The sequence below is a fragment of the Pogona vitticeps genome, chromosome 1, assembly GCF_051106095.1.
Source record: "Pogona vitticeps strain Pit_001003342236 chromosome 1, PviZW2.1, whole genome shotgun sequence".
Lineage (NCBI taxonomy): Eukaryota > Metazoa > Chordata > Lepidosauria > Squamata > Agamidae > Pogona > Pogona vitticeps.
The window spans coordinates 263274184-263346272 of NC_135783.1; the positions used below are offsets into that span (position 1 = coordinate 263274184).

Consider the following 72089-nt stretch of genomic DNA (forward strand, 5'->3'; position numbering starts at 1 on the left):
TTTCTACACAACAATCAATGTGGTGATATATCATTACTGTTCTTGGAAGTAAAATACAGCAGGGAGGAGTGCAGAGAAATGTTGGCTGCAATTTTGAACCCAGTTACCAGCAAGTTAAATCTTGTTCAACACAAGATGATCCACCTTAGAGTAGATATGCACAAGCTCCACTGTCAGGCAACCACCCGCCCCCCCGCAAAACTGACAAAGAAAAAAGTCATACGCCTGGACCAAGTCTGAAGTAAGTTCTACTCAGTTTCTTAGGACTCCCCCCCCCCGCCACTTCTAAGCCTTCCATCCTTCCGAGGTCGGTAAAATGAGTACCCAGCTTGCTGGGGGGGGGGGGAATGTGTAGCCTGTATAATTAAAAATTGTAAACCGCCCAGAGAGTGCTTGTAGCGCTATGGGGCGGTATATAAGTCCAATAAATAAATAAATAAATAAGTGTATATAGGCTTGCTCCATAAGTGATTTGGGACATGTCAGTTCTTTACTTGCACAAATGTGGAGAATATTTAAGGACTCTTGTGAATAAATAAGGTGTGTGTGTGTGTGTGTGTGTGTGTGTGTGTGTGTGTGAGAGAGAGAGAGAGAGAGAGAGAGAGAGAGAGAGAGAGAGAGAGAGATCAGATTGGAACCGATTTATACTGATCCTACTAGGATCTTTCAAGGTATGTGAGATATTTAAAGAGTAGTTTTACCAGTTCCACTCCCCCAGTTAGTTTCCATGGCTAAGCAGGGAGGGATTCTAACCCTATTCTCCAGAGTCCTGGTCCATCGCTCTGTCCACTACACCACGCAGAGAATCAAGAATTATAATTAATTAATAAGATACCTAGCAAGTTATATATGCTAAAGAATTAACACTCAAATATGACCTTTGAACTGCAGAACTGGAAGGGAACCTATGGATCATCAAATCCAGCCCTTGTCAAGGAGGCGCAGAGGAGAATCAAACTCCTGACCTCCGGCTCTGCCAGCCAGAGACCTGGGAAGAGTGTGGCCCATCGGACGCATATTGCCATTCGTGTTCACTCTGCTGCCCTGGCCTCTTCAATCCCATACAATGCACTTCTCCCCATAGTAAAAGGTAAAGGTTCCCCTTGAAAATTTTTGTCCAGTCGTGTCCGACTCTAGGGGGTGGCGCTCATCACGCTCTTCAAGCCATAGAGCCAGCGTTTGTCACATGGCCAGTGTGATTTAGACACGGAATACCTTCCCACCGAGGTGGTCCCTATTGATCTACTCGCATTTGCATGCTTTCGAACCTTTAGGTTGGCGGGAGCTGGGACAAGCGATGGGTGCTCATTCCGTTGCGTGGATTCGATCTTACGACTGCCGGATCTTCTGACCCTGCAGCACAGGCTTCTGCGGTTTAGCATTGCTTATAATAGCTTCTGGGTGACTATTCTGTATTATTTTATTTGACGAAAGGTATCTACAGGCCTAAATCAGATGCTAGGGGTGGGATGGAGAAGAAATGAAGTGAAATAGCCAGTCATGTCCCACGGAAGGCATGCTCACCATTCAGGCTGTTTGAGCACTTCCCCACAGAGAATCAGTCCAGGAAACATCACACTCTACTTCTCCGGGAACTTTCAATAGCTATCAGTCCCTGAGTTGTGCAAGAAGAAGTCTGGATTCAGCTCACTGAAAATGGCCTAGTTAAATTCCTACGAAGCCACTGGGTTCAAACATGGAACCCAGGACAAATGAAACAGTTTTTTGCTCACTGATTATCCATTTTCTTTTCCTTTTCCTTTTTTTAAATCAAAACCTAACATGAAAACAATGCAGAGCCTCTAAACAAATGTGTTCACTGTTCATATTTCTTCCCTCCATCACATTGTGAATTCTAGGTTTTAATTTAACAGTTTAATTCTAGGATTGCTTCTGCATGGTGCGCTGCACACAGTGGTTTATTATTGGAGGGCTGTTTCGGCATGCTGGGCAGCACTCAGAACTTTGTTATTTTAGGATTGCTCAGGCATGCTGTGCTGTACTTAGAATAGCTTATTTTAAGATTTTTCATGCATCTCAGCTAACTGGAGATTATTAGTTTATCAAGAGAACAATCACAGGCATTTTATGGTAGAAAGAAATGAGATGCACAAATGTATAACAACAACTCCGATTTGGGGCAAAACAATCAGAGCCAACATATTATCCACCATTTGTTAATGCTGTAATGAATGAATAACAAAATTGCAAACAATTAAGAAAGCACAGCCTGCAATGATTTAAAAATAAAGGACGCTACACAAGTTTGCATGTAACAATCTGTTAATTACATTGCATGCTAGAATATCCATGCAAGTCTCAAGACTTGTTTCCCCAGGTACCTAGCTCAGTATTGCATGGCGTTTAGCACAGGTTAACCAAGTATTTTGTCTGAATGGAGTATCATTGAAAAGGACTGTTTTCCCGGGTTGTTGAAGGAATCCCCTTAAGGATAGCCGGGGTAGGGCCTGGTCTAGCCTAGCTCGGGGGGTGGGGTGGGATGATGGCCCAGTCCTGTCCTCAGGTTGCAGGGAGTCATTGAGTGATGAACGCCCATGTGGTCTCCAGGTGACAGCAGTTCCTGGTGGAACCTTCAGCAGCCACTGAAGGGGTCATGGCGGAACTCTGGAGGCATTTGGGACTCTCAATACACATGATCCATTCTCCAAATCCAGGCCAGAGATTGCTGCTGCAATCAATAAAGTTGTGGCTTTTCGTCCGAAGAGTTTTGTGTTGCACTCCTATATGTAGATTTAGACAACTTGGAGCCTGCTCAGCACAAGACCAACAGCTAGAAAATGGTCTTAGCTCATGTGATCACCTATAACAAAGCTGCCAGGGCAATTGATATCAATGCACACAAAAATCACAAGTATATTGTCAGTGAGAAATCTATTTTGGACTATTTGGAAATGCAGTCACCACCTGAAGACTAATATTGGAAAGCACCATCCATCTATAGTGCCTTGTCAATCTCCAGATGCCCTACACCATTGAACGTGCTTCCCTGCTTGCTGCTGCTACAATTGCAGCTATTGTTGCCACTCTGCAGCAGCCTGTGGTTCAAAAAGGAGAGTATCTCACTGGACCACAGCAATATGAGGTGTCTCCCACTGCTTTGACCACCAATACTTGCTGCCACTACCCCTGCTAATACTAGTACCACCCAAAATGTGCTGTTGATGAAATGAATGACTATAGATACAATCAGCATTTATCTGCCTTGTTCCTTATAGATAAGAAAATCAGACTGCCCTGTTTCTAGCAGCTGGGGAATTTGTGGAGGAAATCTGAGCCCCAAAAGTTTGTTGTGAAGGTAGTTAATTAAGCATGATGGGGGTGGGGAAGGAAACCAACATATTCCTGACAGACAAGATCTGTGGAGGAAAGAGGCTACTGGAATCAAGGAATGAGAATGGACTCCAGAATTATGATACAACAGAAGAGACTAGCATGAGCATTTTCATGCACCACTAATCCCACAGATAACATTGAGCACTCAACATGAAATCATCATCATCATCAGGCACGATATGTGCCTTTAAAGGGCTGCTTCTTTATATCATTGGAACTGATCAAATGTATATGCACTTGTTTTCAGGGTATGTTTTTTGTTTTGTTTAAATCCTATTTATTTACTTTTTCTTTCCAAAGGGTTAATATAAGGTTTTCTGCAAAAAGAGGAGGTATGTTTTTGGAATGCATGAGTTGAAGGAAGTCCAACTTAATTTAATGATATTAGAGATAGACAAATAGATTAAATATGCTTCCCCCTCAAAAGAAAAAAAAACCTCTTGTGTGTGGAATTTAAGATAAATACACTAATTAAGATATAGTTAACATAGCAATCTAAAATATCCTAGGAACTTAATGAGTTTTGAGCCACTAAAGCTGCACTGAGTGCTGGAGGTATAATCAGCTTCAGAACTGACACATAGCTCAAAATCATTTCAATTATCTCTCTCCCTTATATTAGCTAGAAAAATAGTAAACAGTCGACAGAGTGTGAGAGTTGGAGTCAACCAACATTAATGGGCAATAGACAAAGACTAGGTCATATAGTGGAGTGAACAGAGAGCTTGAGGGTTGACCTTTGGAATTGAAATATAGGCATTTTAAGCTCCAGTGGAATGTATCTGAATGGCCTTTTTTGTGAGTAAAATGCATAGAAGGTCAAGAAGAGGTCACGGTGGGCTTTGGGTTCACCAGAGCAAAGCAGATCACAACCCCTCCTCTATTCTGTTCATCTCCACTTCAAGGGGAAAAAAGAACCTTGAAAATCTCTGGCAGACTGGCAAAGCAATGGACCTTCAGGTGTTTTGAATCAGTTACCACCCTACCTATGACAATACTGCATACTCCCATTATATGCTAGTAAAGATCTGACCTCTATGTTGGTGTTCTGCTACAGAGATAGCCAACAGACATCTCTGTGTAATGAGTAACTCTGTATTCTTCTGAATCTTTTGTCCTACCATGTTTAAGAGCAGTTGTTTGGAGTGGTGACATTTCTAGAAAAACTAGCTGTGATATCATTTGTAGCACATGACAGATGGAGCTAAGAGTTCTGTGTCCTTTTGCATGTTGTGTCAAGATATGCACTGTCAAGTACTGGCATGCAGATTCAGTTTGGACTCTGGTGATTTGGAAAACAGGCACATTTAGTTTGGAACTCACCTGCCACTGGCTTAACTGGAGCACAAATCTATATGTTAGTGTTGGAAAATTCAAAGTTTTGTTGCTTCCTTTTGATTATTATTGGGAAATCTACCTTTTCAATTTTTGACCAAAATGTTAGAAATGTTCAAGAACAGTAGCCAACTCTGAGGGAGCAACATCTGTTAACAACAACAACAACAAAAATTGCCTTTATTTTTAAAGGAAGCTACAAATATATTTTCCTATATAATTGTGGCTTCAGAGGGGATGGTTTTTTTTTTTTTTTGAAAAGTGTGTATGCATGTGTGTGGAATCCTTGCCACCCCAATATCTCTATGACCCAGAGGAGCAAATTACCATTAAGCATGAAGACCTGTAGAAGATTCTGTACACGTGTTCAGCTGGATAGGCAGAAAAGTCCATGTCTGTGATTTCTCATAAATCATGAATTCTAGTACAGGATGTCTGTGAGCACACTGAGATAAACACACTTAGAGAATCTACTTCAGACCTCCGTGTTCAACATAAAGGAATGACTAAATTCTGGATTGTGGGGAGGGGGGTGACTTATGTGCATGTCCACATCCCCATCACAAATATAGTCCTTATTCAAGCACTCAGCTGAATGTCTGAAGAGGGCTTTTGTCATGATGATCCATAACAAGGGTGGGAGCTGTGCAACCAATGTTACCATTAGTTTTCTTGAGCCTAAAATATTGCTTAGAACTGGCAATTTTAGTGGTATTTTGATGGCCTCTACACCTTTTGGGTGCCCAAAATAACTTTTCTTCAAAGTCAAAAAGGAACTTTTCAAAATGGCTGGGAAAATGCAATTTCAAAAATAGAGATAGTGGTGGCCCCCAGACTCTCCACAGTTGACCAGTCCTGATCTGTTAAGATCAGCCAGGATCACCTGACTGACAACCTTAGATTCACATGATAGGGGAATAGAAAGACAATCTAGGTCCGGATGGGCAACAAGATCAACCATGGACCTTGGACACTTACATGCCACCATCCCCCCACCCTGTTTTGTTTTTAAAGAATATAACCCAAATCGATCCCTCTAGCAGGGGTGGAAGACAATTTCACCATTTAAAAAAAATCTGTTTGAGCTGCTTTTAGGCCCCAAACAGATTTCTTTTTTCTTTTTCTAAAACAAGAAAAGTACGAGTACATAATAAAAATGGAGAAAAGTTAGGGGTGTAGAGGAAAAGAGTTGCCTTGAAGTACAAGGGCTGCAGTTGGGTTCCACATAGGTTTTGTGTGGATCGTGGCCTGCTCTTTGCCCCCCACCCCTATCTAGATGGTTACTGTAGATCTGCAGATTCACCACAGTGGTAATTTTGGGTAGCCCTGGAGAACTTTCGATTTGGAGAGACCTTTAAAGCTGGCATTTATGTAGTCAAATTTTGTCTCTAGCTAAATGTTCAGCATTTTTATCCTATCGCCTGCTCTGGAGAGGGCAAAGAATCATCAGTTAATGAATTTTTATACTGCTCATGCTTCATCTTTTACATATGCACTTGTGAAATAGACTGAACCATGGTACAAACTCCAAAAAGCTCAAGTAAAGTCCTGATTAGTGACATTGCTTTCTGTAGCAGCCGGCATTCTTTACTGAAGACAGAGTTTAGAAAAGTTCCTCCTTTTTTGAACTATAACTCCCATGCTTGCAGGAAAATGCTGGGAATTATAGTGCAAAAACTAACCTTTTCAAGCTATGATGTATAGGCATGAGCACTGAGGTGACTACCAAGTCTTGCTTACAGCCATCCACATTTCAAGAACCACCAAAACTGGAGACAACGGTGAATGGTATGCTGACAAGTCTAAAAGGGAAACTTGTCTTCTCCACAGGGAAATGTACAAACTGATCCAAGTGTGGAAAACATGATCTTCTCACAAGAAAGACAACAGACTCTATTCATACATTAAGATGATGCACAGCTCATTGGTATCTCTGTTTCCTTATTGCTTGTTGCAGTATGGAACTGGGAAATTAGTTTCAGACTCTTATATGAAATAGCAAGTTCAGTTAATATCTAATAAAGGATCATTCTGCCTTTTAGGCTGATTTATCTATCCCCTCCACTCAAAGAAAATCAGATTAAGTTTTTCACTGGGCACACCAACTTCTAAATAGGAAAAACTTTTTTTGCCGTATTTAGCATGTTTATCCTTTAATGAACATTTTAGACACAGATTCCAAATTATGTATTCATTGGAAAGATTAACTTTGATTAATGAATTCATGCTAAGGAACTGTGTTTAATTGGATTTCTCTAAGATGCTAAACGTGAATGCTTCCAGCACAGCTCCATACATGAAAATGTTTCTGTCTGACTGTGTATCTGTCTGTCTATCTAACCATCTATCTATCATTCCATCCACCTATCATTCTACAGAAAGTGCTGTTGTTGACCCGTCTTTACTGGGGATGAACTTTGTTCCTTTTAATTCAAACTTCTCAATATTCTAGTTCTAATAATGGTTAAAGTTATCTGCCTAATCAGACTAATTAGAGCTGGTGAACAGAGACATAATCATAATAGAATGCAAATGCCAGTTTTACAAAACGAAAGCGCCATATGTGCAGTAATTAGTGAACCACAGGCACTTTTTATAAATCATATTTATTAGTTTGTAAACATATCAAGCCCAAATGAAATGAAAAATACCATTAACAACACCAAAAGACAAATCTATACATAGTCCTGCCTGATGTGATGCATGCTGTTGTGCTGCATTTAAACGTCAATGAGCAAATAAATATTTCTGCAAAGATCTTTGGAGGCATTTGAGGTTGAGTTGAATTTAGGAGTGCTGTTCCCCCCCCCCTCCAATATATGGGGATGGGTGCATAGTGATCTATGGAAACTGCCTTCTGATCATATGGGCTGTTGTTGTCTAGAGACCAGATGGTTCTAAATTAGGATGTGTGGTTTTTGTCAGCAATGAAAAATGGAACACTGATATGTGCTCTAATTGTGCGCAATTGAAAGCTAAGCTGCAGCTGAAATGTAATACGGCTTCTATTGTTCAACAGAAATAATTAGGCCGCACTCTCCACTTATTATCTACACATTCACCACAGATAACTAACTCTTTAAGATGTAGTTACATGGACAATCCTTTTGGGATTGTCCATCCTTAGAAGGCACTTCAAAATCATCTACCATATCCTACGATCCCTGTGCACAGAATGCTAGCTGTTATGGAAAAGGAATTTAGCATGGGTCATTGCCTCACAAGGTGGCTTTTCATGCGCAGGTTGTTTGTTTGTGTGTTTGTTTGTTTGTTTTGATGGGATGGGAGATTCAAACGTCCCCTGTTTGCATTATGAAGCGGGACTCCTATCAGAACTTAGACCAGGCAAAATTTGTTAGCTTTTTATCAGACATGGTATTCACTCAATGTTCATTTATGCCGGACTTGTCTTAGTTATTATTTAATGCGTACCTAAACCAAACACCATAGTATTCACTGTATAGCACATTGAAAAATTCTGTCCAGAGGTTTTGTAGTTTACATTGCTTCATCCAAATGGGTGGGGAGGGAAAAGTCTGACAGATGGCTAATATGGTTTGAGGAGAGAATATAAGAAGAGAGCTGCTGGATCAGACTAAAGGCCTATCTAGTCTATCATTTTATTCTTTGACAGTGGCTAACTAGGTGCTTAGGGAAAGTCCATAAGCAGGATATATGTGGAACAGTAGCCTTCAGCTCTAGTATGTATTGGGACATTGCTACTGAAACTGAAGGTGACAGCTCACTATAATGACTCCTAACCACTTTTGGATGTACGTTCCATAAATTTATCAAATCCCCTTCCAAAATTGTCTAGATTGGTGGCCTTCATTACACCTTTGGAGAAGGTCAGAAGAAAAGGTGAAGCCAGAAGGCACGACAACTTTCCCACTCACACAGGGTATTGAGGTCCTTCTTACCATACAACTCTAATATACAATATAATATGCAATATACAATATGGTGAACTAGCAAGTGATAAAAAAGGGAGATTACAATCCTAAACATATTTATAAGAAGTGAGCCTCAGTGTTTATGGCCTTGGAAGAACACTGTGGGATTTAACTTCTAAGAAAACTATGGGGCTGAACTATAAATAATAAACTACAATAAATAAACCAGGCCAGAGTTATATATATAAAAAGGGGGGATCCAAATCCCATTAGAATGGTCACAGTGGTTCCAAACACATTAAGAAGAGCTGAAGGAAATATCTAGTATACCAGATATCCCTCCATCTGCCTAACTTTCAAAGGCTGGATGCAGGGCTCCCCTTTTCAGAAAACATACTAGTGAAAACATTATCCCAGCATGAAACTTTAAAAGCTTGGAAGATTTTTTTAAAGGTATTGCCTGGTGCACTCCTCTCCCCAGGAAACAAAGTCTCTGTAGGGAAAAGGTTTTAGAAACAGTGTCATTATAAAGCTCATCAACACAGTCACCACTCGTGAGAGCAAGCGGAGAAACTCTACCAGTAACTTCAACGTGTTGGCAGGTTGTTTTGGGAACTGATGTTCCTTCAAGTATTCTGCGGGACAATGGGACTGTTGTGGATAACGGAGGCTGAGAGGTGGAATAGTGTTGTGCAATTCTATTGCTCAAGCAGCTGAGCTCTGCCAAGACCCAGATTTAAATTTCCCCATGGATCTGGGGCACACACAGTCTGCGCTGGCTAAAGCTGTCACACAGGAAGGCTGAGAAGGTATTAAGCAGCCGAGTCAGAACATAGGGCTTGGCATGGGGAAAGAAGATGGAATTCAAGCTAGGTTTCTCACCCAGATCTGAGCCCCATGAGTAGGGAAGGGATACCAGGATAGCAGCTGACCCTTCAGCCACTTACCTCTCTTTTGCCACGTCACAACATAATTCAAGTTTTTACATGGCATCTAGGTCACACTCTGTGTGCAAAACTATTTATTTATTACACTTTCACCATTGGGTAGTATGGTCTTTTTACACTTACCAATAATTGGTAATAAATGAAATCCCACTTGTTTGTTTCCAACAGAAACAGCTAGATAAGTAAAGAAACATTGTGGACTATTGAGGTAAATCCTGCATGGTGGGTGAGTAGCTCTTGGCTGACTCCTCTGGCTGCTCCTGTCTAATCTCTATAACAGAGTGGGCAACCTTGCTGGGCCTGTGCCAAATTTTCACCTACAATATACATTGTGAAGTGTAGTGGGCCTTGCAAGGGCTGCAAATGTGCAAATATTGTAAAAAAAGAAAACCTAACACAAACACACACAAAGAGGGAAAGTTCTTGAACATCCTCCTTATGATGTGAATTTTGAAGTTCAGGATATTCTGGGATAGACGGGGTTTGTCATGAGGCCAATGCAAAAAACATATATGTTGGACATCTCCATAAGTGGAAAAACACTTTTGTTGGTGGTGGTGATGAAGTTGAAATCAAATTAATTGTTTTGGCATGGTGGGAATAAGCAAGGTTCTGTGAGGTCCTCAGCATCCCCAAAATGAGTAGAGGACCACACATGGTCCACAGGGTATACTTTGTCCCCCCTGGGCCTGCTATATACCATGTCCTGCTGTGCAGCTGATGTGAGCCAAGATAGACTGAGGGGAGAGCAAAAAGAGTGAAGATATGGATCTGGGGGAAAAATAGATTAAAACATGGCATTTCTAGTTTGCTTTTATTTTTGTCATCTAGGAAAAATCCCATTTACTTAAAAAATCCAATTTATAACTAGGATCTTTTATCTCAAAGGGAAGAAGGAGACACAGGGGAAAGTAGTAAATTATATATATATATATAGAAAGACAAGACTACAGAAAAATAAATATTTTTATTTGTGAAAAATATATTTATTTATTTTGCTTATTCTGATGAAGACTATACAGGTGTTATCCACTGCCCGTGTAAAATTGGCCAAATGATTTATTTGTGTGGAACCTCCCATGACAAGGGACGTGGTGGCGCTGCAGGCTAAACTGCAGAAGCCTGTGCTGCAGGGTCAGAAGACCAAGCAGTCGTAAGATCGAATCCATGCAACGGAGTGAGCTCCCGTCGCTTTGTCCCAACTCCTCGCCATCCTAGCAGTTTGAAAGCCTGCAAAAGCAAGTAGATAAATAGGGACCACCTTGGTGGGAAGGTAACGGCATTCCGTGTCTAAGTCGCACTGGCCATGTGACCACGGAAGATTGTCTTTGGACAAAATGCTGGCTCTATGACTTGGAAAAGGGGATGAGCACTGCCCCCTAGGGTCGAACACGACTGGACAAAAATTGTCAAGGGGAACCTTTACCTTTACCTTTCCCATGACAATAATAATGAAACATGTATGTGGCGGTCAATGGGAGTGCTAGAGGGGCGGAGTCACAAAACATGAGACTGGGGGGGAGAGTTTAGATAGGGAGTTAGTTGAAAAGTTAGCCAGGGAGATTGAGAGTTGAGAGAGAGTTTTGGAATTTGGTCAGGAGAGTGGTGGTTGAGAATGGATAAAGGAGAATGTTTGTTTAAGAGTTAGCAACATTACTTGTTCTTTCAACACCTGTAACAATAAACAATTTCTATTTGGTTCTTTTAAAATGGCATATGTCCTGGACATCTATCATTAATAATAAATAATGTTGATGTAATCAACTGAAAGACCCGTAGTGTGAGCTCTTAGTTTGGTGAAACAAGCAGGGGCCACGTGAGGATCTTGACAATGTCATATCTTGATCCAGCTGGTTTTTTATTCTTTTCTTCTCTTCTTCATGGAGAAGGAGGGAAGAAAAGAATAAGGATAGAAACCAGTTAAAATCTTCCACTGAACGGAAGCAAGATTTTCCAGTTTCATTGTAGCCTTCACACTTGCTACACTTTGAACAAAACACTCGAGAACTGTTATTTAAATTTAAAACATAATCTCTTACATTCCATTAAGACTACTCTGCTCAGTTTATTATTTCTTCAAAACCAAGGTCACCCTTCCTTATTAAACAGAACCAGTGAGTTAAACATCATCAACATCTGGCTTGTAGCTATCCGAGTAGTGTTTTCAAGGTAGATGAGATATTTAAGGAGTGGTTTTATCAGTACTGCACCCCAGTGAGTTTGGAGCTGGAATTTGAATTCAAATGCCTTGAATCCTAGTCCTTCACTCTACCCACTAGACCACACTGACCCTCAATCAAACCTTACTGAACTTTTATACACAGTAACAGCTACACCTCTTTTTTTTAGCACCATAGGTTAGAATATACATCTGTGTTCCATGGAGGCAAGGGACGACACAGGAATAGTGCAACACTTTTGCCATTCATTTTAGCCTAGCAAAGGGAAATTGACCTTTTCACCTCTGATGTTAGCAGCAGAGACAACCATCCAAGCATACAGGATGGCCAAAAGTTTGGAAAACTGCCCGATGGTTCTTGGAAGCTGCCGTGCTCCAAACAGCAGTGAGAGGTGATGGGTTATGTTTCTGGCTCTTAATTTTGTGTTTTACAACAAGCTTTGCCTCCCCAATTATCCTCTTGGTTATTGTAAAGCTCACTAAGATAATTTAGTATGTAGCTCTGTTGCACACTATCAGGCAAAAGCCTGACTCAAGCAAGTTTGCCTGAAGATTGGAGAGGTGACTTAACTGCACAGAAAGCAATTTTGCTAGATTTTTGAAAAATATGTAGAGTAATTAAATGCATCAATTAAGGATGGGGACACAAATTATTTTATATTAGCCGGAAAATTCATTGGGTTGTTTTGAGAAGTCTGCCTGAAAAGCACACAGATGTTATCTCTCACTCGTTCCATACAGAGCTTTTACATTATTGCCCACTAATGCCCAGCTTGCTTTATTAATGCTGTCTCTGTAACAAGAGAAAAAGCGCTGTTCAACACACGTGATCAATATGCTTTCCGAATACAGGACTCCTATGACATATTCATTTGACTACATTAACATTCTACAGTAAAGGTCTTTGGATTGAGTGAACATTGTAGAATATACTTCAAAGAGCTAATTCAAGATACAGTTTGCCTTCACTTAAGGTGATCATATATGTCTCCCTGCTATAGCAATTTATAGCATATCTTTTTGCTGCACCACAAGATAGGAGTGCCCCATGAAGCTGGAGAAGGCTTGCAAGGTCTTCTTCTGACTCTCCCAGATCAGAACAAACGGCTATGAAAAGGGTGCCCACATGAAGGATTGGGATTTTTGGACTATGGGCCACACTTCCTGGAAAATGGCCTGCTGGAAACTAATGTTGCACCTCCTGAGGACTGGGAAGAATATGTTTGGTCACAGCATGGAGGAGGGCTTTAAACTGAATTGGAAGGGGAAGGGACTTCATTGCATTGTGTGGGAGCCACATGCATCCCAAAATCACAGAAGGAAGCTTTCAGTAAATGGTGATCTGCCACTGCCAATGACATCATTCCTGTTATGCAGGTAGAGCTTCATGACAGGATTTCAGCCACTCTTTCTCAGCCAGAAAACACTTATTCACCAAGTATTAAAAGTGATTCTTTTCCTACCGATACAGCCCTATATAATAAATAAGCAATTATTCCTTGCAGAAGCTTTTTTGTTGTCTGAGAGCAAGAAGCAACCAAAGCCCCTGAAAATGATGGTAAAGACAAAGTCCATGCTTCTTTTTCCTTTTTCACCACAATGTCATCCACAGCAGAAGTACTCTTCCCTAAAGAAACAGAATGACCCAAATAAAGTGAAGGTAGCAGCAGCCAAGCAGCTAGCATTAGCCCATCCACCTAGCCTCAGCATTAGATCAATGGCCCTATAGTAAAGTCCTTGACCAATGGTTTCTTATCTGCCCTCCACTCTCACTGCTTTTCCTTCTCACCTTGCTTCTTTACTGGGGACGTCCACGAAGATCCTCTAATTCTAAGAACTGGGGGAGGGGCTTCATGCACTTCTGAATCTTTTTTGTTCCACAAATACACATTTTAATCTGATCATAAATAAGACATGGGCAACTTATTATTTGTCCCAAATGACCAGTTTGGATTTGCATCTCATTGATTTCATTGTATTACTTTCAGTAGGAATGATAAGCACCTTTAAAAAACAAACCCAAATTGTGGTTCACCAGAGAAATTGTTAGGACCTTGGGGGATTTTCGTATTTTACAGATGAACTGATCATCTTCTACAGTTTTGCTCTCCCGTTGTTCATTCAGAATTCCTCATAATATCAACTGAATGGATGTTTCTGTGCAGCAGGGGAGAATCAATGGGTTTTTGGCGTAAGGATTAAACAGAGCAAGGAATATGCAGTTCCACGCTTCCTTCTGGCATGGTTTCCAGTTCCCTTAGTGATCAGCTCCCTAGATCCCAACCATCGAAAAAGGTTGCACACAGGCAGTATTTGTGTTGATGGAAAAAGAGGTTTAGAGCAAACATCACGCAGTCTAATCACGCCACTGCTTTTCACATTGCCTCTTCTGCTCTTTGAAAAGCTGGCACCACTATGTCCACATTAGCAGACTGCCGTTGCCCATGCACGCTCCTGTGAGATGGGGTGTGAAGTATGCAAAAGAGCACTCCCACCCATCCATGCCAGAACGAGGATAATCTCAGACCACACACATACAAAGAGTAAGGAAGACTCTTTAGGGCTGAGAAAGAAACCAATAAATACAGTTGGCTGTTTCTTGAGGTTTTCACAATGTTGAAAGGATGTTTTTGAAGTGCAAGGAGGGTGGAATTCACTGCAACACTGGACAGAAAGAAACCAGCCAAAAGATTCTTATTATGTTTTGAAGAAATGGGGGGGGGGAGGAGAGAAAATAAGATAAACAAAATCCTGTAGACACACAGAATGATATATGGCTACTGATTCTGATCACCTGAATAGGTTTCTCAGTGCAAAACAAAAGCAGAATCCTAGAGCAAGAAGCAACCAAAAGTCTACATAAGTATCTGTTATTAATTGTGGTGGTAATGGTTGTAGTAGTAGTAGTAGTAGTGCTAAGGTGCTCTTCCCTTATATCACTCAGAGACAGGACAATGAGAGCACCTCTAACTGTCATTAGCTGAATACTGGTAAATCAATCAGTCCATCAGTCAACCAAAGGATTTTTGCTTGGCTTCTACTGGAACCTCTGCTCAGATCTGGAGGGTAACAAGACAGGGAGAAGGGCACATAGACTGGAATGGGCAGAGGTTCTGGAAGGTGTAGAGAAGGAATTGGGATTCCTGATGTAAATTGGAATGCAGCATGGTGTGGCAGCAGAAAAAGTCTACGAGGGGAGGGCAAACAGGATGAAGAAATAGACAGAAAGGAGAGAAGGCTATACCCAGAGCTGCAGATATGAAGAATAGCTGAAGTTCGTGTTTGATTTGAAAAAAGAGGCCAGAACTGGCTGCAGGACACTAGGCTTGTTCATGTCTATACGATTTTAGTACTTAGATGGGTGAGTCAATCACAATATTCTGTCACACCCTGACTTTTTTTGATGCTCTGAGGAGCCTCTTGTGTTCTTGGCTTCATCTAGTCCAAAGTTCCGTTTCCATTGGTTTATACTCTGCTATCTTGAGAATCATGTTTTCTCTGCAGCAGGCTTTGTATAAATACCAAGAGTTAGGATTTAGTAAATCTCAACTGGGAAGTATTTCTGTGAGCTGGTGAGAGTATATATGCCACCTCAAAAAGGGCTGTACTCTTTGTTGCTGCCTTCTGGACCCTATAAACATGCTTCTCACCTGTGCTGTCTACATACCCACTGAGGCTCCACCCCATTATTGCTGTTTCATTGGTGCATCTTTGCAATTAGAATAGCTCCACCAGTACACTGTCCCTCTAATTCATCTGGGCACTTGCATGGGCTGCTGGTAGTGGTGATGTATCTTACATTCATGCAGTGTAGCAGCGGTTCTAGCAAATTCTGTAGCCCATCAGTCTGGGCATATTGAGCACAGGATTGCACCTTTAATCATCAGCTTCTCGTTATAATGGAAGGAAGGAAGCTTATAGGAGTATTAACCTTCCTTTTTAGACAGGCATTTGACAACTGAATTGAGCAATGAAGAGTTTGGGATTTTGTGGTCACCATTCTTATCTATGACAACCCTGTGACATATGCAGTGAATTGTAACAGTAGAAAGGACAGAAGAAACCCTTTTCCTATTTTCCTATTCTCACATGTTTTTTAAAAAATCCTCTGTGACAGTACTATTTCAGACTTAAGGGGTATCCATGCTAGGTGGATGTATTGCTGTAGCACTATGCCACTTACTAAATTAAACAAAAAAGGGGTAAGTTACCACAGGAGTAAGGGCAGGCGTACGGGCAGGGGCATCAATAATTGAAAGGGGGAGAAATTGGAACTATCTGAAATTAGATTTCAGGGGTTTCGAAACCCAAGGGGCAGTGGGCTGATTTGGCCGCTCCGGTGGAACAACTGCAACAGTTTATAGTTAGTCACATGGGAAGGAACTGCTGAAGGTCAAGTGGTCAACTATGGTTTTCAGGCCCCAATTTGGGAGTATCAGGACCATACCTCTGTGTTGGGCATTAAGAAGATGTTCGCAAACTAAAGTTAAGAAAAGTTATGCATCGAGCACAGTGCAATGGCCTTGGGTCGGTGAATCATCACCAGGAAACACCGGGTCTAGGATGCAAGGGTACCCGTATCCTTAGCATTATAAAATGGACTGTCGATGGCTTGCCATTTATAGGTCGAGTACAAGGCAGCGTTATTTTAGGGCAGCATCACTGTTAATATATGTTGATGCATTTCAGATTCGTGAACTAGTAACTACAGGAAAGAGTGACCTGACCAAAGTAGCATTACAATGGCAGCATGCCAGGTGACAGGACACTTCGGTCAGGTTGTACATTCACCAATCCAAAGCGACTAGTGAGGTTGAGGAGCTGCTCTTAGCCCAGCTCCATTTCCATAGTGGAGCTATGCCTGGTAAGAGTGGGAGGTGCATATTTAACAGCCAGGAGGCATTGACAGAATTACTTCCTTGTGCACGAAGTCGTTCTCCTTTAACAGAGTACCAGTCAAGTAAGATCATAGACATGGCACCGCATAAGGTGGGAATTTCATGATTTATGGTTTAATGAAAATTCTGATAGAAGGGGTGCTGTTTCAACTGCAGCCGCCCTAGTCTACCAACCTGACGATATTCAACAGCTTAGACGGTGGTCATTCAATAGCTTGCTGTGGATATGTCCGAACACCCCCTCATGTCTGGGCAGGCGCCTGGCTCGTTTGTCATTACAGGCAAGGCAGCTACATATTATGCTTAACAGTATTTGGCTTGCAACTCCCATTTCTATTGCTAATGCAATTGGGAGGTAAGGATCAGCCTGTGCAGTTGAAAGGCCTTGATCTGGATGTACTATGTGACCTCAGACGGCTGAGGGCAACTGGCTCTGCGATGTGCATTATATGGTCCATGACCATTCTGAGGCTTGCGTGACGAGTTCAGCGAGTTATCAGTGTGTGGAGGAGTGCTACCAGAGAACTATGCAGAGCTGGATGTACTGGCCACGAATTGGTGACTGGTCACCAGGAGATCCATGTGGTTTGGCCTGAGCTCCTTTGGAAGTTTGGACAGAAGTGTATTGGCAGCGCTTGATGGCCTTGGATTGGTGAATGGTCGGTCACCAGAATCCGTGGGAGAGGCCTGAACTGTGTTGGCATGGCCAGTGGGTTAACACTGCATGGAGGAGTGTTAACAGTGAAGTGCATTGGGCACAGTGCAATGGCCTTGGATCGGTGAATCATCACCGGAAAACAAGCATGGCTTGACCGGAGTCTGTAACACGGTGGCATGTACCTCTCAGACAGAGGTTATGATTCATATGTTATGGACATTCAGAGGGGCCTGCCTATGGAGCCTCAGAGGCTGGTTGGCAGGCATGGGACTTAGCTTAGCTAGTCTCTATGCTGTGGCGGGTAGTGCGGATAGAACAGGCTTCGGTGAGTCCCCTCGCAATCACAGATAAAGTATAGCTCATCTGATCTCCCAGCGCTGCCGATCATGTGCTTACAGTGCTTGGGGGACCGGATCCACTGGGGCCACTCCCAGACCAACAGCCAGCAATGAGGAGGGGGCCGTAGGTCTGGGGGTGGTCAAATTGGGGCTGGCCGGGTTCTCGCTGTCTTCAGACCATGGGTACTTGGGACTTGGGACTCACCCATAATTTGGTAGGGGTCAATTGAAACCCCTCTACAGAACGTGATTCAGCAGGAAACCCCCCCCATTTATTGAGGGCATTAATGAATAATTAATAAAGTGTGGCCCATGTTTATTCCATAATATTTGTCTTGTGTCTTTATTCCGGGGTAGGGGGGTAATTGCTTTGTAACTATTTTTGGATAGTATCTACAGCAGATATCTTGGTTTTGGTGTGCATATGAATCCCTCAATTTCAGCCAAATTTCAGCCACAGGTTTAATTGTTGCTTATCGATATTATCACCAAGGAGGTAACTAGCATACTATGTAACTGTTTCTCAAGTTAGATAGCCCTGTGCTATGGGACTTTTTAAAATACAAGCTGTAATATCATTAGTTCTTTATCATTTTCTGCTATCATCTGACTAAGTTGTTTCATAGTACTGGAATAGTTTCAGAGTTTGATAATACATGCCTTTGGATGATGGGATTAGTATTTTGACAGGAGGACTCAGGGTTTTCCATTTAAATAATCAAGATCACTGTACTTTCAGTCCACAATTCCAGAAAAATATATTCATTTAGAGGTTGCCCAGATATTATAGGAGTAATTTTCCCTTTTGTATTGAGTTCTCATCTGACTACCACCTCCACTCTATTAAAGTACTTGTTCCTGAATAGCAGTTAAATTCCTTGTAGTTTATATTGAAATGTTCATGGATGCCTTGATATTGGTAGATTTTCTGCTCCTCTAAGCATTGAATAAAACTGTTCATTAGTGCACTCATAGTTACTGCCCTCTGAGAAGTTGCCTCTTTTTGTAGGGATAATAGCAAGTTTATTAATACTAAAGTTCATTTTGATATCTATACTGTAAAACTCCGTGATGTTTAAGAGACTAGTCAATTTACCAGGAAAGCTTGCAAACAACTTAATATTGTCCATATACATTAAGTGTGAAACATTGAGGCCATTGTTATTGGTTTCAGGTTTTTTGAGCTGTTTGACCATGTTCTGGAGGTTTTTCTTCCTAACATTTCACCAGTCTCTGTGGCCGGCATCTTCAGAGGACAGGAGTTAGAACTCTGTCTGTGTTCTGAGTTGAACAGAGCACAGACAGAATTCTAGCTCCTGTCCTCTCAAGATGCCAGATACAGAGACTGGTTAAAAAAAAAAAAGTTAGGAAGAAAAACCTCCAGAACACAGCCAAACAGCCTGAAAAACCTATGACCACCTTCGGATCTCAGCCGTGAAAGCCTTCGAAAAGGCACTGTTATTGTTATAGTTGTTATAGGTTTTAAGTTGTTTTAAACTGTTTAAAGCTATTTAAACAATATTATTTTATATTTAAGTGCTTTAATGTAATAACTTGCTGTGTTTTCAGCTGGTTTGTTTTTTTAATAATGTGTGAGTCATCTTGATCCATTCACTGGGAGAAAAGCAGTATAAAAATGAAATGAAATGAAATGAAACAAACAAACAAACAAACAAACATACTCTTTAAAGTCAGGCAAAAAGAAAAGAAAAATTAAAAAAGAAGACAAAAACATTGTGGCACCATAGCTGCCCAGAGTGGCCTGGTTGGTAAATGGTGCAGGGTATCAATCAATCAATCAATCAATCAATCAATCAATCAATCAATCAATCAATCAATCAATCAATCAATCAATCAATCAATCAATCAATCAATCAATACTAACTGCTATATTTTAATATGAGATTTTGTGGACAAGTACACTTCCTCAGACCTTTAAGGTGTCAGAACATTTTTGTCTTCTTTAATTTTTATTTTTATTTTGTTTTTGCCTGATATGCTAGCACAGACTAACACGGCGACCTCTTCTAAAACTGCTACTCTTTAAAGTCCATATCAGTAGATATTTCTCTTTCATTATAGAGGTTTCGAATTCCAGTCTGCTCACTTGAACGGAACTGCTGTTCCAATTTTTACTACACCTCGCCTTTGGAACATCCTCCCCTCTGAGATCCACCTGGCGCCCTCGCTGGGAGTTTTTAAGAGTAAACTGAAGACCTGGCTCTTTAGGCAGGCCTTCCGTCCTGCCACTACTTAATTTTTCCTTTGGTTTGTTTTAGTCTTGTTATTGATGACTTAAATTTGATTGCCTTTTGTGGACTGTAAACTGCCCAGAGTAGATTCGTCTAGATGGGTGATATGAAAACCAAATAAATAAATAAATAAATAAATAAATAAATAAATAAATAAATAAATAAATAAATAAATAAATAAATACACAGTTGCAGTCTAACACTAGTGAGAGAGGATTGCTGGGAGTGGGGATAATTTCTACAGTTATATTCTCAGTGCAAATCCAAAAGCAAAATACAGCAAAGCATTTATTATATTAAGTTGTGATCACACTGTCCAGCAGCCAGTAAAGTCATTGTGTCATTTCACAGAACTTGATGTTTTTTGTAAAAATGGGTAATAAAGCTCTGATTATTTTTACTTTCAAAGCTAGATGTCAACAGGAAGAACGACCTCGTCCCACCTCTGCCCCCAGATATGGGGTTAGCAACATGTAAACCATGCCCACTTAATGGTGGTTTATACCAAGGCTTGTGAGGTTTGGAGTTGAACCTCGACTTCCTTCCGTCACTCTTGGTTTCTTCAAGAGTTACTCTCCTTCAGAAGGCCTACACAAATTAAACAGCGCTAGGCAACAAATTGGATGTATTAATAGCTACTGCCTTCTTTTGAGCCAGCAGCGGCCACTGCAAAGACAATGGGAATTACACAACTGGTGGATTTAAGACTCTCTTTCAAAAATTGAATATGGCTGACAACAGTGATGTTGAATGACTTGTGGTACTGTACAAAAGATATCATAGACTGTTGAGATTCGATATTTTTAGAATTAAGCATCTGAAGCATAGATCTTGCTTCTGGTGGTGTCAGGCTTGGCGGGTCCACTTGGTGGTCGGCTGTGCTCCATCAGCCTGTACAATCTGCAGGCAGGATAGGCTCAGCACTGAGAACAGGGTGAGTTGTGAGGAAGGATGACGGACTCTGCAAAACTGAGAGAAAAGAGGCCTTATATGAGAATATGAAATGGAGTGAGGTCTGTCCATTCTTACATTACTTCACTGAGGCGTAGCATTAAAGACAGCCGATCAGAATAAAACTGGTGTATGATGGGAGCATAAAGAAATAATTTGTCCTTGCCAGTTTAGGTTGTCTAACCTGACGAGATGCCTTGATAATAAATTTTTAAATCTTGAAAAGCTAGGTAAGAGCTAGCTTTTTCCTCATCAAGGACTTCACACTTTGTGTAAACCATCTCTGTGTATCTTGTCCTTTTGAAAAACAAAGCAACAGTTGAAGAAGTGAGTGACTATCTTAAAAGATACCGCAGATATTTTTAATCCTCAAGAGTCTTTCCAACCAAACAGGCACCATAGTCATTTTGCAAGGTTCTCATTAAGATGTTATTTGTGTTAAAGGACTAATTTGTGCAATTTTGCTTTATTTGTGCAACCCACCCTTTTCTTCTTGCTCCCTTCTGTGTCAAACTGCAACAAAATACTTCCCTGTGTCCCTGGCAGAGAAGAATGATTTTGTGGTTCCTTATCCTCCCCTGTGAGACTGAGACAAGCAAGGATTTAGATCCCTGTGTAGACTGAACTAGTATTTTGTCTGGGAGCTTCCTGTTTCTACAACCATACGGGTTGGTGCTGTAGATATCCAGCATCTTCCATGTGTGTTAGGAACCCCACTTTGGCTTATTACAGGACAAATCCTGATCCTTCTCATTATACTGTTTATCAGCAGATCTGCTGCTTTGTAAGAAGGCGCTGCGCACAGTTCTGGTAGCTGTTTAAGTTATATTTGGGTAAAATGGCTCCTTTCAGATAATATCCAGGAACTTAAGACAATTCCTCTGAAGTGCAGGGTTGCCTCCATCCTGTCATAGCATGCCTGTGTGCCCTATTTCCTCGTTCTTCTGGGATATCTGGCATCATTTGTAACCAGAGGCCCATTACTATTTAAGGTTTGAAGGGGACAGTGGTGCGACTTTCCCACTTGATCCATTCTTATTAGACCACACAGCTGACAGTGAAGGGGAAGTGGATGACACAAATCATGTTGTGTTCTGGAGAACAACCTAAGTTATCATTTCAGTCTCTCATTTAGGCAGATTTGAAGCCCTTGTTCATTTTCTTCAGTGTTCTGCATGAGACATCTTTTTTGCTCTAACCTCTTTTGCACATGAGAAACACTTCTCTAAATGTCAAAGAACATTTCAAGTATTAAACATCCACAGCTAATGCTTTACCTCGAGAAGACCTTCCTTCCCCATTCCTCATGCCTAACTAGTCTGTTCCTATGCACATTTCCTTCCAAGAGTGTTCTGTTGAGCTCACCAAGAAGCTTGAAACCTGAGACAGGATTGAAACCAATGTCATGGATCACCACACATCTTTGAAACGTTATTCTCTCTCTCTTTTTTTGTAAAAGATCACTCCCAGAATTCTCTGGTCAGTGTGACCATGGTAGCATTTCCAAGCTTGGCTTTACAACCCAATATGAAACTGGAAAGAGAAGAGAATGCCAGGGACCTTCTGAGAAAGGGAATGAAAATGGAACTGACAGTTGCTACATCCCAGCAGGCAGCCAATTTGAGATGCCATGAAAGGGCAGGAAATGGTTAGATAATCATTGTACTATTAATCTTCAACATTTTAGTTTCCAGTGAGAGGGGAGATATTTGTGGGATTTTCTGCCTCACCTGCTAAAATAATCTGAGTAGCCTCGAGCACTGTGCAGATTGGCTGAAATCCTCTTGCATGGTATAGCATAAAGTCACACCTGCATGTGTTCACAGGGACTTATGCCCAAGCAGTCTGCATTGCATGTGTGATTGTGCAATTGATTGTGCAGCTGCAGCTGCAGAACTGCCTGCTTGAGATGAATTTTGCAGTGGCCTGAGCAGCTTGAAGGTGATGCAGGTGCAGCTAGATGACATGATTTTGGCTGCTGACCTGTCAGAAGTGGCAGAACTTATTACTTTACCTCAGGCAGCAAAATGTTTTGAGCCAACCCTGAACAAAATTGTGAATAATTCAAAAAGACAACAGGGATCTTGAAAATATTAAATCTTTGTATGGTCCTTCATGTACTGGGCACTCCCACAATCGGAGCATGATGAGGACTATCAAGAAACTCTTTGAAAACCTGTCACTGTATCTACAGAATGATGGATTGGCCATATTTCCTAGATTTTAATTGCCCTGCCTCTTCATTATACCATGTGACAGTTTAATCCCACCTCCTCACAAAATATGGACAGCAGTGAATAGGTTTATTTTTCAGTAGTTTATGTCCTGCCATATTTTATCACAGTGTAAATGGCTGAGGAAAACCAAAGCAAAGTTGGACAACAGCAGCAATAGCTCAAAAAAGTTTGAAGAATCTTAATTCTAAAAAAGTTTATGGCTCTTATTTATCAAACCAGGGAACGTTTTGAATATATGGTTCAGAAATGAAATGGTTTAAGAAGGATGTTATAAAGAAATATTATCTGGGTACGTGCTCACATTTGACCTGCACATTCATATGGCTGGACTTCATATGTTGGCCGGAGTCCCACACCAAAGAAGTCCATCTATAGTTTTGTCTTGTTTTTTAAAAAAAGGAAATGCTATTATTTAAATGAGTAATCTTTAGAATTATTATAACTGTATTGAGTAAAGTCCTAAAGTTACCGTTAGGTTGTGCACTATAATGAGGGCAGAGATGTTTGATCTATGTAGAGTCAGATGACAAAGACCAAACATCTTGATCTTCACAAACATTTCATTTTTTAAAGACCTTTGCTTTGTCAATGTATCTGAGAAACAGGTATGATAAAGAAATAAATAGTTGTGTTCCTTTCCCTATGAATTCCCCAATGTGTGTCTGTAGGGAAGGCGAATGGCTTCTTGGACTTCATGGAGTGCTCACCCAAACGCTGTGGTGTGGTGTTTCTTGGGGCGGTGAGTGATAGGTGGCAACCACAGGGTATATCTGTGAGAAAATAAGCTGAAAGATGGCAGAACTGAGTAAGGAAGGAGACAAGCCAGAGGTAGCAGACTGATGGAAACTGTAAATACTGTTTCAGTCTATATCGTAGCCCTTGACCGTAACAAGGACATGAAGGGCACAACACCCAAAGCAGAACCTGGGTTGGTAGAACTATCACATTCATTGGAGCTAGAAATGAGCTGAGCTGGGCTGAACCAATGGGCCAAAGTGATAAATAATAAATAAAGAATCTTACAACTGCAGAGCTGGAAGAGGCCCTATAGATCATTAAGTTCAGCCTCTTAGAAATTGAACTTCTAAGCTCTGGCTCTGCAGCCTAGTACCTAAACCACTGAGCTATCCAGCATGTTAGGACCCTGTAGCAGTTGGGCAAGAATCAGCATGGCCATTAATTGGGTCTGGGTTCCACTAGGTATCAGATCTGTCATGTGGCAAAATTGCCGGAAATAATTTTTTACAGTTCCTCTGTTGTTCGAACATCAAAGTATAGTAGTAATTACTGCTAACACAAAGACTGATATAAAATCTCATGTACAGAATCCACTCCAGTCCGCCCCCTTTGTTTTTGGAATCTATTTTCCCCATTCTTTGAGAGGTTTCTATTTTTACAGCCTTCAGATATGGGCACTTGAGGAAAGGGGAGATAAAACTCCATCAGAATTATTGGTTCAGTGCTAACAAGACTTCTTCACAAAGCAGATGGAGTTAACCCTAACTGAACAACTGTCCTGGTCATACATCTATAAGCTCTAGATCTTTGGTGCAGCAATAACTGTTGGAAGAACCTATGCAAACTGGAAATTTGCCTCAGAGCTGTCCAAGGTCCATCCTCTTTGTCCACTTCCATTCAAACTCTTGGTCTGTTTGCCTGATTCAGACTGTGAGTTCTACATAGAGCTGTTTTACTTGTGTGTGTGTGTGTGTGTGTGTGTGTGTGTGTGTGTGTGTGCGCGTGCGCGCGCGCGTGTGTGTGCATGTGTGTGTGTGTATGTGTGTGTGTGTCTTAATGTCAGCTTCTCTACATTACATTCAATATACCAAGAATTAAAAATCTGACAGGATATAGAAATAAAGGTAGATTGCACTAGTAGTGGTGCAGCTTGTAGATTGTTATTGGGCTGAACCACTGCAGATTGCAGGTGGGGCTGTTCATATGCTTCTTCATTAAAAAGGAAGAAAGTCTCTGCTCATACAGAATTAGCAAATTACAGTGGGGTCTTGACTTAAGAACAGCTCGAGTTAAGAATATTTTGACTTAAGAACTGCTCTCATAGGAAAATATTGACTTGACTTAAGTACTTAGATTTGAGTTAAGAACTGAAAAAAACCCACGTGGGAGGAAGGGAAAGTGCAAAATGTGAACTTTCAGTTAACTGTTGGCCAGTGAAAAGGGTGCCTGTCTGCTTCCTCACTCCTCCCAGCGTTTAGAGAGTGGATTGGGAGACAGTCTTCGGATGGCCTGGTACTGTACTGCCTGGACTGTATTTTCCCTGCCTTCCCTGAACCTTTCTTGACCTAAGAAAAAAAAGAAACAAAATATCCCCCTCCAGTGGTCGAAGGCGGAATAGCAGCTTCCCATTAGTTTCTATGGACGGAAAAGAGCAGATACGGATCAAATGGTTCTCAATGCATTGCTATGGGAAATGCAGATTTGACCTGAGAACTTTTTGACTTGAGAACCGCCTTCCAATATGGATTAAGTTCTCAAGTCAAGACCCCACTGTAGAGAGAAAGCTAGAATAGATTTTTTTCCCCATTGTCTAGTTCTCTCTGCCCTTCATTACCATCAGGACAGACTGGTTATTTTCACTATTCCACAGAAAAGGGCATTTTCAGTTGTGGCACCTACTTTTAAAATTTCCTCCTTACTTTCCCATTTGATTCATACTCATCATTGCTGTGCGACCTATCATGATTCAATGTTTTATTTCTTGGCTGTAATCACCATTTCGATTGACCAGTGAACCTAAGAAGATGAATTCTTCATACATGCAACCTCCTGTCCACCAATTACTATTTTGATTTTTTGATTCTTTGGCGTTGTCATGAGTTTGGTCTTTTAGATATTCAAAAAGAGGCCAAACTTCTCACTTCCTTGAGGTTCATCATCAGGTACTTTAGACCTTCCTGGGTTTCTGAGATGAGGGATGTATCATCCACATACCAAAGGTTATTGATGTTTCTTCCACCAGTTTTTATCCCAATTTTTGATTCTTCTAATTCCAGCTTTCTGATTATCACTTCAATGTACAAGTTGAATAAGAAAGGTGACTAGACACAACCTTGCGGCACACCTTTCTTGATCTTAAACCAATTAGTGTCTCCATATTGAGTTTGTATAATGACTTCTTGATTTTCATGCAGTGATTTCACCAACTTCACCAAATGTAGTAGCACCCTAAGATCTTCTATGGCTCTCCATAGTTTGTCATGGTCAACACAATCAAAAGCTTTCCAATAACTGATGAAGCACATGTAATTTTTTTTGATGTTCATAACATTTTTTCCATCATCCATCAAACATAAATTAATTACTAACATCGTATTTAAAATGTTACACAAAACATTACTAAAACATATTCAATAAATATTACTGTATTGATTTTTTAAATGTATCAAATTGTTCAAATTTTTAAGAATACTAGTTCAGCATAAATATTGATAACATTCTGCACTAAACAGTCCTTCTTTCATTTATGATTTTTATTCCATAATAATTCCATAATTCCAGAGCCATGATACCATGCATTTAAAAAATCAAGTAGAAAGCAAAAACTTGGCAATTATAAAACACCAACACTGGTTGCTACAAGCTGTTATGCTAAGCAGTGGAGAAATATTAAATATTTTTATTTTTATCCTCTTAAGAAATGCCTACTTAAAAGGTTAATTGTCCAGTTCCTCCCCAGCCCTGATATGAACCCCTACCAATTAAAATGCACTGTATGAGGCAGACAAATATCACAGGAGTTCCTCTAGTGTTTGTTGTGTTGAACACAAAGATGGACACTCCCAGATGCTCAGAGGCACATTTTCACTGCCTCGCTATAGAAATGTCTCTCTCCTTTATATATGACAATGTATACATGTACTATGTAACTAGCAAATATATCACATATGTAGCAACTGGCACTCCATTGCTTTATACAACATCAGCCAACTCAGAGATGGACTTACCTTAACACAGTGGGCCAACATCAAGGACCTATTGTTGGCCATGACTATCAGATATGTATTCAGTAGGTATTTACGACCATGCATCTCCCCTTTGCGTCTTCTGTTTTTTATTCCAACAAACATTGGTGGAACTCAGTGAAGTGGGTCTCCAAGGGGAGTCACAGAGTGATTCTAAACAAACCTACAGAATATTAAGCAGAAGTTAAGATGGGCCATTTTCACCTTCAAGAGAAAATCAGTGAGTTTTCTGCTTGCTCTGGATGTTTTTTGGCTTGAATGCTAGGCTGAGTGTCCTTTTACAAACAGCAAGTTCAGTAAAGCAGAAGTGGGCTCTGCAAAAGCCACAGCTCAACCCAAGTTAGAGAAAACATCTGTCTCTGATGTGTGCCATTGTGATGTTTTATGTCAATTCGCATCAGTCAAGCTTACAGTTTAACTCTTTTTCACATGCATGAAAAGGTTTGTCATTTCCCTACATTTTAGGCAAAGGTAGGCAAGGTAATATAATTCTGCGGGTTGGCAGGCACTGAAGCAAACCTCGGCTTTTAGCTTCACATTCCCAGTTGCCTGAATTTTCGGGGAGTGGTATCAGATGACTAAAGAAAATGAATGCTAATGAAACAGAAAGTGGTGGAAAGCAGCTATAATGGCGGAAAGTTGCTCAGCTAATAGAACTGATGCTGAAAAAGGGAAATGATGCAGTTTTCCAACAGCTTTCAAAAAACACAAGTCTTTAAATATTTATGCCAACAGCAGAAGATGGAAAGTCAGTGTGGAAGTCTTAAGGAAGTTCTGTTTTACTAATATCCCTGAGCCTGTTCCTATTGACACCCTGTGCTAGCTCAGATGTGCACAGAGGATACTTGGTAAAGGGTGGCAGCAGAACACCTGAGCTGACACCACAGTAGAAATGGATACCATTATGATCAGGGTGGATTTGATTGAAATTACAATTTAAATTAAAAAATTGGAGTTTTTTACAATTCAAATAAAATAATATTTTTTTTATTTAAAGCGCCTTGTGGCGCTGTGGTTAAATTGCTGTACTGTAGCCAAAACTGTGCTCATGACCCGTGGTTCAATCCCAGGTAGCCGGCTCAGGGTTGACTCAGCCTTCCATCCTTCCGAGGTCAGTAAAATGAGTACCCAGCTTGCTGGGGGGGGGGGCAACGTGTAGCCTGCATAATTAATTTGTAAACCGCCCAGAGAGTGCTCGAAGCGCTATGGGGTGGTATATAAGCAGCACGCTTCGCTTTTTGCTTTAAATGAATCTGACTTTTGAAAAATCATTTGTCTTTATCCACCCTAATGGTGATGTGACATGATAGCCAAACATATTTGTGATGGTTGCTTCAAACATGTAAATCATTATTTGATATTTACAAAAGCCAGAGGACCCCTCACAGAACCCTTGTTCCAGTTCTAGAGCTTTTGCTTAGAAGCAAAATATCCAACAAGACAAGCTATTCAGTGAGATGAGGAGGTAAGTTGCCCCCTTACCTTTTGTTTCAAACTGCTTCTGATTGCTGCTCAGAAATGCCTTTTTATCTGCAGTATGAACAAGAAAGGGACGTGGTGGCACTGTGGGCTAAACCGCAGAAGCCTGTGCTGCAGGGTCAGAAGCCCAAGCAGTCGTAAGATCGAATCCACATGACGGAGTGAGCTCCCGTTGCTTTGTCCCAGCTCCCGCCAACCTAGCGGTTCGAAAGCATGCAAATGCAAATAGATAAATAGGGACCACCTCGGTGGGAAGGTAACAGCGTTCCGTGTCTAAGTCGCACTGGCCATGTGACCACGGAAGATTGTCTTCGGACAAAACGCTGGCTCTATGTCTTGGAAACGGGGATGAGCACCGCCCCCTAGAGTCGAACACGACTGGACAAAAATTGTCAAGGGGAACCTTTACCTTTACCTTTATGAACAAGAAACCATAACAAACACTCCTAAAATACACTTCTTTTTTGCTACTTAATCTTCAGTATTTCCAAGAATCAGTTCTCCTGCCACACTTTGAATCTTGAGTCCTGTCACTGAAACTCATTCTTCTATCAAAAGTTGAAATATATCCCAGTTTGACACCTGATTAGAAGCTAATTGGTTCAATGCTTAGGATGGAACTCTGTGAATGCTTTGTCACTATAAGGTTGCTTGTGATATCCTGTACCAGGCAAATGCATAATGTGTGGAGAGGGAATTGGAATGTTGCCCACTCAAGAGGGCATGTCATCTTGGCCTGCCTTTGACCCAACAGAGTATTGTAAATATGTTGATGCTCTTCACATACAGTCCTGTGACCTTAGATAATTCTGTCAAAGCTCTACTGGACACATGGGGGCCAAGGATGATAGTGTCTCCATTATGACCTAGGTCTAGGTTACCTTACAGGTCATATTTTCTCTTTCCAGCCTGCCTATATCCTAGGATCTCATAGAGACATCCTACTCTGTAGTGGAAGTAAAACTGATGGCAACACAGGAAATGTGTCCTTCTCAATGGACACATTTAAAATGTAGATACTGTATTCATTCTGATGTTGTTGTTGTTTAGGCTAGCATCTGCTTTGATAGTACTGCATAATGGTCTTGGACATCTTTAATATTCGTGTCAAAACAGCCTTTCAAAAACAGTTTGGTTTTTGATGACCAGAGCACCAACTGTGGGCCTGTCTCAAATTATATCTGGTGGATCATGTGTGTCAAGATATACTTTAGAACTGATTGTTTGAACTAAATTAGACTGAGATTATCTTGGGATGCAAGGATCCAGCACTGATGCAGTTGACATTAACAAATAATGACTTGACCGGGTTTAACTTTCAGATGACATAATTTTTCACACATATATAAAATGCTGCTGCTGCTACTCATAATCATAATAATCAAAGGCTCAATATAAGAAACAACAATTTTAAAATAAATTAAAAAGCTGGAAAAATAAACCACTACATGGACAACACTTGAGAAATATTGATGGAAAGCATGATAATAATTCAATATGGGCATGGCTGAAACTGGGGGCCATTAAGAAAGAAACCAAAGGCTTGATTTTTGTTGCACAAGAACAAGCACTCCAAACCAACGTGATGAAAGCTAAGATCCAAGGAATTAGTGCTAAGAGCAAATGTCAACTCTGTCAAGAAAAAGATGAAACCCTGTTACACCTCCTCTGTGAATGTCCAAAGATTGCACAAACAGATTACAAAATTAGACATGACAGTGTGGCAAAATTAGTGCACTGGTCATTAGGCAAAAATACAACTTGCTAGCTTCCAAAAACCCATGGTAACATCAGGCAGAAAAGGTGTCAGAAAATGAGGAAATCAAGATCTTGTGGGATTTCCAGATCCGAACTGATAAACACCTTGAACATAATACACCCAACATAGTATTAATAGAACGAAGAAATGTCGGGTTCATTTACATTGCAATTCCAGGGGATGCCAGAGCTGAAAATAAAGAACTAGAAAAAACTAACAAGTACAGAGACCTGGCAATTGAAATATCTCACCTCTGGAAGAAACACACTTCAGTGGTCCCCGTAGCCACTAGGATTTGGGGAACAATATCAAGAAATTTCACACAGTATTATAAGCAGTTGCAGATCTCAGAAATCACACCATCAGAGCTCCAAAAATGCCAGTATTAGGAACAGCATACATACTGAGCTAATATTTAACAGATACTTAGTGTTTTGGTTAAAACTCGTATGTGTTATATAATATGAGTCCATTTTAAAAATAATTTTGACTGTGCCTGGTATTTTTGAATAATAATGTGCTATCAAATTGCTTCTGACTTACGGCAACACTTCCCAGGGCTTTCTAGACATAGAATACTTAAGTGGTTTACCATTCCCTTCTTCTGGGAGTACTCTGGCACTGCGTAAGTTGCCCAAGGCTACACAAGCTGGCTTTTCTCCTGGGATACACTGTGGGGAATCAAAGTCCCAATCTCTAGCTCCACACCTAGGCATGCAACTCCCTGAACTATCCATATAAATACCTAAATCAAATTGAGGCCAACTTACTAGTCAGAGTGAGGGAGAAGTTAGAAACGTTGCTATTCATTGTACTTGAAACACCCACTATATTGTAGGTGTCTTACAACTCTTGCCCATGGAGGATCAGTGGCTATTCCTGCTGCTGTAATTATATGCAGTTTTTATGCTTACAATATGTACTTCGAAGGAAAGGAGTGACTGGCACTTTTCAATGTGTGTGCATAGAAATAATAGAAATCATAGAAAAGTGAACTTGGAAGGGGCCTAGAAAGGCCATCAAGTCCAACCCCCTGCTCAATGCAGGAATACAATCAAAGCATATCTGCCAGGTGATTATACATTTTTTCCTTGAATTCCTCCAGTGTTGGAGCATTCACCAACTCCTGAGGTAACTGGTTCCACTGTTGTACTGCTCTAACAATTAGGAAGTTTTTCCTGATACTCAATCAAAATCTGGCTTCCTTTAACTTGAGCTATTTGTTGCGTGTCCTGCATTCTGGGATGAGTGAGAACAGATCTTGTATCTCCACTGTATGACAGCCTTTCACATATTTGAAAAGTGCTATCATATAACCCCTCAAGCCTTCTTTTTTCAAAGCTAAACATGCCCAGTTCTTTCAGCCTTTCCTCACAAGGCTTAGTTTCCAGCCCCCTGATCATCCTTGCTGCCCTCCTCTGAACTTGTTCCAATTTGTTAGCATCCTTCTTGAAGTGTGGTGTCCAGAACTGGACACAATACTCAAGGGGAGGCCTAACCAATGCTGAATAGAGGGGGACTAGCACCTCACGGGATTTGGAAACTATACTTCTATTAATGCAGCCTAAAATAGCACTTGCCTTTTTTGTAGCCACATCACATTGCTTAGCTTGTGATCTATGACAATTCCAAGATCCTTCTCATTTGTTGTTTTGCTGAGCCAGGTATTTCCCATCTTGTAACTGTTCAATTGATTTCTTTTTGCAAGGTGCAGTACTTTGCATTTATCCCTGTTGAATTTCATTCTGTTGCTTCCGGCCCAGTGATCCATCCTGTCAAGGTCATTTTGAATTTTGTTTCTATCTTCTAGGGTATTAGCTATTCCACCCAATTTTGTATCATCTGCAAATTTGATAAGCATTCCCTGCACTCCCTCTTCCAAGTCATTAATAAAGATATTGAAGAGCACTGGGTCCAGGACTGAGCCTTGTGACCTCCTCCCAGTTAGAGAAGAACCTAGGACTGAGCCTTGGGGTACCCCACTTGTGACCTCCTCCCAGTTAGAGAACAACCCATTAACCATCACCCTCTGAATACGATTCTGTAGCCACCTGACACTTGATCTATCCAGCCCACACCTAGTTAGCTTGCTAATCAGGATATCATGGGGCGCTTTATCAAAAGCTCTGCTGAAGTCAAGATATACTAGGTCTACAGCATTCCCTCTCTCTATCAGGCAGGTGACCTGATCAAAAAACAAGATCAAATTAGCTTGGCAGGATTTGTTTTTGACAAATCCTGCTTTTGTATTGCTTTTAGTGTCTCTAGCTAACCTCAGCTCATTCTCAGCTTTTGCCCTCCTAACGCCATCCCTGCATTTCCTTGCTACTTGTCTGTACTCCTCCTTGGTGGCCTGGCCTTCTTTCCACTTCCTGTACATGTCTTTTCTGGTTTTTAAGTCCTCCCTGAGCTTGATCCACTTATTAGAGGTAGAAAGTCACTGAATGGGCAATATATGTAGGCTTTCTACACTGCTACTAGAGACTGTTATTTTTGTAGACTGAGCAAAGGCAGTAACTGCCATTAAAAAGGGATCCAAATTCATGAATATGAAGTGCTGATATATCTCAACTGATTCTGAAAGATCTGCTAAAACATCTGACTGGCAGACTCCCCAAATTTATTACAAAATACATAAGAAGTGTGTGGTAATGATAGTGGTGTGGGTGCTCATGTGTATATATGTATCAGGGGAGGGGAATGGGCAAGATTTAGAAAGAAGTGGTAGTGGGTGGGTTGCTTATTCCCCAACTCCTTTATTTCCTAATCTAGGCTCCTATCCCTCATTAGAATGTTGTCCAATTCTCTAAATATATATGAGAACCCTAGCTGAGGAGAAAGTCAATTTAAAGGAATGCAAAAATAAACAGCTCCCACCGCCAGCCCTCTTTTTCCTACCAAACTGGGGTTCCTCCTTCATTTTAGATTTCCAGTCACTTTCTAGAAACAAGCAGGTTGTGTGAAGGTTTCGTTTGGCCTTTAAGTTTACAACCTAAGTGAGGTTATCAGTTTTTCCAGCAAACTGTTACATCTGTAACACAGCATCAGTAGCACTACCACGGTTCCTTCAGGGGTGCAGGGCCCTGAGGCATATCAGAGAAGTCCAGTTCAATCTCTTCATAATAGACACGTGTTTACTGTGTTGGGCTCCACCTATAGACTTTTAATTCCAGTCCCATATAATTGCTCTACCATTGTTATTCCATCAACAGCTTGTTTTATTAGCCTACACATCTAATGAGTGGTATTAGATTTGTATTCTGTTTCTTGCCTTTATTGCCTCTATCTCTGGTCTCTATCACGGTCTCTTTCACCAGGTAACAGAAGAGGAAAGAACCAGCCTGGTTTTCAGTCTCATCTTCCATCTATAGAGCTGTTGGATTCCAGTGCAAAAAGGCACATTTTTCTTTTTAGCTCCCAATCTGCTAATAGCTTTTAATGTTAAATGCCCCTGACATTTCACAGACATTTTGTGAATAAGCAGCACCGATTTCAAGAAAGAGTGCTGTGCCACTGGTTCAATTTTGAAGTGACTCTCCTTTCTGGCTCATAACACATGGATTTTACATGCATGAGAAACTGGGACATTTTGCTAAAAGATTTCATTTCTAAGGTGCAAAGTCTTCATTTTCAGGTGTAGTATGTTTCAAAATGGGGTGGGCTTTGTAACACCCATGTATGCATTTATCATTTCAAATTAAATAAAGAATCTGGGAGGGAGGGTTTGAATGCTCCTATCTTTCTCGCCTTAAAACAAATTTTGTCCAGCATTTCCTCCACAGTGATAACTGCACAGATAGTAGAGATCTTGAGATGCGATTTTTGGTGATAATTGTCTTGTGTCAGCTGCCTGCCTTCCATGTTAGTGTCTGTCTTCACACTCAAAAACCAATTCACACAAGTGCTAGACTGTTCACTGGGAGCCAAAGGGCCATTTAACAAACAGAAGCCATAGATCGAGGTCTGTGGTTTTCATCCACGCCGCCAAAATTTATTATGTTTTTCTGTGTATTGGCACACAAAGAGTGTTAATGGAAAGGGGGGCGCCTTCTAGTTAGGTGTTGATTTAAAGCTTAATTTAGGCCTTGAAAAGGGTTGATGCATCTTTACAGCCATCTTGTAATTCTCTGAGAGGCCTGCCATGAAGTTAGCCAACTCCACATTTCAGCACAAACAAGGTCACTTTGAGATCAAAGAGACACTCAGGCAACTACCTATATTCACCAGGAAAAGGCCTATACCTTGATCCAGAAATTCAGCAAAAATGCATGCTGACAAGCTGAGTCTTCAAAAGAGAGAGGTGCTGAAAATATAGCATGCCCAATATGAATGGCTGCTAAGGATTTCTCATAAAACTTGACAGTTTTGTTCTCAAGCTGACCTGACTAAATATTTAACAGCAATTATACCAACCATGCAGAAGATAATAAAACAGAAAAATGTTTGCTACTTTATTCCATGCCACCAATTTAATTTCAGATTAAGAACAACTGAATATCAACTGACTGGGCTTTCTCTCCATTTGTAAGGTGTAAGACAGAAGCTATTGAATGAAAAGCGCAGTTTACTGACTAATCAGGCAGTCTCTAGTTCTGTTTGTTCTTCAATACATATATTAAAATCAGTGGTCTTGATCAGATATGAGCACAGGAGAAAAGATGCACCCCTCTTGCTGATTACTTTCTGGAGAGAGAAATGAGAAAAATAGAGATGTTCTTACTTCAAAAGGTAATCAGTGTCAACAGAATTGTGCATTTTCTCCTCAGTTATGTTCACATTACTAGAACAGAATGCCTAAACCCTGAATATGGGACACTTTCATTTGAAGGAGCAACAAATATCAAGCTACTTATCCTGAAGCAGCTTATTGCTTAACTGCTTAACTGCAGTAAGATTATTCCTATAAAACAGGTACACAAGGAAGAGGGCTGCAAGCCCTGTAAAGGGCTTTTCGGCAGCCCTTAGACTTCCACCAAGCATTCTGACTCTGAGTGAATAAAAATAGTTGTCCCACGCCTGGCAAGTTTTAGGGCCTGATGTGGCTCACAGGCCCACCGAAGTTGCCCATTCCTACTTTAAAAGGTTTTGGAAGGGGGAAGGCCCATTCCACATTAGTTAGTCCACTTATTCACTTTCTTACAGAAATGAGACAACTAGTAGAAAAGAGGGAACAGTTTAATGAGGTGCTAGAGAGCTAAAAATCTAATCCAGTCAAGTGGGGAGCAAAAACATATACAGTGGTGCCTCGCTTAACGAGCGCACCGTTTAACGACGAATCCGTATAGCGATCTGTTTTTCAGATCGCTAATGCGATCACATTGCGATGTTTTCAATGGCAAAACATATCATTGCGATGATCGGTAAGCTTACTGATCTTCGCATTGCAATGTTTTTTTAAACAGTTGATTGGCGGTTCCAAAATGGCCGCCGGATGCCCAAAATGGCCACCGCAACCATTTTCGCGCCCTGCCCTCGCTTACCGAGGGTGTGAAAATGGCGGCGCTATGGAGGAACTTCGCTGAACTGTGAGTTTGGGGCCCCATATGGGGTATTTTGATCCGTTTAGCGATGTTTTTGCATAGCGATGATTAATCCGTAATGGATTAACGTCGCTATGCGGGGCACCACTGTATGTTATTTTATTCTTCTCCTTTCCACATTCCCTGTTTTGAGGGGATTTTTTTAAAAGGGGGAAATTAGGTACATAAATGTTTGAAACACCTGTTTACCACCCACTCCACTTAAATCCTTTTCTTTTCCCTCACCTCCTCTCTTATATTTTCATCTCCTTATTCTTATATATTTTTTTAAATCTCATCAATAATCCCTGTGCAGTTCAGTTTCCTAGAACAGATGAGAAGTCTTAGTGTTGTGTTTAGTGGAGAACACAAGAGGTCCACCATCTTGATGTCAAGAAGACCCCATCCCCTTCTGAGCCATCTTAAAAAAAACCTTGTTTTAAAATCTTTTAAACATACACTGTAAAGCTAATGAAAGAATCAATTCTTTCACTTACTGATTTGTTTTCGTCATTGTGCATACGTGCCAAGGCACCACATTTAGAAAAAATGTTCAGTGCGTTCAGTGAGGCTCACTCCCAGGAGACCTGTTTGCAGAATTGTTTAAAAGTCCACACTGGTGCAATGGACATCCATGTATGTCATCCAAAGAAAGAAATCAGAACACAGTAGCTTGAAACTGTATTTGCATGCCACCAACTACTCTCTAATTTGCATGTAATAAAAGGAGGGGGAAAAATTGCAAATCCTTTGCCTGGTCATTGGGGTGGCAGAGCCATTGAGCAAAGTGGTGACAAGCTGACCACCCTACCTGCTGGTGATGTCTAAAAATCAATCAGACTGCCTTGTCACCTAGCAGTGTCCCGTGGAATAGCTCAAAGGGGCTGAAGAGTGCCTAGGATGAGGGTTTGCGTGCAATCTGTAGCATGAGTCATGCAATATGAGGTAGGGGAGAAAGGAACACTCTTGTGGCATCACACCTTTGCAATTGATTCACTGGCTGGCCTTCGACTTAGGATTTGTTTTCTAGGTTCTAGGATGACAGTGAAATGACTTTGCCCCAAAAAGTGTGAATGGGAGAACTCCTCACATAGTCTACTTTATAGATGGGTACTGTTACATAACAGCACTGATGTTACCTGTCTGTCATGGGTTTGGAGGGAAAGTTCCATCCTATGGGGAGTGGAAGGCGGGACATCAGGAGGAGGGGCTGTACTGTATAAATATGTGATGCCTGTGTGGTGAAGAGGAGATGCTGAGACAGACTGTGAGACACTGGGTTGGGACGAAGCAGCAGCTGGGGAAGAAGAAGCTGTTGTGGGAGTCTGGGTGTCTGACAGGGTACTACTGTGTGTCAGAGTACCAACCTGATAAGTTCAGGTGTCTGTGGGTTAGCCAGAACTGATGGGTTCAGGGTCTGTGCTTTAAGTTAAAGGTTCTAGGTGAACCAAACTGTATGCTGGTGTGTGTGAAAATAAGCCACGTTACTTTATTTTATTCACCTGATTGCTTATTTTTCCCTGTGTGTATTTAAAATAAACTTTATTCTTTTTGTTGTTTAAAAATCCATCCCTGGTCTGTGTGACTTATTATAGGGAATGGTTGGTGGCAGCTTAGTAACTGTGTGATAGATCCCAGTAGGTCTGGGTTTGTCACATTGATTGGTGTCCAGCGTGTGGGATACGACTGGTCCAGTTGTCCAGTGGTCCAGCAAAGCCTTGGCAGGTGTGCCCAGAGCAAGGGGGGTCCAGTCAGGGACAGTCTGAGGCGCGTAGGTAATCTTCTAGGTGTACCTCACGGGGAGGTGCACTAGTAGAAGAACGTGCCAACTGGGGAGACTTAGATTAAGGTGCTCTGAGGCAGCCTGATTTTGGCGGGAAAACGCTGAGGCAAAACTGCGTAGCAACAGCGAGCTAGCTTGCCAGCTGAGAGGCCCAGCAGAGGGGGGTAGGCTCTGACTCGATACTGTTGCAAGTAGTGCTGAAGAACAGCAGCAATCTCTAGGGAGAGCTGGTTCTGAGGCAAGAAGGAAAAAAGTGGTCGTTTTATTTTGAGGCTTGACTTTTTAAAGCCGCCTGTTCTGAGGGGGGATTATGCCCTTGACTCGAAGCAAGATAGCAGACATGAGTGAAGTGAAAGACCCCCAGATTGACCAAGGTTCTGAGGATGAATTTGGCTCAGTGCAAGGTGACAGCACAGGAGAGCAAGACCCAGAACTCAGAAAAATACTCATAGCCCAACAGCATGAACTGAGGGTGAGGGAAATGGAGGAAAGGGAAAGAGAGAAACAGCGGCAATTTGAATTAGAGAGAGAGAGAATGGCGTTTGAATTAAAGAGATTGGAACTGATGAACCAGAACAATAATAATAATAGGGATTCTGAGGGGGGCCAACTGTCTAAGGCTGACCTGAAGAAATTCCCTGTGTACCACAAGGGAGATTGTCCCGAGGTGTTCTTTTCCTTAGTGGAAAGAGCGTTTGTGGACTTCTCAGTGAGGGAAACTGAGAAGATGACCATCATGCGGTCTTTAATCAGTGGTAGCCTGGCTGAGGTTTATGCCGAGATGCCTGAGGAACGGATGAAAGATTTCGCAGAGTTTAAAAAACTGGTGTTTGCAAGACATGGGATAAATGCAGAGCAGCTGAGACAAAGGTTCAGGTCCCTCACCAAGAAGCCAGAACAGACTTTTACCCAAGTGGGGGCCCAATTGGTGAGGCTGCTTGAGAAATGGCTGTCGCAGGAGGGAACAGAGACCTATGAACAGCTTAAAGACTTGATAGCCCTGGAACAGTTCTATTCAGTTCTGCATGGGGAATTGAAATTCCAGGTGAGGGAAAGGAAACCGAAATCTGTGGCAGCAGCCGCAGAAATCGCGGATTTTATCTCCCAAATAAGAAAGCCCTTGGGTGAGGGGAAATCTGTAGGTAAACCCAAAGAAACCTACAGCAAGTACTCTCAGGGACCAGGGAAAAGCCAGCAAGGGGGAGGGGCCCATGGTGAAGGGAAGCCCTCAGGCATGAAACCAAGCCCTCAGAATTTGGAGGGAAAACCCAAACAAGAGGAGAGAGAATCAAAATACACCAGAAAATGCTATTTCTGTCAGGGAAAGGGTCATCTGATCTCAGAGTGTGAGAAATTGAAGCAGCTAAAAGGAATGGTGCCTCAGAATTCTAGTGGGACCAAGCCAAAAGCTGTGTTCTGTGTCCAGCAAGAGCAAGGCTCAGTGTCACAGAGGGAGCCTGTTGCCATGGCTACTCAGTCTGGAACAGCTACCTATGCTGAGCAGGCTGAGGAAAATGGTCCTCTTGTGGAGGTAAAGCGCTGCTTGCTGATAAAAACAGATTCTCAGTTGTTTGAGACAGCCGGGGTGGACGTAGGAATACTTGACCGTCAGTATAGGGGGCTGCGGGACACTTGTTCCCAGGTAACCCTGTGCCATCCCGATATCATTCCCCGGGAGTTTATAATCCCAAATGAGAGCATAAAGGTAGCAGGTATTGAGGGGCAGGTAATCTCTCTGCCAGTAGCAGAGGTACCTGTCAACTTTCAAGGCTGGAGGGGAGATTGGCGGATAGCGATTTCATCTACTCTGCCAGCAGCCGTGCTCGTGGGAAATGACCTGGCTGAACATGTGAAAAGGGTGCTAGTGATTACACGCTCACAAGCCACCACGGGGACAGTTCAGGGGGGTAATGATGAGCCAGAGGCGGAAGCAGAGGGGAGTTCAGAAGCTGTGGTGGAAACCTTAACCACAGACAGCAGATTTGGACAGGAGCAAAAGGCAGACGCCACTCTCCAAAAGTGTTTTGAACAGGTGACTGACGCCCAGCTAACACCTGAATCCCCAGTGAGATTTCTGGAGGAAAAGGGGATTTTATATAGAGAAACCCTGAGGAATATCTCAAAAGGGGGAGATGGGATCAGAAGTCAGCTGGTGGTACCTGAAAAGTATCGCCCCATGATTTTACAAAGGGGGCACTCTGACATGTTTGCTGCACACTTAGGGGTGAAAGGGCCCCTTGATTTGATCAAACAAATTTGGGAGCAGATCACCCAGGATGACCCACAAGACGTTGTGACTTACATAGACACCTTGATGAATGACCTAAGGAGAAATCTAGAGCTGGCAGCAGAAAACCTGCAAGCTCAGAAGGTCAGACAGAAAACATGGTATGACCGCAAAGCTAGAGAGAGGCACTTTGACCCAGGGGAGGAAGTGCTTTGGCTTAGGCCCTGCAGGGAGAATAAACTGCAGCTCAAATGGGCAGGACCATATAGGGTCATTTCCAAGATGTCAGACCTGAACTACCTAATAGAGCAGGAGGAGAACCAAGCAAGGAGGGTGGTTCATGTGAATGCCCTAAAACCCTACTACAGAGGGGAACAGAGGGTTTTATTTGCTATAAAAGCAGCTGAGAGTGAGGAAGCGGAATTACCCTTCTGGGAGGGTAGAGGGGAAGTAAAATACAACCCAGAGGAGGTAAAGATCAGTCCTGCACTCACCCAAGACCAGCAGCGAGAACTAAAAATGCTGCTTAGTAAATATCAACAGGTGTTTTCCAACAAGCCGGGGATAGTGAAGGGAGTGATGCATCGGATCCACACAGGGGATGCACCCCCGCAGGCAGTATCCCCATACCGAGTAACGGGACCCTATAGGGACAAGGTGCGGAAGGAGCTGGACGAAATGCTGAGGGAGAACATAATCGTCCCCTCTTCTAGTCCTTGGTCCTCTCCGATAGTCCTTGTGGACAAGCCTGATGGGAGCATTAGGTTTTGTGTTGATTACAGGAAATTAAACCGTGTAACCACTCCTGATGCCTACCCAATGCCCAGGCTAGACAACCTGATTGAAACCATAGGGGGTTGTCGGTTCATCTCATCATTGGACCTGGTAAAGGGATATTGGCAATTAAGAATTGATCCCAGGGATCAAGAAAAAACTGCCTTTTGCAGCCCTTTTGGTCTCTATGAGTTTCGAGTCCTGAGCTTTGGTCTCAGAAATGCACCAGCCACATTCCAAAGGCTGATGGACCAGACCTTGGCAGGGCTCAGTGACTTTACAGTGGCCTACATTGATGACATAGGGATCTTCAGTAATACCTGGGAAGATCACCTGATACACCTGGAGTTAGTGCTGCAGAGGTTAAGTGCAGCAGGGCTAACGGTAAAGGCCAGCAAGTGTCAGCTGGGTAGCCCAGAAATAAAATACTTAGGTCACATGGTAGGGGGAGGAATGATAAAACCCCTGGAGGCCAAAATAGAAGCTGTTCGAGATTGGCCTAGACCCACCACCAAGAGAAAAGTCAAATCATTTCTTGGGTTGGTGGGCTACTACAGAAAGTTCATCCCGAGGTTTAGCGAGATTGCGGCTCCGCTGACCGATCTGACGAGGAAGAAGACTGATGACCGCATCCCGTGGACCAGCGACTGTGAGGCGGCGTTCCAGAGGTTGAAGGAGGCGTTAATCAACTATCCTGTCCTGCGTGCTCCAGACTTCGACCGGGAGTTCATCATCTACACCGATGCGTCTAACAGCGGGGTAGGAGCAGTTCTGTGCCAGGAGGATGAGAATGGTGGCCAGCATCCAGTGTCCTACCTGAGTAGGAAACTTCAAAAAGGTGAGAGACATTTGGCAACCGTGGAGAAGGAGTGTTTGGCCATAGTCTACGCGATCCAGAAGGCCAAGCCTTACATCTGGGGAAGACATTTTGTTCTGTGTACTGACCATTCACCATTGCAATGGTTAAAGACAATGAAAACCCACAATAGCAAACTTATGAGGTGGGCTTTGAACTTACAGGACTATGACTTTGAAGTGAAGGTGGTCAGAGGGTCAGTGAACTGTGTTGCTGACGCCTTATCAAGAAGACCTGAAGACTGAAGACGGCGAAAGAACATGGACTATATGTATATAATGAAGACAAAAAGTTAAAATGTACCTGGTTTTAAATTGGTTTGTATTAATAAAGGTAAAATTGATGTAATGCATATGGTAAATGTTTGAAATGCCTATTTGCTATGTTTAACTTGGAGTGTAAGTATATGTAAGTATTATAGGGTATGTATAACTGTTGTTGTATGTTTTATACAGGTTGTTTTTTTGGTGAAAAGCACCTTAGCTTTCCCCCTACAAAACAACTTATAAAGAGGGGAGGTGTTACATAACAGCACTGATGTTACCTGTCTGTCATGGGTTTGGAGGGAAAGTTCCATCCTATGGGGAGTGGAAGGCGGGACATCAGGAGGAGGGGCTGTACTGTATAAATATGTGATGCCTGTGTGGTGAAGAGGAGATGCTGAGACAGACTGTGAGACACTGGGTTGGGACGAAGCAGCAGCTGGGGAAGAAGAAGCTGTTGTGGGAGTCTGGGTGTCTGACAGGGTACTACTGTGTGTCAGAGTACCAACCTGATAAGTTCAGGTGTCTGTGGGTTAGCCAGAACTGATGGGTTCAGGGTCTGTGCTTTAAGTTAAAGGTTCTAGGTGAACCAAACTGTATGCTGGTGTGTGTGAAAATAAGCCACGTTACTTTATTTTATTCACCTGATTGCTTATTTTTCCCTGTGTGTATTTAAAATAAACTTTATTCTTTTTGTTGTTTAAAAATCCATCCCTGGTCTGTGTGACTTATTATAGGGAATGGTTGGTGGCAGCTTAGTAACTGTGTGATAGATCCCAGTAGGTCTGGGTTTGTCACAGGTACAACTCACCATTTTGGAGCGTCATCCTGCTTTGTGAGTCATCAAAAGTTGACAATTCACGAAGGTGCCCTCATGAAAACGAAGCACAAAGTTATTTGTGGATTCATGGGGGGGGTGTTACTAAAAGTACCTGACCTCCCCTGCCACCCTGCCATACTCCAGGTAGGGAGAGGAAGGGGGTGGGGGATAGGCTGTGGTGGTGGGTGGCTGCCTATTGGCCCGCCGGTAGAATGGGAAAGCCATAGAAAGAGAGGGGAAGCTAGCCTTCCCTCTCTTCGTATGGGGGACGAATAAAAAATGGGGCAATATTCATCCCTTCTGTATTCTTCGGGTTCTCTGGAACCCACAAATATGGAGGGATGAATATTTAATGAATCAGTGATTTCTGATGAATATTGCGATCTAGTTTTTAATTTGTCCCCATGTCTAGTCTACTTCACGGGGTTGTTGTGAGGACCCTGGGTGTTGACTTCAGCAACTTTGAGGAAAAGTGGAATATGAAATAAACCAAAAAGAAAATTCCATGCTTATTTTATTTTAATGCAATTGATACCATCCATGGATTGAGTGAGGTGTGCTAAATGGGACTGGAGTCTGCATCTGTATTTTGAAGCATGCAGCAAGGGGCAAGGAAGACAGGAAGGAACTTTTCAGCAGACATGCCCTCACACCTCTGCTTCTGATTCACTGGTTGGTCTAGGCCCTAGGGCATAGCATTTCTCTTAAAGAATCTGAAGTCTTTGTAGGTTCATGAAGGACTTTACATTCTCTGCTAGAGAACTGAAGTTCAGTGGAGTTGTGCTAGCGCTCTCTAGTAAAGAAATCTAAGTATCTCTTTAACCTATGTTTCCCAGAACCCCATGGGATTCTACCATAGCACTTAGAATGGCATAAAAGTGTTGTAACTGTGTAGTATTGATACACAATGAGCAGCCACAGTAGTCATGGGGGCAGGAAAAGTAAAAATATAGTTTAAAGAAATTAGATCTCTTTGACATGTGAACCCACCTCCTCACAGTGGTTGCAAGGGCTTCTCTGGCTTGCTTGAATTGTTTTTATAATATCTGAAGTACAGATTTAGGCACCAAAGGAAACAATAATTTTATAGAGGAAGGGCGCAATCCACCAGGCACCGTGTCAGCACAACTTCAGTTGATTGCAGTGAGCTTAGTACATGAGCAATGCTCAGTGGATTGTGACTGAAATGCCATGCACGAGAATCGCAGGACATGAAAGAAACCAGTAGAAAACCCCTGGGCTATTGCAGAATTGTGACTGAAATTATTCAGTTATCTGGAGTCCTGTTAAGACATCTATAAATATCTGCACTCCACAGGGTGCTCATGCAATTTCTGATGGTTTACCAGACTAAAGCCACTTCTTCAACTCTAGGTTAAAGTTGCAAGTCCTTGATATCTATTAAAAAGGCAGGCGACTTGCTTATGAAGGTCATTTTTCATTTGAACAGTTAACTGGAGGGCACCGTGGAATGCTTTTCACAGTATTTTGTGTTACAAATTTTGCAATCAAAGGGTATATAAATGTGACAGCCATTCCCTTGCAGCAACTTTATTACCAAAAAAGGGCTCTGAAAAAGAGAGAGAAACATACCCCTAAGCTTAATACAGCAACAACAACAAAAAGGAGAAAAAAAAAGGGAAGCTTTTCATTAAGACAGTGTGCTTGTTAATTGGAATGTTGTAGATGCCTAACGAGCAAAGGAAGGGAAAGGAGCTTCTACTTGTTTTGGTATTCTTAACTTTTTCTCTACCTCAGAAAACATTTTGCAAAATAATTTTAGCCCATAATGGGACATTTTCTAATGAATGTTTTCCACACATGAAACAAAACCTCATTTACTGTCAGATCTTCTCTCTCTCTCTCTCTCCTTTTAAATATACACATATGTTATAGCTATGCTTCTCCATTAAATTCCAGCAGAAATATTTTACATGAGCACCTCTCTGTTGACAAGATTCTGTTTTAAGAAAGGCGGACTTTTCCTAAACCCTGTGTGACTCTCTCTCTCTCTCTCTGTGCATGTGTGTATGCTGAGATTGAAACCATATGAGGAAATATGTGACATGTTTTTATAAAATACTGTCCTCTACTGGATAGAATATGTTATACCTGGTTTGTATAAATCTGTTCCTAAAGGTGGTCTGACGAAGAAGATGCATCTTTATTTGACACAGCAGACGCCAGCTTTCATAAACCAAATTGCACTTATGCAAAAACTGTCCAGGAAAAAGAAGCTTTGCAAAATGGTGTCAATGTAAATGCCATGCCAGAAACTGGTTTTGGAATCTGTTCCCCAAGTATATGCTGCAGAATTGCCAACTCAGAGAAAAGAAGGGGAGGGTAAGAGAGAGACAAAACGGTGTTGGTTATTTGCATTCATTAATATAAATAAATACAAATGAACATTGTATTCATGAGGACTTTCACGGCCGGGATCTAACAGTTGTTGTGGGTTTTTTCGGGCTCTTTGGCTGTGTTCTGAAGGTTGTTCTTCCTAAAGTTTCACCAGTCTCTGTGGCCAGCATCTTCAGAGGAGAAGACAGAGTGCTGTCCTCTGAAGATGCCGGCCACAGAGACTGGTGAAACGTTAGGAGGAACAACCTTCAGAACACGGCCAAAGAGCCCGAAAAACCCACAACAACCAACAAATGAACATTGTTTATTGTTTAGTACACAAAATTAGATTTTTAAAAGCTTGCAGGAAGGAACAGGGGGAAAGGAGATAATATTGGTCAGTTTTAAAACGCCCTATGGCCTCTTCATGGATTGCTGCCTTGTTGTAGCAAAGGGGCTTGAGTAACTCAGAGAAGCAATGGGCTATGCCGTGCAAGGACAGCCAAGACGTACGGGTCATAGTGGAGAGTTCTGACTAAATGCAATCCACCTGGAGTAGGAATTGAAAAGCCACTCCAGTATACCCCATGAACAGAAACAAAAGGCTAAAAGATATGACGCTGGAAGATGGGACCCTCAGGTCAAAAAGCGTCCAACATGTTACTGAGGAAGAGTGGAAGACAAGTACAAGTAGCTCCAGAGCTAATGAAGTGGTTTGGCCAAAGCCGAAAGGACGCTCAGCTGTGGACGTGCCTGGAAGTGAAAGGAAAGTCCGATGCTGCAAAGAAAAATACTGCATAGGAACCTGGAATGTAAGATCAATGAACCTTGGTAAGCTGCATGTGGTCAAGCAGGAGATGGCAAGAATAAACATTGACATCCTGGGTGTCAGTGAACTAAAGTGGACAGGAATGGGTGAATTCAATTCAGATGATTATCATATCTACTATTGTGGGCAAGAATCCCGTTGAAGGAATGGAGTAGCCCTGATAGTCAACAAAAGAGTGGGAAAAGCTGTAATGCCATGTAATCTCAAAAATGATAGAATTATTTCAATACGAATCCAAAGCAGACCTTTCAAAATCACAATAATCCAAGTTTATGCACCAATCACCAATGCTGAGGAGACTGAAATTGAGCAATTTTATGAAGATTTACAACATCTTCTAGAACTGACACCAAAGAAAGATGTTCTTCTCATTCTAGGGGACTGGAATGCTAAAGTAGGGAGTCAAGAGATAAAAGGAACAACAGGGAAATTTGGCCTTGGAGTTCAGAATGAAGCAGGGCAAAGGCTAATAGAATTTTGTCAAGAGAACAAGCTGGTCATCACAAACACTCTTTTCCAACAACAGAACAGGTGACTCTACGCATGGACATCACCAGATGGGCAATAGCAAAATCAGATTGATTATATTCTCTGCATCCAAAGATGGAGAAGCTCTATACAGTAAGCAAAAACAAGACCTGGAGCTGATTGTGGCTCTGATCACCAGCTTCTTACAGCAAAACAAAAGCTTAATCTGAAGAAAGTTGGAAAAACCACCAGGCTAATCAGGTATAATCTAAATCACATCCCTTATGAATACACAGTGGAAGTGAAGAACAGATTTAAGGAACTAGATTTGGTGGCCGGAGTTCCTGAAGAACTTTGGATAGCAGCTCCTAACATTGTACAGGAGGCAGCAACCAAAAGCATCCCAAAGAAAAGGAAATGCAAGAAAGCAAAGTGGCTGTTCAACGAGGCCTTACAAAGAGAGAAGGGAAACAAAATGCAAAGGAGATAAGGAAAGTTACAGAAAATTGAATGAAAACTTCCAAAGAATAGCAAGGAGAGACAAGAGGGCCTTCTTAAATGAACAATGCAAAGAAATAGAGGAAAATAATAGAAAAGGAAAAACCAGAGATCTGTTCAGGAAAATTGGAGCTATTTAAGGAAAATTTTGTGCAAAGATGGACATGATAAAGGATAAAAATGGGAGGGACCTAACAGAAGCAGAAGACACCAAGAAGAGGTGGCAAGAATACACAGAGGAATTATACCAGAAAGATTTGAATATCCCGGACAACCCAGATAGTGTGGTTGCTGACCTTGAGCCAGACATCCTGGAGAGCGAAGTCAAGTGGGCCTTAGAAAGCATGTCTAACAACAAGGCCAGTGGACGTGATCACATCCCAGTGGAACTATTTAAACTCTTAAAAGATGATGCTGTTAAAGATGCCAGCAAGTTTGGAAAACTCATCAGTGGCCAGAGGACTGGAAAAGATCAGTCTACATCCCAATCCCAAAGAAGGGCAGTGCCAAAGAATGCTCCAACTACCATACAATTGCACTCATTTCCCACGCTAGCAAGGTTATGCTCAAAATCCTCCAAGGTAGGCTTCAGCAGTATGTGGACCGAGAACTCCCAGAGTTCCAGTACAAGGTGGATGTCGAAGGGGCAGAGGAACTCGAGACCAAATTGCTAACATGCGCTGGATTATGCTTGCTGCTTTCCCAAACAAATGGTTCAGTACAGCAGCAGGCGAGCCACTATGCATCATAGGAATAGTGTTACACACAGAGGTAATGACTGTTGGAGGGATGCTCAGGACTGGCTAACCTTTAGTCTGCTTGGGAAGATAACTAATTTAGTTTAGCAACAGGCAAACATCTCTGCCACCCAAGCACTAGATAAGAAGGAAAGGAAAAGCGGATAGTACAAGGAGTCAAGGGAATAGCTAGGGGAAGGGCTCTTGTTTGCTATGTCTGTCCTCAGCATCTGCTGTCTGAATCTGTTAGCTGGACAGCTGGACACAGTCTAGCTAATGGTGTGATGGTATTGGCTTTTTCCCATTTTCTATTTGTGTCACTTCGGCCACTACACAATTAAAGCATCATCATCAGCTTAGAACTGCAGAGCTGGAAATGATCCTACGGATCATCAAGCCCACTACTTCAACTGCCATGGCTCCATCCTACAGAATCCTTGACTGAGGTATTTCTCTGATATTATTCAGGAGACAATACTACAGCTCTTTAGTAGAGAATTCTAAATAGCTCATTAAACTACAAGTCAAAGAATTCCATAGCAAGATACCATGCGAGTTAAAATGTACTCAGACTGCTGTGACTGTATGGTGTAGATACAATCCATGTCATTGTTCATATCTATTATGGCGGGGGAATAGTGACACCAGGTGATTGGAAGACAGGTGAGTGATGGTGCCACTGGATTGCCTCCTCTCTTCCAGCCTCCACATCAGCTGTGGGTCTCTTGGGGGTTATTATGCTTGTGGAAAGGTTATTTCAGTTGAACTAGGAACACTCATATTGAGGCCACCAACCATCACAGATATGCTAACATGCTGAAACTAGCCATTGTTTGCCATAAATTTCAACAACATGCCACTAGATTAAAGAAAGAGTGAAAGCAAGAAACCAGTGTTGATGTCTTCCAGGCTGAAGTACTAAATTGGATTCTAAGTCCTACCAGCCAGCAACCAAAGCTTTCTGCAGTCTCAAGGAACGGCATCTAAAAATAGAAATCTCTGAAGAAAAATGGCCATTTCTTTAGAAGAGCCTTTAGTTTTTTCTATCTATCCATTTAAGCTTCCATACATCAATGAGAGGGAGCTTGACCTAAAGACCTCTGGAGAACCCAAGACCTTAGGAAAGTTGTGCCAGAAATAGGTAAAAATAAGCAGGGGGTCGGAGAAAATAAAAGGAAACATTACCCTGTAAGAAACTACTAAAAGCAGAGAAGAGTTATGGCAGATCAGAGAAAACTTCAGGGAACAGTGGTAAAAACTGCATTTACGTAGCTGCATGTCTGCACAGAAGAAGGCACAGCAAATACACATCTGTATGCATGAGGCTGGCTGGATAGCTCAGCGGTTTAGTATCTGGCTGTGGGGCTAAAGGTTGGAAGTCTGATCCCTCACTGTGCATCCTGTGAAAAGAGCCAGCCTGTGTGGTCTTGGGCAAGCTGTACAGTCCCAGGGCACCCCCAGAAGAATGAAATGGTAAACCACTTCTGTGTACCTAGAAAACTCTGGAAAAGATTGCCATAAGTTGGAATTGACTTAATGGCATGCAACTATTATTATTTAAAAACACCAAACATATAGTCAATCAAAATTATAAAAACATTGACTGGCATTATATAATAGATACAAGTTTTAACTTGTATTTGTTAAATATTGATGCATTATGTATGCTGTTCTCATTATTGTCATGTTGTTGTTGTGTTGTGTTGTTGTGTTGTTGTTATGCATCTCTTACAAACTGTGTAAAATGAAACAATAAGATTAAAAGTTATTCCCGTGGCACTAAAAGCAATCATTCTTTCAAGGAATTCTCCAGCAAGCCTCACCCATTTGGTGAACTCCTGTTCCCAACTTTCTTTGAAGGCACCACACACATGACTTTCCTCCTCCCAATTTTATTTTCACAACAAGAATGTTATGAGATAGATCAGGCTGAAATAATAACTGGCTTATGGTTATCTACTGAATTTCATGGCTCAGAAGGGACTATAGCTGGTTCTCCTGCAGTCTAATCATTTTCCCGGACTGGCTGCCAATTCTTAAGAGTATATGAGAAGACCAGTATTCCAATATTTGTTCCATTTAATTTATGTCATTCTAATTGACTTTTAATATATTTCTATGCACCCTGAAGCATAATTCCAAATGCATAGCATAGGTATCCTTCAGTCTTGAGAGACTATGGTAACGTGCTCTGTATCAAGGAGTGTCCTCTCCAGAGCATGAAGCCTGGGTAAAGTAATATGGAGGATAGGCTGTTACCCAAGCAGCAGATCCCCCCTCTCCACATTGCTGAAATGGTCCAATGGAAAGGCAAGAGCCAATACAACTGGTTCCAGCAACGTTGCAGGAGTTGGCAGAACGACACCAACTGCCTTTGGGACTCCAGCTCCAGATTTTGCCTCTAGGTTAACTCCTGAAGCCTCTTCCATGAGTGGATATAGCCACAAGGCAGTGGAGGATTGAAATTGGAGTTTTCCTTCTCCTAGATGGGCTGCCTTCCATGGCTGATGAGCCCCACCTACCCCTAAAACAAGACACACAGTACAGTGGTGCCTAGCTTAGCGACATTAATCCTTTCCGGAAAAAACATCGCTAAGCGATTTCATCGCTAAGCTATTTTTAAAAGCCCATAGAAACACATTAAAATATGTTTAATGCGTTCCTATGAGCTTAAAAACTTACCTTTCAGTGAAAATCCTCCATAGCGCCGCCATTTTCGCTGCCTCTTATGCGAGGCAAAACAGCGGGCAGCCATTTTGTTTTTCCAGTGGCCATTTTGAAACCACCGATCAGCTGTTTAAAAAGGGTTGCTTTGCCATGATCGCTTCCCCACAATCATCGCAAAGAAAATTTTCCCCATAGGGACCATCACTAAGCGATCGCTTTTGCGATGGCAAAAAGTCCATCGCTAAGTGATTTTGTCGCTCAACAGAGCGATCGCTAAGTGAGGCGCCACTGTATTTAAGTGTAAATAGAACAAAAGTCTCTAAAGAGAATTGACCTACATTTAAAATACATGTATGCATAACCTACCTCCAAACATGGGAGGATCTAGGCTTTGTCTTCTTGGACTGAGGGGCTTTGTTTGTAGAAGGTGCCTGTGTTCTCCCTGTTACCGTTCCTGCCCTTTCATGTAATGGCTGACCCCTTCCACTTGTAGCATTTTTATGGAGCTAGAGGTAAATGAGAAAACTGAGCTTTCACAGGTCCACTGTATATGTCTGTATCTGGATTCTAACATATCAAATAAAATTTTAGTGGTATTTGGGAATATGCTGCAAACTATGGCTGAAATCCTGTTACTTTTTTCCCCACATGTGAAAGGCAAATGGCATGACACTCACTTGCTTCTAGTGATGCAATATCATTGCAGTTCTCAAGAGCACCTGTGGCTGTTGGCCTGACTCATGCTTAAGAATCTCAGCAGGGAGTTGTTAACTACCAGCTAGAGGCAAGGGAATATTATGCTGCTTGCCTTCCACATGCACTTAAAAAGGACTTTAAAAGTCCACTTAAAAAGTCCACTTAGAAAGTCTAATTAAAAGATGACAGGATTTCAGCCTATGTATATACTCAATGATGTAGTGAATCCAGGGTTTATAGGATTGAAGTCCCATAACTTCTGTTTAACAGAGACTGTGACATTATCTGCCACCTCACTTAGGTTTCCTTGTTCCCTCTGAGTTTAGCTCGCAGTCCTCAAGGGAGCTGGGAGATAAACTGAATTTCCAAGGAGCACTACAATGTTGAAAGCTATTTATGTATCAGGCAGGCAGCATGGGAGTTGTGTTGCCTTAAGCCTGTCCTTGTCCACAAAACAAGAGGTTGGTACGTCTATAGACCAAGCTGTTAGTCTTGGGCAAATAGATCAGCTAACTTCAGAACAGGCAACAGGCAGGCGAGGTCATTGGAGGCCTATTCCTCAAACATTCTGGAAATGTGGACAGGGAAAGCAGAAATGCTCTGCTATTAGTTCATAGAAAATGTATAGCTCCCAGCAAACCTATCCTTGATGCCCCATTACTAGTACTCAGAAAGCTAGTAATGTTTCTCTAACATCTTCAACCTCTCTAATATCTTCAACCTGCATCTCTTCGTGACCCCATGGACTAGAGCACGCCTCCTGTCTTCCACTGCCTCCCAGAGTTTGGTCAAATTCATGTTGGTAGCTTTGGTGATGCTGTCCAACCATCTTGTCTGCTGTTGTCCCCTTCTCCTCTTGCCTTCACACTTTCCCAACATCAGGGTCTTTTCTAGGGAGTCTTCTCTTCTCATGAGATGGCCAAAGTATTGGAGTCTCAGCTTCACGATCTGTCCTTCCAGTGAGCACTGAGGGTGGTTTTCCTTCAAAATGGATAGGCTTGTTCTCTTTGCAGTCCAGGGGACTCTCCAGAGTCTTCTCCAGCACCACAATTCAAAAGCATCAATTCTTCGGCAGTCGGACTTCCATACATCACTACTAGAAAAACCATAGCTTTGACTATGCGGACCTTTGTTGGCAAGGTGACGTCTCTGCTTTTTAAGATGTTGTCTAGGTTTGTCATCGCTTTCCTCCCAAGAAGCAGGCATCTTTTAATTTTGTGGCTGCTGTCACCATCTGCAGTGATCATGGAGCCCAAAAAGCCAAATCTGTCACTGCCTTCGTATCTTCCCCTTCTGTTTCCCAGGAGGTGATGGGACCAGTGGCCATGATTTTAGTTTTTTTTAATGTTAAGCTTCAGACATTTTTTGCGCTCTCCTCTTTCACTCTCTTTAAGTCCTCCTCACTTTCTGCCATCAGAGTGTTATCATCTGCATATCAGAGGTTGTTGATATTTCTTCCGGCAATCTTAATTCTGGTTTGGGATTCCTCCAGTCCAGCCTTTCGCATGATGTATTCTGCATATAAGTTAAATAAGCAGGGAGTCAATATACAGCCTTGTCATATTCCTTTCCCAATTTTGAACCATATCCAGTTCTAACTGTTGCTTCCTGTCCCACATATAGATTTGTCAGGAGATAGATAAGGTGATCAGGCACTCCCATTTCTTTAAGAACTTGCCATATTTTGTTGTGGTTGGCACAGTCAAAGGCTTTTGCGTAGTCAATGAAGCAGAAGTAGATGTTTTTCTGGAACTCTCCAGGTTTCTCCATAATCCACTGCATGTTAGCAATTTGTTCTCGAGTTCCTCTGCCCCTTCGGAATCCAGCTTGTACTTCTGGGAGTTCTTGGCCCACATACTGCTGAAGCCTGCCTTGGAGAATTTTGAGCATAACCTTGCTAGTGCTTTATATCTACTACAGTTTTTTCATCCTCTGACATTTCCCTGTTAACTGTTCTGGTTCTGGAAGCTTCTTAAGCAGCATTGATCATTGAGGCACTGAATTTCCCTTCCACACTGGCCTTTTCCTGGCTACATGAGCTCCTTCTCCTCCTCTGAAACAGACTCAGCAAGGTGAGGCATAATATGACTCTTGTGCTATTAAGTATTTGAGGGCAGGGTCATTTGGATATTCTGTTTATTTATTTAGTTAAGAGCCATTAACTTTACAAAATACCAATCCATTTGAATCCATTTTGGACTCTACTTTTGGAGTTGGGGGTTGGCTATTAAGACAGTCATGATGACCACCTGCACTTCTATTGCATATATTGGATGCTTATCCATACCCTCCACCCCACCAAAGCAGGTTTCCTGTTGCATGGCTAGCGACAAACCCTATCTTGTAACCAATGTGAAAACAGGTATCCAGATGGAGAAGGGAACACTTACAGAATTGCCGTTCAGCTCCATGTCTAGACAATATATGTTGATCATTAATTCAAACCCAGGTAGATTTTTAATAGCCAGTTAAACTGGGTTTGTAAGTGGTCCAAATAGATCATTCATAAGGTTACACTGAAGGAGAGCAATTTCGCTTCTCTGTCATTCTATTACTCTGCATGCCTTGAATATATAGAAACATAGCTAAAATGCATTAAAACTGAAGTGAGTTGCAGTATATTTGTATAATAAAAGTAGGATTTGCTGTAGTTTAATTGCCCAAGGGCAATGTCAGGTTCTACTTGCCTTTATTTTGAAAAAAGAGGCACCTGTCAATAATTTTAACATCCAGAGTTTTCCTTTTCCCTCTGACTTAAGATTTGGATTTCTCCTTTACACACTGACTTTTGTTAGTGGCCATCCTCCAAAAAAAATGCAATTTCCCATATTTACTTAATTTATTTAATTTATTTAAAATATTTTATCCTGCCTTTCTGCTTGAAAGGAGCCAGGGCATATGTATATTGTTTTTATTCAGTTACACACAAATTACTTCTTACAAACATCTACATGTGGGCACATGAACTTGGATGGGTAAAAACACACAAGATGAAAAGATGAAAACCTGCTTTGAAGAGGAAGAGGCATGTGCTTTAGTGATATTACACGAGTTAGCCTATCAGTGCTACCCAGATACATAACCAGTTTCCCATGAGCTCAGCCAGGCATGTGGTGGCTCTGCGGGCTAAACCGCAGAAGCCTGTGCTGCAGGGTCAGAAGTCCAAGCAGTCGTAAGATCGAATCCACGCGACAGAGTGAGCGCCTGTCGCTTGTCCCAGCTCCCGCCAACCTAGCAGTTCGAAAGCATGCAAATGCAAGTAGATCAATAGGGACCACCACGGTGGGAAGGTAACAGCGTTCCGTGTCTAAGTCTCACTGGCCTTGTGACCACGGAAGATTGTCTTCAGACAAAACGCTGGCTATATGGCTTGGAAACGGGGATGAGCACCGCCCCCTAGAGTGAACACGACTGGACAAAAATTGTCAAGGGGAACCTTTACCTTACCAGCTGGAACAAAAGATGGCACATTTGGACAAAAAATAATGAGTTGACCTCCTGTGACTAAAATTGTGCATATCTGTATGCAACTTAAGTAATCGGTGTGGGTACATGTATGCAACTTCATATGTTAAAAGAAAGAAATCTTGAGTGTTGTGTTGAAGGGAGGGAGGGAGGTAAGAAGAATACATTAAAAAGTTAACATTCAATGTATGTATTTGACTGGATTCAGACCTATACCAACATACTTAGTCAAGACAAACTTATGTCCCACTGATCTGAGGGATCTACTGTAAGCATGTCAATATCTGGATCCCTTCCATTTTAAAGTTTTGAAAAAGCATTAGGTATCCAGTGAACAAAGAGAAAAGAGCAGGGAGGAAATTGCAAAAGTGAATAGATAAATCTCAAGAGAATCCACAGAAGACGCAGGCTTCGCACAGTACATGAGAAAATGAAAGTTTTTAACCAAGGATGAAAAAGATCAGGCAAATGCACCTGCAAGGATCTGTATCTGTCAGCTTTCCTTTGAAAATATGTCCAATCCTCTGATGGGTTTTAGTTGCCCTCTCTGTGTTGGTAATCATGTCTTTCCTGCACATCGTTTACTCTGCTGGCTGACTGGCTCTAATTCTTTATGACTCTGACAGAAGTGGTGCCTAACAATAGGATGGTCGGCCTGGTTGCATTTTCTTTCTTGGGACCTTCCCGGTTGCTTTAAAGTATTAGGGAAGCATTATATTGATATTTGCAGGTCTACAAAATGTCCAAGGAGACCAACTGAAAGTTTTAGATACTTTTAATTTGTTGTACTAAAGCTCTTCTGATGGTCCCTGAAGGCTACACATTTATGAAGAAGGGCAGGAACAATAAAAGCTTATTGTTTGCACTCAGCCAAACTTCATGGATTTTTTTAAAAAAAAAAACAAAACTATGACAAAAGAGAAAATGAGTAACACAGATTTTCAATAACTTGAACACCAATCTTAACTGTCCAAAGGGAATTACTGCAGTGTTCTTTCTTTGTCTATTGTGGCATGGCTTTAAGGGTTTATCCTTGTAAATGACATCAGTAGTTATAGTGAACAGGGCCAGGTAGAAGCCTTGAGGGGCTCAGCTCCCTCTTGCCCTCATGCTCCAGTGTGCCCCTGGGATGACGCTAAAGATAGCAAATAAAAGTTTGCCTCAGCAGCCGGCAGAGTTCAGACTGCCAGGTGCTGAGATGGGGAAAGTTACATTTTTGAATTAAAACTCCCCCAATATTCTGGGAACTGTAGCTTAAAAAGTAACATTTGACAGCTCTTGTTATATACATATTGTATACTTCAGTGAAAGGTTGTGGGTGACAAGAAGGCTTTTTGGCATAAGGAATGGTGTGGAGAATTTAGGGCCCACAAATTTAAAGGGCCAGGATGTTTTTGTAACCATAACCCAGGGGTCAGGGAATTTTTTTAATCTTTTACCCCCCTCCCCCAAAAAATTATATATGCCAACATTACCCTGCCCCCTCCCAGCACCGCCCCTCCACTCTCGCCATCCGCGACCGACCCCCCTCCCTGCCTCTGCGCTCACCCGGGACCTGTGGCTGCTGCCTGAGCAGCCAGTCTGGAGCCGCCACGTCACTGGGAAAGCGCATCCTTGGTGAAGGGAGCCGGGCACCATAGGGCCGGCAGGTCCACCGGCCATGAGCTCAGATGAGGCGGGGTGGGAAGGGGGCCTCCTCACCAGCGCTCGCTCTCCCCGTGACGGAATGCCCGCCTACACACAGTACCATTGGAAATAAAATGCCTGGGGGTAATGAAGAGGGTTATGGTGCCGCAACCGTCCTCATTACCCCCAGGATGTTTATTTTTACCCCATTTGGGGTAATTTATCCTTGTTCCCTGACCACTGCCATAGCCTCTTCTGTCCCACAAGCTTGCCTATTTCCTGTAATTCCATTGCAAACCTTACAGTAGCTAGTGAAAAAAAAATTAACATTCCCTGTTATGAGCTATCCTTCTTACCATGTGTGAGGGGGGGCATATGTGGTATTGAATGAACAATTAAGACCCATCAGCATTAGAAGAGGCTTCTCCTGGTGGCTACAACTGGTTTGTTGATGTGGATCAACAGAAATGCTTGCATTTTGAACTCTCCTTGGGGGTGTAATTATGGTGATTCTCATGACACTTGCACTTTAAAATCTACCACTATGTCACTGTTCTAAGGGAACCGATCAAAGAAATAAGCTATTATGTGTGCATGTCTATGACTGGAATCTCTCAACCTATTTTGAGTGGCACTTAGCTGGAATATGAGTGTCAGAAATTTTTTTTCCAGTGTACTGTTTTAAGAAAACCAATGAAATTAGCATTTCTGGAACAAATATACAGAACAGAGTACAGTTATTATTTGGACTAAACACATCTCCAAATTAAAATTCTCAGTTTAAAAAAATGCAAGCTAAATTCATAAATTGAGGAAAGTACATATCAAAATAAAAGGAAAACCATTTAGGATGGTAGTGGAAAGTACAGATGCAAGAAGATTTAGAACAGTATCCTATCTGGAATTTTCTTGCTCACACAAAACATGTTGTAGAACTGGTTACATTATGTGGCAAAGCATTTGCTGTGTGACTAGTTGCACAACTAGTTGTGTAGTCAGTCTCATAGTAGACACTTCAGCAAATAAAGTAACCACTTATGCAATTAATTGTGTGTACATATGTCTCAAAAAGGGCACTGGCCTTTGCAATTTAACAGAAATTTACAAAAATTCACACTTTTCTTCATTTTTGGATTGGAAGATTTCAGACTTTTGTTTTCTTGTTTTTTTAATTTGAGAGAAATTGGAACTGTTCAGTTCATTCACCTAGGCCTTAAAAAGGTGTTTGGCTTCTTGTGTATTCAACCATGTTAATGGTGAGCTGGGGTTATCACACACGAAATGAACAAAATCCTGCTGTTTGGCCAAATAAATTGCACTAGAGTAGGTTCACTGAATCAATGATGATTTGGAGAATCAATTCCTCCATAGGTTCTATTTATTCAAATTGGCCTACTCCAACTGTGACTTACTGTAGCATTGAATCAATGAAACTTATGGAGGAGTTGGCTTACCAATGGTTGTACTATAATGAGATTTACTACATCAACCTGCAGGATTTTGGCCAGCATATTGCAGTCTCTAACCTATATACGCCCACTCAAAGGATTTTCTCTAGTTCAACAGGGTTTATTCCCAAATAAATGGATTAGGGGTGTTGTCACAAAAGGGCTTCACTTAGCTGAACTGTGCGATTTTTCTGAAGTTATAAGCAATTAGTTTTTTAGATAGCACTACATTTTAAAACCTAAATAGAAATTTAATTAAAATTCACTTTCAGTAGATTGGCACACTTTCAGTAGTGTGATGTAGCACTTAGAATTATGGACAATGAAGTTCAGATATAGAAAGCTAAATGACTGCATTCTACGGTGCTTCCAGGAGGAACGAAAGACATACAATACAGCGTAGCATTAGATTCGATTAGGCACCCTTCAGTCTCGAGAGACTATAGTAATGTGCTCTATACGGAGGACTTGGAACAGCATCTAATGTTGCTGAGAAGGCCAATTCGAGAGTGACCATCCCTTCCACACTGAAGACAAATACAATCTGTACCCCATCCAGCTCCCTGATTTTGCAGCTTTCATGACTGCCTTAGCATTATAGAAAGTGCTGAACGATGAACTCCCAAGCGGGCACTGTACTAGCTTCAAACCAACTTTCCTGTTTCAAACAGGAAAAAGGTCTTAAGTTGCTGAGGTTGGGTTTGATGCGCCTTGGTGAGAGAGAAATTCTACCGTTACAGGCAGCCATTCTTTTCTGTTTATCCTTCATTGCTAAGACAGGATTACATTGACGTGGCATTCGTGAAAGTGATTTCAAATAATGAATTGAGACAACTAGCACAGACTCTGAAAGTGGGGGGTTCTATGGGATTTCTTACCGTTGTATGACTAGTGAATACTAATTGCTAACCCTTAGACTTAATCTTCAACGTTTATTCCACTGCACCAGTTTTTAATAATTTCCCCTAAAGACTCCTTTACATCACTGCATAATGGGGAACAAAGACAGGGTATTATTATTTCATCGCCACAGATGTTTCTCTAGGGGGCCAAATTTCTTCTGGCCAGGTAACATACATGGAGCCTGACACTTTTAATTTCTGTAGCAATTTAGTCACAAGATGGGGGTTGTATTTGTGAAAGACGGCTGTACTCACCATGGCCAGCCACAACATAAACCATCTGAGGGCTGTGCTTTTAAAATAATGAAGATTTGAACTGAAGGAAATCTGCAGGTAAAAAGTACAGACCCTTAGAGTTTCGCAGAAAGAAAATAAAGCACCTTTTATTAAACTTGTTATGAGACCTTTCATGACCAATATCCTCACTGTTCCCTTTTCTCAAAGCCTTCAGAGAGCAGTCTTACTTTAACCTAAACTCAGTTTTCTCCTCAGCTTTCTAAGCCTCTGTAAAATTGAAGGACATTTCCCTCCAACACTCCTCTTTAATAACTCAGTATGATTTAAACTTTCAATCTGCATTCCTGATTTTGGTCATAATTGAAAGGAATGCATTAGCAGCGGGGGGGAAAATCCCACTTTTGCTTCATAAACTTTACCTTCATTGCCTCAGATTCTCAGTAGTTCTCAATATGTAAGTTTAATGGCGTGACCCTAACAAGAAACGATCAGCAAATGAAATGAGCCGGTGTGGAGCTGCTCCACACGGCTACAAGTGTCAGTGGCGGCCTGCCTGCCATTAATTTTATTGTAACTCATTTCTTCAGGTTGAGTACGGCACGATTTAATGTTCCCATTCCCTCATTCCTGTTCTGCATGACAAATTGTTTTAATAAACATAAACCGGGTAATAATAAAGTAATAATAAGCCTAGCAGTCACCTTATATCACTGCTGTTAAATTCTCCCATAAGCCAACACGGGTTACAATGACAATTACACTGAAGCCAATCCGCAGCCAGGCAAACACAATGGACAGATTTAATATAGTTTGTAAATATGATTAGTGTGCTGTCATGTTATTGCAGCTTGGTATTTACATTACTCTCCGGGGTTATTCACTACACCAAATCAACATTAAATAGTGCTCCTTCCTTTGGCTTCTTAAATCAAATATACCTTTCTTTGTGTTCCACTCACAAGTTAATGAAGAAAATGGCATTGATTGTTAATAGTCGAAGAATCAATCGGTGTTTTATGCTTTTGTATATATAAATAAAAAACATGCATCTGTCTTTTGTGTTCTGCCCTATATTAGAAGATCTCTTTTGATATACTCGATCTGCTTTTCCAAACTGGCATTCCCTACTCCACACCCTTTTATATCAACACTCAGCTGCCCACCACTCTCGTTATGAAAAATGTTCAAATAATGAATGGCTGTTGTTTACAGAAGTAATTTCATGCTACATTTCCATTATTGCCTGGATTTGTTTAGCTTTTTCAGCTTCCCCCATTTCCTTGCAATGAACTTTTCAAGAAATTACAGCCAGCTCAGGCTGTTTATGCTATTATGCTGATAATAAGAGCCTCTCTCGTTTCTGACATATTGTAACATTTCTTAACCATGTGCAAAGGAGGATCCTTAAACTCGTTAAGGTCAATTCATCATTGTACCCAGAGTGTTGTTTTTGTTATTGTCTAAATCCCATCTGAATTCCAGGAACATATGTAAGAAGAAGGGGAAATTATGAAGAGGCTTGAATGAGGTCAAGTTTTTGCATGGCACAACTTTGTACTACACATGTGAGTAAAAATGCCTCCAAGTGTCATGGTTCTGTTTCAGTTAATTTCTCAAGTTGCTGTTTGCAAAAGCGGGAGCTGATAAAGTACCTGCTACCCCAATGCTCAAAAAGTGCTGATGACAGAGAGGCAGACATGAAATAATTGCGTTGGTGGCAAATTGTCCCTAGCCCTGAGAATTTAACATCCACATCTTTTCATCAAGGAAAAGCAAGTTGCGTAGCAGCCTTTGAAGTTTGGATTCTCAGCAATTTGCTGGACATAACATAACTATTGTATCATTTGAAATAAGTAGGTTCATTTGGGTGGCTTTAAAAAAATGTTTAATGTTACAAAGGACATCTTTAAAATAGGGCATGGGCTGCAGATCAAAACCAAGCTGCAATTGTTTAGCAGTAAAGTGACCTATTTGTTGTTTGAGCCATTACGGTGTTGCTGCTATAATTATAAAGGGGCAAATGGCAATGTGTAGGCTGTTTTATGTCCATTAGCCAACAAATATAATATATATTCTTACTATTTAATTAGTAAGAATCTTTCATATCAACTGAACAGAATCATATATATATATATATATATATATATATATATATATATATATATATATATATATATATATATATATATATATATATATATATATATATATATATATATATATATATATATATATATATATATATATATATATATATATATATATATATATATATATATATATATATATATGATCCTGTTCAGTTGATATGAAAAATTCTTACTAATTAGGAGAAAGAGCAGTTCTTTCCAAACGTACTGCTGCATGTAAACACTCTCTCACTCATCTTCCAAGCAACTGTATAGACATGCTCATGCTATTAATATTTATATTTATGCTTCAATTTTCAGCAGAGGGGATCTCATCTTCTCAAATTTGAGTTGGAATTTGGAATTTGGCCTCTGCATGTTAAGATGTACCATAATCAGAGCAGAATGGGTATCCCAGGTGCCTGAGGCCCAATGTCATGGTGCCGAGGTGCAAATAAACTTAGCTGTCTGTGTGTCATTGGGTTTTTCATTTCTGACTCTGGGAAATATATAAATAGTGCTGCCTTTGACATAAAGTGGTGGAAAAATATATAATGACAGAATATGTTACACTCACCTATCTGCTTAGAAGAGATACCCAGTGTTGTGGAGTGGACAGAGTGGCAAAGTGGAATCAGGAGGTTTGGGTTCAAATACCCTCTCAGCCATGGAAATTCATGGGGCGAGTGGAACTGGTAAAACCACTCCTTAAATATCTGACTTACCTTGAAACCCTATTAGGGTCAATATAAGTTGGTTCTGACTTGATGGCACAATAAAAACAACAGTCTGCATAGATATGGGCGGAAAGCCATATTCGTTGACTATCAGGTGTGGGGACGTGGTGGCGCTGCGGGCTAAACCGCAGAAGCCTGTGCTGCAGGGTCAGAAGACCAAGCAGTCGTAAGATCGAATCCACGCGACAGAGTGAGTGCCCGTCGCTTGTCCCAGCTCCTGCCAACCTAGCGGTTCGAAAGCATGCAAATACAAGTAGATAAATAGGGACCACTTTGGTGGGAAGGTAAAAGCTTTCCGTGTCTACGTCTCACTGGCCATGTGACCACGGAAGATTGTCTTTGGACAAACGCTGGCTCTATGGCTTGGAAACGGGGATGAGCACCGCCCCCTAGAGTCGAACACGACTGGACAAATATTGTCAAGGGGAACCTTTACCTTTACCTTTTATCAGGTGTAAGGTTATGGGGCCCCATATTGCCTTTAGATTTATTCTCCATATCTACAAAAGTCCAGGAACTCCTCTCTACCCAACCAAAAGGAGATGAAAGCCGAGACAGGGGACTCACCAGTGTTCAGATGTCAGATCTGACAAGATGTTGTCCAAAGACTGCCAAAGACTTCCTTCTTCCATGGCCAGATGCCATCTGCTTCTCCATAGATATGTTTTGAAAGGGACTTCCAGTAGCAGGAACTCCACTTCTCTTTATCAGGATCATGACCTCAGCTTTCACCTTTTCACTAAAATACAAGATCAGGTTTGGTGACACAGTGCTTGATCTACAGCTGTTGCTTTTTCTTTCAAACAGTTTAGTCAAGAGGAAAAAGGAAGCCTCATACATGCCACAGATCCTGGAATTGAGGTTCCTCCAGAAAGTTTTGGATCTCTCAAACTCTCTAATTAACTAAAATCAATCCCTAACTGTTCAGTTATGGTGCAACAGATCTGTGAGGCAGTGCCTCCTTAGACTTCCTCTTTTTTGAGGAAAGAGTAACAGAGGTGGGAAAAGAAGTGGGAAAGGGGCACATGAGAACATGAAAGAAATAAAATATTTTGGAGAAAAGTCAGTTTTTTTAAGAATTAGCTAAAACACTGGTTCTTAACCTTGGGTTACTCAGGAGTTTTGGACTGCAACTCCCAGAAGCCTTCACCACCAGCTGTCCTGACTGGGGTTTCTGGGAGTTGCAGTTCAAAAGTATCCGAGTAACAAAGGTTAAGAACCACTGAGCTAAAACATGTGCAAGTGCAACCACAAGAAACATTAGTTTTCTGAAAGGCAGTTAGCTAAAAGGGTAAGAACTGCTTCTGGTAATTTAGATATGGCCTTTGTCTTCTGCATCATTTAGTCTACATGGTCTAAATGTGTTCCTATAATTCACCACACCTTTGCTTGAATTATGGTTGTTAAGGACTAAACTAAGCAAGGACCATAGGTCAGTGCTTTGACTTGGGCTGGACCACATGGAGATGGCATTCACATTCCCATTCTTCTCCCACAGTATGAACTCCTAGAGACCCAGAGCAGTGGTTCTCAAACTGGGGTCCCCAGATGTTCTTGGACTACAATTCTCAGAAGCCTTCATCACTTGCTGTGCTGGCCAGGATTTCTGGGAGTTGCAGTCCAAGAACATTTAGAGACCCAAGTTTGAGAACCACTGGCCTAGAGTAGGAGCAAAGACTAGTTCGGAAAAAAAAACTAGAGGAGCTAACTTGACCTCAGACCTAGTGGCTACAGAAAGCATGCCGGTTTGGGGAGGTTATTTGAATCTGATGGGTCAGGCATCTGATCTGTCATCATACTGTAGGGTATTAAAATCTCTGAATTCAGATTTTGTGGCATATCTCTGAATTTCATCTGCATTTTCTTCTTCTCCTTGTCTTGTGTCAAGTTTTAAAACTTAGTTCTTTCCTGTACTGAAATGTGTACACAATTTAAAGCACATTCCCCTATACGTTTCTTTTGCACACTTTAGTTATGTATACATTTTTCCTCACTCATTTCACATGCTAGCAAGGTTGTGCTCAAAATCCTACAAGGTAGGTTTCAGCAGTATGTGGACCGAGAACTCCCAGAAGTACAAGCTGGATGCCAAAGGGGCAGAGGAACTCGAGACCAAATTGCAAACACGCGCTGGATTATAGAGAAAGCCAGAGAGTTCCAGAAAAACATCTACTTCTGCTTCATTGACTATGCAAAAGCCTTTGACTGTGTGGACCACAGCAAACTATGGCAAGTCCTTAAAGAAATGGGAGTGCCTGACCACCTTGTCTATCTCCTGAGAAACCTATATGTGGGACAGGAAGCAACAGTTAGAATTGGATATGGAACAACTGATTGGTTCAAAATTGGGAAAGGAGTACGACAAGGCTGTATATTGTCCCCCGGCTTATTTAAATTATATGCAGAATAAATCATGTGGAAGGCTGGACTAGAGGAATCCCAAGCCGGAATTAAGATTGCCGGAAGAAATATCAACAATCTCCGATATGCAGATGATACCACTCTGATGGCAGAAAGTGAGGAGGAATTAAAGAACCTTGTAATGAGGATGAAAGAGGAGAGTGCAAAAAATGGCCTAAACCTCAACATCAAAAAAACTAAGATCATGGCCACTGGTCCCATCACCTCCTGGGAAATTGAAGGGGAAGATATGGTGGCAGTGACAGATTTTACTTTCTTGGGCTCCATGATCACTGCAGATGGAGACAGCAGCCATGAAATTAAAAGACGCCTGCTTCTTGGGAGGAAAGCGACGACAAACCTCAACAGCATCTTAAAAAGCAGAGACATCACCTTGCCAGCAAAAGTCCGAATAGTCAAAGCTATGGTTTTTCCTGTCGTGATGTATGGAAGTGAGAGCTGGACCATAAAGAAAGCAGACCGCCGAAGAATTGATGCCTTTGAATTGTGGTGCTGGAGGAGGATTTTGAGAGTCCCCTGGACTGCAAGGAGAACAAACTTATCAATTCTAAAGGAAATTAACCCTGAGTGCTCACTGGAAGGAGGCTCCAGTACTTTGGCCATCTGATGAGAAGAGAAGACTCCTTGGAAAAGACCTTGATGTTAGGAAAGTGTGAGGGCAAGAGGAGAAGGGGAGGACAGAGGATGAGATGGCTGGACAGTGTCATCAAGGCAACCAAGATGAATTTGACCCAACTGCGGGAGGCAGTGGAGGATAGGAGGGCCTGGTGTGCTCTGGTCCATGGGGTCACGAAGAGTCGGACACGACTAAACGACTAAACAACATTTTTCCTATTGATTAAAGTGAGATAATGTGTGTTGCCCCTTCAGTTGTATACATTTTTAGCGATTGGTGTTTAATATATGTCTATTATTTTTCTCAACCTTCCTGTAAAACTTGTGTATATTCTTGAGGCAGAGCTCAGGTCTCAAGAATATCAAAAAAAATTAATTTCATTGATCCTGTTGAATCCAATGAAATCATTTACCATCTCAACATTTCTGGTTTTACAACCTTCTTCAGGCTGTGATATCACCCATTGCCTATCCAGCTTCACAGCTAATGGTGGAAATGAACCTGCCTCTTTCCATCCTTAGTCAAATCCATCGACCCATCACTACTGCATTGCCTCTTGTGATCTCTCTGGCTTGCCACAGCCAGGTGAAATAAGGCTCATGGTCTCTAATGGAACTGGCATCTGAGATCTGGCATTGCTAGCCAAATCTAGGAAGGAAGAAAGTAGGACAGACGTCCTGTGCCATGCGGATTTCCTTTCCATGCCAGAAGACCACCTTCTGACCATGATCTCCTCAGAATTCACCCATGTGACTTATTGAGGTTATTTATTGCAAAGATTAATTACAGGCTTTCAACATTCATCTTAATGAAGGAACCAGCAGGAGTAGAGAGATATAAGTGGAGTAAATGGGAGGCAAAAAAAAGGGAGTAGGGTGTTACTGAACACAAGATCACAGTACTTGAAACATCCTACTGAGATCAGAGGAACTGCGAAGCATACAGTGGTGGTACAATAGCTATTCATTAACTGCCTGTATCAGTGGGTCTGGAGATTAGAGCTTAATGCAATGGTGAAGTAAGTGTCCATATCACAGTAGCCATGGAGGAATAGCGAGATGTAATGAAACTGAATAGCTAGCCATTGAAAGTTGAAAAAATATATTGATTTTTCAGTGGTTGATCACCCAGGAGGCTTTATCAGGTATGAATACTTGGGAACCATCTGCTAACTCTGTAATGGTATTTTAGGATTTGTGACAGACACCAAGGGGAAAAAAATAAACTACATGTTTGAAAATAACACTGAGTGAAGCCAGATTCTCACATAATAAATCCCACTGCTGCCCATCTCTGCCACAATCCTTGCTGTTATCAGCTCCCTTATTCTTTTAAGAGCAAATATAAATGACCCCATATGGTTTAATTTCTCCTGCCAGCTTTTAACCAGGGGAATTTTCTAGGGAATTTTCCATATCTTATTTAGCAATGCGGAGGGCCTAGTTCCAAAGTCAGGACTCAATTCAGTTCAGTTCCAAATTTTAAGCAGTAATCCTGCCCTCCCTCACACACCCCTCAACTGGAAAAGTTGAAACGACTGGATTATTTAACAATCAAACTTGTTATCGTCGTGTCTTCACATTGATTTGTACCACTTGCATGAAAATAAGGAACATCAGGGACAGCATCACCCTCTCCACCTTGTCTGACGTACAGAACCGTCCCGGACATGATTGCTGCTCTCTCCACAACAGCCATTGTTATTGAAATGTGCCTCTGTTCCCCTTGTTTTAATACAGAAGATGATTATGAAATCTCTTTGGGTATTATAAATCAGCTGAAAGATGTAATAACATGTTTCAGCTCTTGGAATGGATGTTTGATTACAGCTCTGAGGCACTTTTTTCATCTTGTTTCTAGTTTAATTCCTAATGCATTCTGTGATTTAGAAGACCAAAAACAAAGAAAGAAAAAACCCCACCACACACCAGCAGCAAATATTCATTCATGTTTATTATTGAATCTGTGGGTAGGTTGCATGGGAATCGAGTTGCATTTTAAATGCTTCAGAGGGAAAATACTTTATCTATTACAGAATTGGATAAAATAATAAGCTAAGCTGTCATTTGAAATTACATTCAGCAAACACTCGGCTTTCGTACCTGCTATGTAATAAAAGGAATGATGTTGCTGAAATGTTTAATTTTCAAAATCAGAAGGTTTTCTTCAGAACAAACATCTTTCCTTCCTTGTATTTCTTTTTCACTTAATAATTTAGCAAGTCTCTCTCTTTTTTTAATTAAGTAGCATTTGGAAGTAAAGTAATAAAAATGATGACATATAAATGGAAGGAACGTATTTATTTTCCTTATTAGACACTTTTAATGGCAGTATACAAAACATCCTGAATGTCAATTGATGTGATGGCAGAAAAAAAGGGAGAAAGCTGAGTGCTGGTCTTCAGAGGATTATGTTGAGACGTTCAGTTCATATTGAGATTTTCTTATATTTCAGAAGTTATATTTTCTTTTGAAAAACCATCTGAAGATCAATGCATAAGAAAACAAGGTACACACAGTTGTGCCCTCATATAATTCTGTTTTATTTGAAGTCCTTAAATGGTAGAGGTTTGATGTATGTTTTTTTTTAAACTATGTAAACTAGATCTAAAGGTGTAATGAGGATATAATTTGTAAGTATGATGTACCTTGGAGTAGGTTATGCTGAACTCAGTGGGACTTTTTTTGAGTAGCTGTACATGTAATTGTACATTAGGGTTACATCGAAAAGTAAATTGTGCCCTTTACTCTGTTTCATTGTCTAGCAACTCAGCCCTTTTCCTGCCTACTTGACCACACTGTTCTTGCCTGCTTTTAGCAAACATGTTACTGTTTCTATCCCGCTCACATTTTCTAAGCCATGGAAATGTCATTTTCTGTCATGAAAATCCTGGTGGGTAAGATTCATAGGTTATTTATACGGTGGGTTGGATCTCAGGGTATATGAGGGAGTGAAGACTAGCATTGGCTGTGTCCTTTGCTTTTCATCCATAATTTCCTGACTGGATTTGTTCTCTGCCTCACAGATAAAATTATATATTCACTGCCCCCCTCAAAAACAGAGAGATCCTGCGGTTAAAAGTAAAATGAGCTGAACTTTACCCCACCACCTCTCTGTAATATGCTTTTTAAAAAAAATCCTGAAATATATTAATTGGATAGTGTAAATTAGTTACAATGGTTGCTATGATCAAAAGTGAAATGGGGTGCACTTTGCTGGTGCCTTCTGGGTTGCTGCCTTCAAGTGCAATGTCCATAGATGAAAATGTATAGATATTATGTTTACCTCAAGGAAGTGTCTATGCTTCTGAAGATGAACTTTGCTTATTTATTGTGGCTCAACTGAAGGGATTAACTCCAAATTTGGGGGGGAGGGGCACCTCTGCTTGAGTCATAAGCAATATATGTGTTCATTTGTTCACGGTATTTAGAAGCCATACTGTAGCCAAATGTTTTGAAGGCCACTAGCACAATAAAACAGACACTATATAATACCTGGAATAATTTTAGAACTGTGGAGTTGGAAGGGACCCTGTGGATCACTGAGTCCATTTCTTGTTAAGGAGGCAAAGTGTGGAATTAAACTCCCCATATTATTATTATTATTATTATTATTATTATTATTATTATTATTATTATTATTATTATTATTATTATTATTATTATTATTATTATTATTATTATTTGCAGCCAGATGCCTAAACCATTGAGCTATCCAGCACATAAGAGACTTTAAAAAATAGAGTGCAGTAGATCTGTGACCTTTAAAAGGCTGGCAGAAGAGAAGTGTCTTTGCCTGATATTGAGAAGGTAACAGCATGGGTGCCAGGGAAGCCTTCTTAAGGATGGTGGTGTGTAAAAAGGGTGCCGTAACTAAAAAGCCCCTGCCTGGACACCCTTCGCAAAAAGATGAGGAGGATCCAGACATGAATGAGGTTCCTTCAGTTTCTCTGGAACTACATTGTTTGGGGCTTTATATGTCCACACTAACCCAAATATTTAACCCAGGAACAGAGAAGACACCAACTCCCCGGCCCCTTTCTTTCTTTCTTTCTTTCTTTCTTTTTCTTTTTTTACTTTAATGTGTGAAATTTCAAAGGCTCAGTGACATGTTCAGAACTGGGATCCTCTTCAGCCACAATAAGAAAACGAGAGAAAGAAATAGATGCCTTGTTCTGGATTCTAAGGACAATCCCCCGCCCCATATGTGTGTTGGTTAATTCAAAGCTGTTTTTGACCTTTATTTAAAAGGCAGCCTGCCAACTGTTCAGAATCCTGCTAAGTGCCAGAAGCTTAATTTTGAGATTATGGTCTGTTTGTAACACAGATTATTAAAACACTCTGGGAGCTTTCACAGTTTTTCCCTTGATTCAATAATTCCTTATATGCATTACATAAAACAGGTTGTGCACATTTCTTTCCTTGGAAATAATGGGATGTCTGATCAGAATTTCGGAGGTTTTTTAAATCATATTCAGAATATTGTCTGCAACCTCTAGAAAAATGCTCAAGTCAGAACAGCAGCAGATATATCACAAGGTGGTCACCAAGAATAATACAGTATTTGACATCATTTATTCTGATCTTCAGGAAAAAAATTCTTTAAGGGTGCATTAGGATCATGTAGTTAATGTAAGTTAGAAAGGGAATAAATCCTCATGGGCTTGAAGACAGTATGAAAGAAAAGACAGAAATGACATTTCAATATACAAAGAGAATAGAAATAAGCACTTTATCCCCTCCCCCAGGAAGAGTTATAAAAATTAACACAATGCAATGAAACTATACATCATTTACATATCTGAATTTATAACTTCCTTTATATCAAAAGCTCAGAGTGTGTAGGGGCACACTAAAAAAGTCAATATAATATGTTATCCTAAATAAAATCCTAAAACTGTCTTAAAATCTAGTGGAATTCAGGGAGTGCATACAAGATCACACACAAGCAGGCAGTGATTTATTTTTAACCATTAAATGCTCCAATTCATCCAGAGGCTCCTGAAGACTTCCCCAGAGAAAAAGAACCTTAGGTAGCTTCCGAACCTAAAGGGTGGGAACTTTTCAAGTAATTTAAATTCAGTTTTACCAGTGCCAGCTGATGATATGATCAGCTTCTGCTGGCCTATCCATATGAAATAGGATTTTGTCCACACCAGGATTAATACATTCACATTTTTGTCAGTTTCATTTTTGCCTACATTTAATTTTTTCATAGTCCGCTGCTTCCATCTCGAATAGGGAAAAAATTGATAAATTTGGGCAAATTCTTCAAAACCAACCTGAAAGGAAATTTTCCCTCATTTGCATCAGCCTTGGTTCAGGAATTACAGGTAAGCTGGTGGGGACTGTGGATTAATCTCTGCTTTTCCATTTATCAAGACGTTTGTATGATATTTCTAGGAAATAATACATCTTGTTGTTTAGTCGTTAAGTCATGTCTGACTCTTCATGACCCCATGGACCAGAGCATGCCAGGCCTTCCTGCCTTCCACTGCCTCCCAGAGCTGAGTCAAATTCATGTTGGTAGTTTGGATTGACACTGTCCAACCATCTCATCTGCTGTTGTCCCTGTCTCCTTTTGCCTTCACACTTTCCCAAAATCAGGGTCTTTTCCAGGGAGTCTTCTCTTCTCATGAGATTGCCAAAGTATTGGAGACTCAGCTTCAGGATCTGTCCTTCCAGTGAGCACTCAGGGTTCATTTCCTTCAAAATGGATAGGTTTGTTCCCCTTGCAGTCCAGGGGAATCTCAAAAGTCTCCTCCAGCACCACAATTCAAAAGCATCAATTCTTCCGCAGTCAGCCTTCTTTATGGTCCAGCTCTCACTTCCATACATCGTTACTAGAAAAACCATAGCTTTGACTATGCGGACCTTTGTCAGCAAGGAGATGTCTCTGCTTTTTAAGTTGCTATCTAGGTTTGTCATCGCTTTTCTCCCAAGAAGCTGGTGTCTTTTAATTTTGTGGCTGCTGTCACCATCTGCAGTGATCATGGAGGCCAAGAAAGTCAAATCTGTCACTGACTCCATATTTTCCCCTTCTGTTTGCTAGGAGGTGATGGGGGCAGTGGCCATGATCTTAGTTTTGTTTATTTTGAGCTTCAGACCATTTTTTGTGCTCTCCTCTTTCACCCTTATTGCGAGGTTCTTTAATTCCTCCTCGCTTTCTGCCATCAGGATAGTATCATGTGCATATCTGAGGTTGTTAATATTTCTTCTGGCAATCAATTCCGGCTTGGGATTCCTCCAGTCCTGCCTTTCGCACGAGGTATTCTGCATATAAGTTAAATAAGTAGGGAAACAATTTACAACCTTATTGTACTCCTTTCCCAATTTTGAACCAATCAGTTGTTCCATATTCAGTTCTAACTGTTGCTTCCTGTCCCACATATAGATTTCTCATGAGATAGATAAGGTGGTCAGGCACTCCCATTTCTTTAAGGACTTGCCATGGTTTGCTGTGGTCCATACAGTCAAAGGTTTTTGTGTAGTCAATGAAGCAGAAGTAGATGTTTTTCTGGAACTCTCTGGCTTTCTCCATAATCCAGTGCATGTTAGCAATTTGGTCTCTAGTTCCTCTGGCCCTTTGAAATCCAGCTTGCACTTCTGGGAGTTCTCGGTCCACATACTGCTGAAGCCTACCTTGGAGGATTTTGAGCATAACCTTGCTAGTGTATGGAATGAATGCAATTGTACAGTAGCTGGAGCATTCTTTGGCACTGCCCTTCTTTGGGATTGGGATGTAGACTGATCTTTTCCTGTCCTCTGGCCACTGCTGAGTTTTCCAAACTTGCTGGCATATTGAGTGTAGTGCCTATGCATCTATGGATAGGCAAATTTTCCCATTTGGAAAAATAAACCAGAAAGCTAAGTGCTAACATAATGGAGAAAGAGTTTTGATCTCACTTATTGTTTGTTCTGGCTCTACCTACAGATGAGAGTACCTCTAACTGGCTTTTGTTGTGGGACACAAGGAAAAGGACTTTAAAGTTCATTCTTGGGAACTTCAGATGCTTAGGAGCTGCTGCACCATTGAAGTGAATAGGCAAGTCCACTACGGTTGGCAGGGTCCGTGTGGTCCAAGGGTAGCACTTTGCAGTCAAATTGGCCACCAGCACCTCAGGGTCCCATCCCTTGAACATTTCTAATTCTTCCTTTTGTTAAGTTAAACTCACATTTCATTTAACAAAAATACAATTGCAGCAACCTTTATAGTATATAAATACTGCATTGTTTTAAAAATGTTCAAAAATAATTTCAAAAATATGAGTCTATTGGGCCACACTCCTCCCTCATTAGCTGTCTGCCTTGGACTACAGCTCTCAGGCTGCCAAAAGGTCCATTTTGATTGTGAAGAAGAAGGAAGTGCCTGGGAGAGGCTATCATGCAAGGGAGCTGCAATTGGTTATGGGACTGATAGTCCCTCTTGACTAGGTGCTGTACAGCATGCCTCTCCAAAAAACAAAGAAAAACACAAAAAACAAAACACATGCTGTACAGACCGAGTCTAATCAGGAAAGAGACTACCGGTCTCATAGCATATTGCGGCTCCTTCAGCTTAGCCTCTCCCTGCCATTTCCTTCTTTTTCATAGCCAAAATGGAGGTCACTAAGACTGCCTGAGGTCTACACCAGTGAATTATTGAAAACACCTCTGAAGATGTTGATTTCTTGCTTACAGCTGTCAGAATTCTGGCTGGGGGAATTTCTGGTGAATTCTGGGGGTTGTAATTGGAAAAAAATACCAAAGTCCCATGCTTACAACTCAGTATG

The 72089-nt window shown here is 41.4% G+C and overlaps 1 protein-coding gene and 1 long non-coding RNA gene across 2 annotated transcripts; one reads left to right on the forward strand and one right to left on the reverse strand.

The window, feature by feature from the left end:
* Window positions 1–18013: 18013 nt before the first annotated feature.
* Window positions 18014–22179, reverse strand: LOC144586134 (uncharacterized). Its single transcript, XR_013540879.1, has 2 exons — window positions 22083–22179; window positions 18014–20823 (listed from the first exon to the last, which is right to left on the reverse strand). It is a non-coding gene; the product is annotated as an uncharacterized LOC144586134 (long non-coding RNA).
* A 14716-nt stretch (window positions 22180–36895) lies between these two features.
* LOC144586135 (uncharacterized) lies at window positions 36896–42396 on the forward strand. The gene is made up of 2 exons (XM_078383912.1): window positions 36896–41404; window positions 41587–42396. The coding sequence occupies exons 1-2, from the start codon at window positions 37876–37878 to the stop codon at window positions 41592–41594; spliced, it is 3537 nt and encodes a 1178-aa protein (XP_078240038.1). The 5' UTR covers window positions 36896–37875; the 3' UTR covers window positions 41595–42396.
* The last annotated feature ends 29693 nt before the right edge of the window (window positions 42397–72089 follow it).

Coding starts and splice junctions, on each gene's coding strand:
- LOC144586135 (XM_078383912.1), top strand. CDS start 37,876: ATGCCCTTGACTCGAAGCAAGATAGCAGACATGAGTGAAGTGAAAGAC.